General features: G+C 40.0%; 1 protein-coding gene across 4 annotated transcripts; it reads right to left on the bottom strand.

The window, feature by feature from the left end:
- Positions 1 to 7,958: 7,958 nt before the first annotated feature.
- On the bottom strand, positions 7,959 to 63,073 carry LOC138736906 (glycoprotein endo-alpha-1,2-mannosidase-like). Of its 4 annotated transcripts, none has more exons than XM_069887095.1 (6): positions 62,974 to 63,073; positions 41,776 to 42,886; positions 38,556 to 38,771; positions 35,477 to 35,586; positions 30,270 to 30,343; positions 7,959 to 12,501 (listed from the first exon to the last, which is right to left on the bottom strand). In XM_069887095.1, exons 2-6 carry the CDS (start codon positions 42,323 to 42,325, stop codon positions 11,865 to 11,867), a joined length of 1,587 nt encoding a protein of 528 aa, XP_069743196.1. In that variant the 5' UTR covers positions 42,326 to 42,886; positions 62,974 to 63,073; the 3' UTR covers positions 7,959 to 11,864. The 4 variants fall into 4 exon arrangements, with proteins under 4 accessions (XP_069743196.1, XP_069743197.1, XP_069743198.1 ...); XM_069887096.1 differs by lacking the exon at positions 62,974 to 63,073 and adding an exon at positions 60,233 to 60,460; XM_069887097.1 differs by lacking the exon at positions 62,974 to 63,073 and adding an exon at positions 55,007 to 55,075.
- Between the last annotated feature and the right edge of the window lie 2,793 nt (positions 63,074 to 65,866).

Raw genomic sequence — 65,866 nt, 5'->3', positions numbered from 1 at the left:
ATATTCTGAAAACCAATTTAGATAATAATAATTGCTGAGCTTATTAGCAATGCCCACATTTCAGGAATATTTCTTTATTAGAGATTCTGTTCCTTGGATGTGCCATTAAACACAAGTGCAGCCTGCTATTCTTCTGGATATAAGATTTTTATCCATTTGATTAAAAACAGGAGAGTTCTTTGTTACTAATTTTAAGTCAATTTTACTGCCAGGCAGGATATTAAAGGCTTCAAAGTAGGTTTTAATGAATCATGTTCAAGTACCAATTAGCGTCAGGTACAGCAGAATCGCCCTGCATTTAACTGTCAAGTGGAAAACTAATCTTGAAATATTGTTGGCCATAAACAAGTACTAACCAGCATTGCTGACCTGAGATTCAATAATCTTTAAATTGTTTAATGAAGCTCTTCTGAGGTTTGGTAATACTGGACTTTTAAAATTTATAGGTGTCGGAGCATTTTGGGAATTTAATCATTCAGTCATTAATTTTCTTATATTACTTCTGTTGCAGCTGACAAAAATCAGCATTTTAATTTTAATTCTCCAAAAATATAGTTTTCCTGTGAATAGACATGGAATTCCAAGAATTCACAGATGTGTTTTACAATCTTCAAAGATACTGAAAAATTAACTTGTTTCTAGAGATGGTACTCAGTCCTCATTTCAGAATATTTTCCTGAGACTATTTTATACTGCCTGCACATTATTTCACACCTGGGGCTGCTTTATGACAATTTAAACAAACCCAATTTAAAAAAAATGGACACGAGTAAATAGCATTCATCACGATATAGAAACAGACGTAGGCCTGTTGGCCCATCGAGCCTCCTTTGCCATTCTGAACTGATTCATCCTCCCACTCAGCCCCCTTCCCAGCTTTTCCCCCTCATAACCCTTGATACTCTAACTAATCAAAAACCTACCGCTTAGGCTATCATAATAAATCTTTTTTTACGCTTCAACCAGTTTGAGGCCTAATTCTTTACTTCTTGTATTACTTAGAAGAAAGATCTCTGGATTTTTTGGTTTGTTGTTTTTTGTGACTTTATTTATTACCTGATTTAGATCTTCCAAAAACTTTTTCACTTCCTCACATGCCCAAATTGCATGGACTGTTGTTCCAATTTCCTTCTTACAGCAAAAACATCTGATAATGTTGGATCCCATTTATTTTAACTTTTGGGGCGTGATATATAACCTGCGTAACCAGTTATATTGTATCATGCATAACCTCGTGTTTATTATATTTTTAATAGTCCCAGAGCTTAACTTTTCCCATGTTTCATTTTTTATTTTTATGTTTAAATCTTTTTCCCACTTTTGTTTGGGTTTATAACATTTTTTTAAAAAACTAATCAAATACCTGTCAATCTCAGCCTCATATACACCCAGCGACCTCACTTCCACAGCTGCCTGTGGCAACAATTTCAACAGACTCATGCTCTTCAGACTAAAGAAATTTTTCCATATCAGTTTTAAATTGACACCCTTTAATCCTGAGGCTATGCTTTGTCCTGGAATCCCCTACCATGGTAAATATTCTTACCACATCTAATCTGAGTAGGCCTTTTAGCATTCGACCTCTATGAGGTCCCCCGTCATTCTTCTGTACTTCAAAGAGTACAGTCCAAGAGCCAATTATATCTTCATATTCCTGGTGTCATTCTAATGAATCTTCTCTGAATCCTTTCCGACTCTATCAAAGTCTTTACTCAAATATGGCACCCAAAATTGTACATACTACTCATCTGGTGCCAGGGATTTATCAATCCTAATGTTTCCAAGAAGATCCAGTACTTCCTCTTTCCTAATTTTAATATGGTCAAACACACAAGCTTGTTCTATTCTGACCTTACCTGTTCTTCCCACTCTCTTCCAAGGTAGTATGTTACCTCCTTTATCCTTTATGCAGCCTTACCTTCACCATCATCCTTCTGTCTTCATGTAGCATAGAATGCCTTGAGGTTTTCATGAATCCTACTTGCCAAGGCATTCTCATGACCCCTTCTAGTTCTCCCAAGTCATTTCTAAAATTCCTTCCTGGCTAACATGCACTTCTCATGACTCTTCCTGTTTTTGTTTCCTAAATCTATGCTTCTTTATTCCTCTTCATAAGCTGCCTCACCTGATTTGTCAACCAGTTCTCTTTTCCCACCAATTTTTTCTTGTCTCAGTAGAACAAACCCATCCAGAACCCTGTCCAAGTGCTCCCGAAACACCCTCCACATTATTTCTGTGCTTTCTCCCAAAAACAAAAGTAAAACACAAAAGTCTACAGACACCATGGTGAAAGTAAAATCACAATGCCTGGAGAAACTCAGCAGGTTCAACAGAGCACTTTATCTAGCAAAAAGAAACCTAACCAATGCCTCGGGTTAAGCCCTTCATCAAGGTATGTTCCCACCCGAGAATATCGGTTCCTGATTTACTATCCCTAGTTCCTGCTTCATTACATCATAATGACCCTTTCCCAAATTAAAACACTTCAATTTTGTCTGCTTTTATTCCTCTCCATAGCTCTGCTGTCACCTAACCATGTTCATGATCTCTCCTCTAGTCAATTGGTCTACAGGAATCCTTCTTGGCCATCCTTGACAAATTCAGCCCTATCCGACCCTCTTGCAGTCAAAACGAAACCAGAGCTACAACAAGCACCCTGTTATTTCTGCTCCATTCTAAAGTCTGCCTGCTGATCTGTTCTTCAGTGAACCAAAGGCTCTTTGAGAGCCTTCAGACTACTCCCAATACAGTGACTGCTCCATTCCTATTTTGACCCACACCATTTCAGTACTCCCTCCAGTGTCCTCTCTGTGATACGCAGCTGTGATATTATTCCTGACCAGTAATGCTACTCACCCACCTCTTTTACCTCCCATCCTATCCCTTTTAAAACATCGACACTCCAGTGAAGTGAGAGTTGGCAAAGATTGTTTAACATTGAACATTCATCCTTTTCTAAACTATCAATTACATTTAAAGTATTAGTACATTAACAGATTTTTTAAAAAGTCTTTCAAGGTACAACAAATAGAAGTAGCCCAAACCCCTAAAAATGCTGTGGGTCAGATAGCTATGTGGAAAGAAAAAAGTTTATAGTTCAGATTGAAGTTTTTTTTTTGTAAAAGTGATCTGATGTGACCACAAGTTAAAGATGGGTCAAGGGAAAAGGCTTATATAATAGAGCCAAGAAAAGCAAAAAGGCTTGTGTTTTAAGAAAGTGTAGAAATCCAGCAAATACTATTTCTTCAAAAATTTATGTGTTGGAAGATCAAGTTTTAGAAAAATGGACTCTACCAATCTACCCCCCTCCCTTTTTCTCATCCCCCCCTATTCTCTTTGGTTCCATCCCCATCTAGCTCCTTACTGAATTCTTCTGCTCTCACAATCATTGTTCCCCCCCCCCACCCCCTCAGCTACTTTTGGTTTCTTTTTACCAGAACCAATCATCTCATTCGATGCCATTTCTGGTAGCCTTTATCCTCTAGTCGCTCACTTTGCTCCTGAATGACTTCTCTTCCTACATCTGACCTGCTTTTCTTGGCTTTCTCTCCCTTTCGTCTAGCATCTGCGAATCTACTGCCCGTCAGGTTTCACTAATTTCACATGGGACATATGACACAACTCCCATCCATCCTCTGCACTAGCTTATTTTCTACATTTCCACCATCTTGGAGAACTTTGGCTTAAAACGCTAACTATTCTTTTTTTTTCTCCCACTGATGCCGAAATTCTAATGCTGGCTCGTTTAGCTTCAAAATAGAGTCAGTTAATCCAACTGTTTTATGGTTGGAGCTTGTTCAGACTGGTTCATGGAAAGGTGGCCTTTTGAGGTCTACACAGTGTTGGATCACAAGTGAGCATCTATAGATTCAGAAAAATTAACTTCATACTTAACCTGATATAAAGAGTAAAGCACACAGTACTCCAGGTGCGGTCTCACCAGTATCTTATACAGTTGCAACATTACCTCCCTACTCCTGAATTCAATTCCTCTAGCGATGAAGGCCTACATTCTATTTGCCTTCTTAATAACCTGCTGCACCTGCAACCTAACTTTTTGCACTCCCAAGTCCCTCTGCACAACAACATGTTGTAGTTTTTCACCCTTTAAATAATATTCAGCTCTTTTATTTTTCTTGCCAAAGTGGATAACCTCACACTTACTAACATTGTACTCCATCTGCCAGGCCTTTGCCCACTCATTCAGCTTAACTATATCCCTCTGCAGACTCTCCACATCCTCATTACAATTTACACTTCCACTCAATTTAGTGCCATCCGCAAACTTGGCTACACCACATTTTGTCCCCTCCTCCAAGTCATCAATGTAAATGATGAACAGTTGTGGGCCTAACACTTACCCCTGCGGCACCCCACTTACCACTCTCTGCCAACCTGAAAAACTCCCATTCATCCTGACTCTGCCTCCTGTCAGACAACCAATTTTCAATCCAGGCCAATATATTTCCCTGGACTCCACTTTCCTGTAAGTTACTGATAAGTCTCTTGTGCGACACCTTATCAAACACTTTCTGGAAATCCAAATATACATCAACCTGTTCCCCTCTATCCACCGCACCCATTATATCCTCAAAGAATCCTAACAAGTTTGTCAAACAAGATCTTCCCTTTCTAAAACCATGCTGCGTCTGCCTGATTGAACCCTTACGTTCCAAAAGTTTCACTATTTCATCTTTAATGATGGCTTCAAGCATTTTTCTAACCACAGACGTCAAGCTAATTGGCCGATAATTTCCAGTCTTCTGCCTACATCCCTTCTTAAAAAGTGGCGTGACATTTGCTGTCTTCCAGTCTACCGGGACCTGCCCAGAATCCAAGGAATTTTGGTATATGACCACCAATGCATCAACTATAACTTCTGCCATTTCCTTCAGAACCCTTGGATGCATATCATCAGGACCAGGTGATTTGTCTGGCTTTAGTCCCATTAGTTTTTCCATCACTATTTCCTTTGTAACAACTATTTTATCAAGGCCATCCCCAACATTCGCATCCTTAACTCCGCACTTGGGCATGCTGGATGTGTCTTCCACCGTGAAGACTGACACAAAATATCTGTTTAATGCCTCGGCCATTTCTTCAATTTTTGCTACCAGTTTTCCTTTCTCATCCTCCAAGGGTCCTATGTTAACTCTGGCCACCTTCTTCCGTTTTATTTATTTATAAAATTTTTTGCTTTCTGTTTTTATATTTTGTGACAATTTACTTTCATAATCCTTTTTCCTATTTCTTATTACCCGCTTTGTAACCCCTTGTTGTCTCTTAAAGTTTTCCCAATCTTCCAGTTTCCCACTGCTCTTTGCAGCTTTGTACACCTGCACCTTCAATTTTATACTCTCCTTTATTTCCTTTGTTAACCACGGTTGATTTTTCCCTCCCTTGCTGCCCTTTTTCCTGACCAGAATATATTTTTGTTGAGCATTACAAAATATTTCTTTAAAAATCTTCCACTGTTCCTGAACTGTTTCATCAATTAGCCTGTGCTCCCAGTCCACTCTGCCCAATTCCTCCCTCATCCTATGGTAGTCACCCCTGCTTAAGCATAATATATTAGTTTTAGATCTATTTCCCCTTCCATGTGAATGAGAAATTCAATACTATGATCGCTATTTCCCAGATGGTCTCTGACTATTACATCATTTACTCTACCTATCTCATTGCACACTAGATCCAGGAGAGCATTTTCTCTTGCTGTTCAAGAAAGCTATCGCGGATGCATTCTATGAAGTCCTCTTCCAGACTCCCACGACCAACTTGATTTTCCCAATCTATGTAGAAGTTAAAGTCCCCCATGACGACTGCCGTATCATTATTACATGCCTCACTTATCTCTCTATTTATTTCCTGTGCCACTAAACTATTGTTATATGGTGGGCGATAGATAACACTTAACTTTGTGTAAAGTCAAAAAACTGAAAGATCCAACAGTTTTGAACTTAATTTGAAATTACTTCACTTGAGAAAATGATTACTGGTCATTTAACGATTTAGCAAAAAATTCTAAATGAAAGCTTAAAAAAAAACTAAACCAGAGCAACAAATGCAGTTTCTATCCTAGTACAGCAATGCCAACAAGATGTACATTACACTTTTTCTGTTAACAATGGTGAAGATACAACCCAATGGTGCAAATATCAGAATTTCATACATCTGAAAAATAGATGATACTACACGTTACACAAGTTTCACTAAAGCAGGTGATAGTGACTTCTGTAAATAAAACCAAAAATCTATGCAGTATTCAGTTGAAAAGCTGAAAATACACCGAGTACTTTGATCAATATAATGAAAATCTGGATGTTAACAACTTGTTGAAATATCACACACCATAGGAATATCACTGAATCAAAGGTGCTGAAAAAAAATTCCATGGTAATAAATACTGCACGATGTATACATTTTTAGCAAAGCACTGAATTTGTTCAATAATGTAGCATGAACATTTAATTACAGTGGTATGGAATTTTATTTTTCTTTAAGGTTCGTGCATCATAAACAAAGCACATCTCAAATCTTTTGATTGGTCTTACATTATACACAGGTTGGATGTAAACAGAATATATTAAAATTATAGAGATATCAAGTGTGGTTGAAATCAACTTGAGAGGCTGGGAGAGACACTCCAAAAAAAATTGAACAATTTTTACCGAAGAGTGAAGCCCAATGTGTTTCCTTTACTTTTGCATATACCTTACTGAGAGACACTATTTCTATTTTCTTTGTATACAAAAGTTAATCCCTAACAACGGTCTAATTGACCTCTTCAGAAATTTATAATCCAACAGCATAGAAATATGTAAAGCAGTAAGCAATGGTATAGAGGCTGCACCATTTCATCGGATGCATGGATCGACAACGAGATAGACAACAGACTCGCCAAGGCAAATAATGCCTTTGGAAGACTACACAAGAGTCTGGAAAAACAACCAACTGAAAAACCTCACAAAGATTAGCATATACAGAGCTGTTGTCATACCCACACTCCTGTTTGGCTCCGAATCATGGGTCCTCTACCGGCATCACCTACGGCTCTTAGAACGCTTCCACCAGCGTTGTCTCCGCTCCATCCTCAACATTCATTGGAGCGACTTCATCTCCAACATCGAAGTACTCGAGATGGCAGAGGCCGACAGCATCGAATCCACACTGCTGAAGATCAAACTGCGCTGGGTAGGTCACGTCTCCAGAATGGAGGACCATCGCCTTCCCAAGATCGTGTTATATGGCGAGCTCTCCACTGGCCACCGAGACAGAGGTGCACCAAAGAGGTACAAGGACTGCCTAAAGAAATCTCTTGGTGCCTGCCACATTGACTATCACCAGTGGGCTGATATCGCCTCAAACCGTGCATCTTGGCGCCTCACAGTTTGGCGGGCAGCAACCTCCTTTGAAGACCGCAGAGCCCCACTGACAAAAGACAAAGGAGGAAAAACCCAACACCCAACCCCAACCAACCAATTTTCCCTTGCAACCGCTGCAACCGTGTCTGCCTGTCCCGCATCGGACTTGTCAGCCACAAACTAGCCTGCAGCTGACGTAGACATTACCCCTCCATAAATCTTCGTCCGCGAAGCCAAGCCAAAGAGGTTAAGCATAACACATTATGTAAATGTTAAAAAATAATACTTAGGAAAGCTCTAACATTCCCACAATGTATTTCACATTTTGCATGTTACATGTCTCCAACATGTCAGTCTACATATTGAAAACCAATATGATCTCCAACAGAACACTAAATAATATAGTTAGGTTAAATTAAACATTGCAAAAACTGAAATTTACAAGATATGCTCCAGGATTATGCAAAGATTCATGCACTGAAAATTATTCAGCTATCAACTCTTAATTCAGACTATACAAAATTCAGAAATATTTAAAAATACAGCCTGTGCTTCTGAGCTAAAAGAATTCAAAATAATGCACATGGACTCTTGCAATCAGAGAATGTTATATTCCAGTTTATTGGTAATTACATTAATCTTTGTATCTTCACGCCACTCCTTGCAACACAAGCTGGAGATGTCAAAAGAAGAATTTAAAACTAAACCCAAAATTGCTCAAGTGTATTAAAATTGAAAGTAATTCTCATTATTTCTGGATGCCTGTATTCTTCACTGGGTCCCAATCTTCAGCAATCAATTAATGGTTTTTACATACAAAAAATATTGCTGGAAGCAGTGATTTTTAAAAAATAAAATGCATTTGTCTCCAGGAATAATGTACCAGATTATGATATAATAGGTACATTATCCACAATAATTTCAATTTAATTTTCAATGTTCGTTTAATTTTATTGCAGTTAGAGCAGTTCCAAGAGCATTCAGGGCAGTGGTGTGCTCCTCCTGCAGGACCTGAGAATTTAGGGAAGATTTCCAGTGTCCCTGATGACTTCACCTGTGAGGTGCATTTGGCTGCAGCTCCTTACAGACCCACTTTGTGGGTGGCAGTCAGAAACAGGGCATCCTAACCAGCATAGAGCAGTGTTCCTGATTCCAAGCCATAAGTCTAGACCACAACACCTTACCCTTCAAAGAAAAATAGTAGGGAGTGACCCATTGAAATGTGATTTTGACACATTAAATTACAAAAAAAGTATACTCGGTTACCAGTTAACGATGGAAAGTGCTTCCAACAACCAGGAAGAAACAATTAACTTGGGAGAACCAAAAGAGGATTAAATGAGTTCTACATCTTCGTGAAGAACAGAAGGATGACTGGAGTCAGGATATTATTGCTCAGGAATAAAGAGAACATGTGCCTGGAGGTGGAGGGGGTAGAAAAGGCCCTTAATGAAGACTTTGGCTCAGTGTTTACCAGGGAGAGGGATCTTGATGAATGTAAGGTCACTGTAGAACAGGTTAATGTACCGGAGCATGTAATGGTTCAGAAAAAAAATTCTGAAAAACATTTGTTTATACAAGTTTCCCAGAGTCAGAAGGGAGTCACACAAAGTTCCTATGGGAGGCAAGGGAAGAGATTGTTAGGGCATTGATGAAGAGCTTTGCAACCTCCCTAGCCACTTGAGTGGTACCAGACTGGAGAATGTTTCATTGTTCAAAAAAGGTAATATGGATAATGCTGAAAATTATAGTTCAGTGAGCCAGTGGTGGGCAAATTACTTGAGATGTTTATGGACAGGATTTACAAGCAGTTTGGAGAAGCAAAATAGTATTAGGGATAGTAAGATGACTTTGTGAAGGGGCGGTCGTGCTTCACATCTAAATGTGTTGAAGAAGAAATTGAAGGCTGAGCGGTGGACATGGGTGTATATGGATTTTAGTAATGCATTTGATATCCCCCATGGTATGCTCATCTAGAATGTCATGAGGCATAGGATCCATAGAAACTTGACTATGTGGATTCAGAATTGGCTTGCCCACAGATGGCAAATGGTAATTGTAGATGGAATGTATTCTGCCAGGGAGGTCAGTGACTGGTGGTGTTTGGAGGGGATCGATCTGGGTCCCACTTGCTCTGTGATTTTTATAAATGAACAGGCATAAGGAAGTAAAGGGTGGATCAGTAAGTTTGAGGGTGACATGAATGTTAGAATAGAAAGCTATCGTAGGTTTAAATTATATACAGACAGGATACAGAGTTGGGCAAAGAAGTAGCAGACAGAGTTCAATCTGGCAAAGTGTAAAGTGATACTTTGGAATATTGAATTTGAAGGTGGAGTACAAGATCAATGGCAGGATTCCTCGGAGTGGGGAGGAAGAGAGGTATCTTGGAGTCCAAGTCCATAGATCCCTCAAGGTTGCTGCACAAGTTGATAGGGTGATTAAGGTGTACTATGCACTGGCTTTCATTAGTAATGGGATTGAGTCATTAACTGCAAGGAAATGCTGCAGGTCTATAAAAATAGACTGGTTAGACCACTAAGAGTATTGTGTTTAGTTCAGACTGCCTTAATACGGGAAGACAAAGCTTTTGAGAGGATACAGAGGTGGTTTACCAGGATACTGCCTGGATTAGAGAAGTGTTTGGGGGAAAGGTTGAGTGAGCTATTTTTTTTTTACAGTGACAGAGAACAACAGGTGACTTAATAAGGGTACAAGATTATAAGAGGCGTACATACAGACAGCATCTTATTCCCAGGTTGGTAATGGTCAATTCCAGAAGACATCGGTTTGAGAAGAGAAAAGGGGGGGGGGCGGGGGGGGGGGGGGGGACACGACACAGTCTGTGAGAAAGGGTATGTTTATTAAAGGTCACCCCAACATTATCCTGCACTATGAGTGATATTATCTATTAATGCAAAATCTGTTCAGTACATTTCCATTCCAGTCAATAGAATTTCTGATTACAACTTGTGGGGAAACAAAAAAAAAATCACAAAATACTGGCTTAGTCCATCCAAGTATAATTAAAGGTTCTCAATTGGTGTATTTTAGCAGAGGTATATTTCCAAACGTATCCTCAAAATAGTTTAACAGTGTATATTCAGTCAGTGGTCCTTGAGACTAATGGAAAAAGTTATCTACAAATAGAAAGGTTATCCTTACTATTACCAAAAGAAATTTAAGTGAAAAAGCCTCAAATGAAATAGCCTACATAGCGCAAAATGATAAAGCAGCATGAGCGTATACTATAGGTGGAACTCACACATTAGTCAGCTGGAGCTCATTATCTCAATTCAATACACAAAAATATCCACATTAATCATCAAAGATTCCCTGAATTATTTGTCTTACAATCTGACATTCAATTTTAGAAAAAAAAACCACAAGTGGAGCAAAATAGGAAGCACTTCAAATGTGGTCCACTTTTGCAGCATCAAAGGAAGTTTCAATAACGACAATGTCACAGATGAGTTTAGCAAATATGAAAAACATCCATTCCCTCTCTAGTTTTACTCTTGTTCAACTAAAATACAAATAAGCATTCAGTGACACTGAGTATTATATAAAAAAAAAACATTTCTTAGCAACAATTTTCCCATTCTCCTATATTTAGTGTGCAACAGAGTCCTGTCACCTCCAAATATATTCAGAGTTACACTGAAGAAATTAAAGCTTTTTCATTCAAGTAATTTGATAATTAACTAATTATTAGCTCAACTGAAAATCTCCACAATTGATCAGCAAATCAAAATTATACCGAAAAGACCAGAATAGATACTTAGGTTGTGTTGGGGTCATCATGCGACAATTGCCCCCCAGTAAATATGTGACTGAGTGGGAGTGAGTTTTCTTTCAATGATTGAATTAATATTCAGTTAGTGGTATTTCAAACAAGGGAAAGGATGAGGACTGGCATCTGTAGTTTTAAGCTACCATTTTCAACAGAGAACCCCTCATGTTTCACCTTACTGTGCAAAATAGACATATTAAAAAATATTTAATGTCATTGGGTATTCATACAAAATCCTATGGAGCTATTAAGTCCCGATGAATACATTTTTTTTTAAATTCAAGGTTATTAAAATAGACTACCTGATCACTACCACACTGCTGTTTGGAGGAGCAAGCTATATTTAAATGTTTTCTACAACATTGACGACAGTATTTTGGAATACTTGGCTGTCATGCAACCTAGAACATCTTGAAATATGCCACAAAATAAAAATTTGGCAGAGGAGCAAGTGAAGGAACCATCTGCCAGATTACAATTGACCACCCACAAAGTATCGTCTGAGCAAGTATTTCCTAAACTCAATAGGACAAAGACTTCTCTAATCATTTAAGTTCATATTTTGACTTTGAAGTTCAAAAGTAATTGAAAACCATTGAAATACAAGTTTAGCAACAATTTCCTCATTCCCACTCCACCACCCCCCTCCAAATTCTTTGCCAATACCTTAAATCAACATTTTATTCCTTTACTAAAGAAAGGCAAAACATTCACATCAACCACTGTTCTTTCTCTTTACGAAACTTTTCCGCCCATTTGCGAGTTATTTCCAGGTAGATGTCTGGATTATGAGGCAAATAATCCAGATAAACTAACTGACTTGACTTCTTGGGGACAGCTTTTTCAATCTGGGTTCCTTCATGCCACTCATTAAATGAGGTTACAGTGATGATGTCAGGTCGAACAAGAAGAGCAGTACTTAAAGCAGTTTCATAATATTTGCCATTGACTCGATTCCTTGTATTATGCTTGTTCCAAGCCCTAATACTGGTGTCTATATACCCAGGCCCTACACTTGGGATAAACATAAGGTTATTACTGTCACAAAAATCTTTTATTGCTTGCCAATTTTGATGAGAAGAACCATGGGAAAATCCATTTGTTGCAAAGTATGTATACATTCCATCAAATCCAGCCTGAAGAATTTCATTTTTATGTTTTTCTTCAACAATCAGGGCAATGAATAGTGCATCATATTGAGTATTTCGAACAGAACTCGACCCTGACACAGAGAAAAGGTTGGCCCAAGATTCTGGGCTTGTTAAGTAAGAATCATAAATGTAAAACATTGGGAGGGTTCTTCCTGTGTTGGTTTTGTGTCTATAAAATGCTGGATGGGATCCATACCTGTGAAAAGAGAAAAAAAAAACCAATGGTATTAGTCATAACCTGATTGCACTACGATTTACAAATCAAACTTCAATTTCAAAATTACAGCGCATTATTTGAGGTCAATATACAATACATACAGTGGAACAATGAATGGTCCAGAGGGCTGTGTCAGGACTGCCATGAGTCAGTGGGCAAATATTTTTAACGATGGCACAATACTTCGATTAAAGGAACAGGGAAATCATGTCACAATTGTACAAGATGCTGGTGACATTGCATTTGGAGTATTGGGTGCAGTTTTGGATACCCAGCAGGAGGAAAGATATTATTAAGCTAGAGAGTATGAAGCAGATTCACAAGGATTGAATGGATAAGCAAGAGCTTTTCTCCTTTGCCATAGGTTTTGCGGAAACTGCCAAAATGTTTGGCCTGGAAGTTAGCCTGAAGAAAACGGAGGTCCTCCTTCAGCCAGCTCCCCACCATGACTTCCAGCCCCCCCCACATCTCCATCGGGCACACAAAACTCAAAACGGTCAACCAGTTTACCTATCTCGGCTGCACCATTTCATCAGATGCAAGGGTCGACAACGAGATAGACAACAGACTCGCCAAGGCAAATAGCGCCTTTGGAAGACTACACAAAAGAGTCTGGGAAAACAACCAACTGAAAAACCTCACAAAGATAAGCGTATACAGAGCCGTTGTCATACCCACACTCCTGTTCAGCTCCGAATCATGGGTCCTCTACCGGCATCACCTACGGCTCCTAGAACGCTTCCACCAGCGTTGTCTCCGCTCCATCCTCAACTTTCATTGGAGCGACTTCATCCCTAACATCGAAGTACTCGAGAGGGCAGAGGCCGACAGCATCGAGTCCACGCTGCTGAAGATCCAGCTACGCTGGGTGGGTCACGTCTCCAGAAAGGAGGACCATCGCCTTCCCAAGATCGTTTTATATGGCGAGCTCGCCACTGGCCACCGTGACAGAGGTGCACCAAAGAAGAGGTACAAGGACTGCCTAAAGAAATCTCTTGGTGCCTGCCACATTGACCATCGCCAATGGGCTGATATCGCCTCAAACCGTGCATCTTGGCGCCTCACAGTTCGGTGGGCAGCAACCTCCTTCGAAGAAGACCGCAGAGCCCGCCTCACTGACAAAAGACAAAGAAAAACCCAACACCCAACACCAACCAACAAATTTTCCCCTGCAACCGTGTCTGCCTGTCCCGCATCGGACTTGTCAGCCACAATTGAGCCTGCAGCTGACGTGGACATTTACCCCCTCCATAAATCTTCGTCCGCGAAGCCAAGCCAAAGACTTAAGGTAGTATGCGAATGGAAAAAAAGGTTTGAGAACCACTGTAATAGAGGTCTATAAAATTATGAAGGGCATGAACAAGGTAAATAGTCATGGGGAGGGCAATCTAAAACTGGAGGGCATAGATTTAAGGAGAGCAGCACCTTCTACAGACAGAAGATTGTGGATATATGGAATAAGCTGCAGTGGAAGTGGTAGGTGATAATCGTAACATTTAAAGTACAGTTAGACAGGCACATGAATAGGAAAGGTTTAGACGGATATGGGCTGAATAGCAAATATGACTAGCTTGGTCAGCATGGACAAGTTGGAGTTGGGCCAAAATACCTTTTTCCATGCTGTAGAACTTATTGACTCCATACCTCAATGGAATTGCCAACAAAATTGCAATCACTAAGCACTGTTAGGTGTTTGGTATACTTCTGAGTGTTTGTCCTGTTGTTCCCAAGTGCTGGCTAAAAGTAGTGTATTCACAAATAGTTGTTTTCCAGATTGACGGTAAGGGAGCACAGGATCTCTTCTGTTCATGATAGATATTAATTACATGAAATTCAATGATATGCACAGGGCTAATAAAACAAGTTTTAGAGTTGGACAATGATCAGATGGAATTACATGGAGAAATTATAAAGAAATATATTTTCCTTGAATAATGAGAAAATGAAGTATACAAGATAGGGCAATTCATTCAACTGCAATTGTATGGCAATGCCTCTACTTAGAAAATTAAGTATGGCATTGTCCCCTGTTCCTCAACTACTCAATTTACCCGGGGGCCGCTGAAGGTAGAGTCTGGGTGAGGCTGGGCTGCATCAGGTTTTCCACAAGAAAAGCTCTTACAAAAACATTCCAATGTTATCAAATGTCTTTATTTTATAAAACACAAAATAAGATGAAAAAATAAATAAATTAACAATTCATAAGAAAAAAATAAAATCAATCAGTAATAAATAAATAACATGAAAATAATAATAATGTAAATAATAATACAGCAGATATAGAAGACTGAAGAAACCACATATAGTTGCTGACTGGAGAAATGTAATTATTATTATTCACATTCAAATGGTGTCACTGTTGCGCTGAAGTTTCAGTGTTTAGCCGATGCGTCTTTTCCTGTCCCGCTGAGCAACAACTTCCGGGTTCAGACTGGACACTGAAGCGCGTGAAGCAGGAGCAGCCGCAGAAATTGCGCATGTGTCATGTGCATATAATGACAAATAGAAAATGCACACAAATATGCTTATATTCGCAATAAGCCCAGCCGATGTCCCGCCCCCGAGAGCAATATACCCCACCGTGATTGGTAGGTTCGTTCAGCTCTGCACACAACACTGAAAAGTGCCAATCATATCAAACTCGCGGGCCGCACTAACATTAAACTTTCATATTAAGGCGGGGCCACAAACCATCATCCCGAGGGCCGCAGTTGGACCGTGGGCTGCAAGCTTGAGACCCCTGATTTAATGGATGCATCACAGAGTAGTAAGGGAGCTACTCGGAGAAACTACTGAAGATAGTGAATGTAGCTCAGAACATAAAAAAATGATCCTCTTCTACATGGAATCCACCTACATTTCTTCTTCTTCTTTGGCTTGGCTTCGCGGACGAAGATTTATGGAGGGGGTAAAAAGTCCACGTCAGCTGCAGGCTCGTTTGTGGCTGACAAGTCCGATGCGGGACAGGCAGACACGGTTGCAGCGGTTGCAGGGGAAAATTGGTTGGTTGGGGTTGGGTGTTGGGTTTTTCCTCCTTTGCCTTTTGTCAGTGAGGTGGGCTCTGCGGTCTTCTTCAAAGGAGGTTGCTGCCCGCCAAACTGTGAGGCGCCAAGATGCACGGTTTGAGGCGTTATCAGCCCACTGGCAGTGGCCAATGTGGCAGGCACCAAGAGATTTCTTTAGGCAGTCCTTGTACCTTTTCTTTGGTGCACCTCTGTCACGGTGGCCAGTGGAGAGCTCGCATCTAGAAAGGCAGCAAATATACTGAAAGACCCATCACATCACAATTTTGTTCCCCCTTTGATCAGGGAGAAAGGCTTAAGAGTGTGAAACAATGTACCAACAGGCTTAAAAGATATTTCTTTTCCCCCCTGCAGCCATCAGGTTCCTGAAAGAAATCCAGAAAAAGTCCCACCATGCTGTCCTTGTTTGATGCTAATTGATCATTGTAATGAGATTCAAAATTCTTTTATTGTCATGTATTAAAACAGAAAATGTAATATTACAGGAAATTTCCTTTACCACAAGGCAAACAAAGATTCGCTATCAGCAGAAACTGCCCAGTGCCCCTTACAGAGAAAGAGAAGCCAAAAAAAAAGCCCTCCCCCCATAAGAGTCACTTGGATTTACTTCCAGCACTCTTGCACCCACACAGCCTTCAGTCCAATCCATCGGCAACCTGAACTCCAGATCCAAACCTGTCATGATCAGAAAGCCCTCAGCGCTCTCAACCCCTTCTCGCATCTTGGTTCCAATACTTGGTACCCTTTAGCCAGTCTCAAACCCGTCTCCACCAGTCCGCAGTCTGGTTGGTGCAAGTCCCTTGACCATAGTTGCCTCGAGTCACCAACAGCCTACTGCCTGTGTTCTCTTCAGTCTCAGAGACTCTCGCTGGTCTGCCACCATGGTCACTGTCTCATGGGTCAGATCCTCTGCTTCTCCTTCTCAAACAGGTTAGGTCTCCCCATTTTCTGGTGTCCCGGGCCAGTCCTCTGCTTCCCCAGTCTTCAACCCCTTGTGGCCACTGCCGAACATCGGCATTGCTATCTTGAGACCAGGCCCTGAAGTCACAGAATTTTAAAATAAACCACTGTCTGCTCCTTTAACAAGCCGTTTAATGTCTGTAAAGAGCTACAGCAGTTGGACTGGGCAGTTGGATCTTGTGGGGGAATGCTGCTTCTCCGCACTCTGCTGGTCCGCACCAGCAGCATCACCGCCGTTTCAGTAGCTCCAGAAGCACCTGCACTTGTTTGGTAACTTGGTGCCTATTAAGAGAGGGTAGGGAAATAGGCAGTCAGTGCAGAATAGCCCCGTGGCCGTTCCCCTTCAACAAGTATACAGTTTTGGATGCTGCTGGGTGGAGGGGGAGAAACAATCTACAAGGAACAAGTCTTAGTGGTCAGGTCTCAGCCAGAGAATGGCTCTTTAGCTCAGAAGGGATGGGGGAAGAGGATTCGATAATTAGGGGACTGGAAGTTTTGTGAACAACATTAAGACAGGTGCCAGGGCCGACTCAGATCAAGTCCACAGCATTCTCATGTGGGAGGATGAGCAACCAGATGACATGGTCCACATTGGTACCAAAGATAGGAAAAGGGATAGGTCCTGAAGAGGGAATATAGAGTTGGGAAGGAAGCAAAATAGCAGGACATCAAGTGAGGTAATCTCTGGTGTGCTGCTGTGCCACACACCAGTGTGAGCGAGTCTGAAGAGTTGGTTTAGGGGTTCAACTTCATGGATCATTGGGATCTCTTTTTGGGAACTCTTTTTGGGAAGATATGACCCGAATGAGAGGGGGACTAAATATCCAGGCAGGCAGAATTGATGGAGCTTTTGGGTAGGGTATAAACTAGTTTGGCGGCCAGATGGGAACCAGAATGAAAGGGCAGAAGATACACAGATTGTGAGGAAGGAATAGTCAGTCAATTGCAGCACAAGATTAATGATTTAATTCATTGTATTTTGGAAGCAAAATTGATAAAGTTGATGAATACAGCACCAAAAGTCTTGTATTTAAATGCCCACAGTACAAGGTTGATGGTCTAAGTAGCACAGCTGGAAATTGTGCCCATCACTGAAAGACTAAATATCGGTGGGTACACAGTGTATCAGAAGGTGCACAGAGGGGGTGGCGTGGTTCTGCTCATTAAAAATGCAATACCTTTGGAGTGAGGAGACTTTGAATGAGAAGATGTAGTTTCCCAATTCTACCCACATGGATTCTATAAGGGTAAAAAGCCCCTGATGGGACTTGTATAAAGGCCTCCAAACAGAAACCAGGATGTAGCATGCAAATTCCAGAGCGAGTTAGGGAAGGCATTTTTAAAAAAAGGGCAAAGTTACAATCAAATGGGGAATTTCAATCTTCAGATTGGTTGGGAAAGTCAGGTTGGTGTAAAAATACACAATGCTGGAGAAACTCAGCAGGTCAAGCAGTGTCCTTTATATAGCAAAGGTAAAAATACATCACTGATGTTGCGGGCTTGAGGCCTTCATCAAGCTAGGATGGTGCTGGATCTCAAGAGAAGGAATTTATCAAATGCATTTAAGTGGCCTTTTAGAAAAGTTTGTTGCTGTGCTGACCTCTGAAATGGCAATTCTGGATTGGATATTGTGCAATGAACCAGAGTTAGTTAGGGTATTGAAGGTAAGGGAACCTTTAGAAGGCAGTGATCATAATATGATAGAAATTGCCCTGCAATTTGAGAGGAATAAACTAAAATCAGATGCATTAGTATAACAGTGGAATGAGAGGGGGAACTACAGGCATGAGAGGGGGAACTACAGGCATGAGAGGGGGAACTACAGGCATGAGAGGGGGAACTACAGGCATGAGAGGGGGAACTACAGGCATGAGAGGGGGAACTGGCAAATGTTGATTGGAATGGCACACCAGTAGGAAGGATAGCTGAGAAGTTTCTGCAAGAAATAAGGAAGTTGAAGGATAAGTATATTCCAAAAATGAAATATCTGAAGAGAAAAATGTCAACAAGGGAGTCAAAACAAGGGAGTCAAAACCAAAGTAAAAGCAAAAGAATGGGGATACAAGAAGCAAAAATTAGTGGGAAGAGCCTGAATTGGGAAGCTTTTAAAAACATACAGAAGGCAATTAAGGTCATTAAGGAGGAAAAGATTAACTTTGAAAGGAAGCTAGTATTACAAGCCCAGAGGACCCCAAAACCCAGCAACAAGACATTCAAGACAAATGGTTACTTAAACAAAGGCTGCTGTTAATCATCTTTAAACATGAAAACAGGATCACACTTTAACTTATTTCTATTAACTTAACTAACCTAACTTAACCCCCTTTCTAATTCTAAGTGCACATGTTAATGTGTGTGTAAATTTGGAAAAGTTCTTTAATTCACAGTCCAATCTCACTTCTCATTCCTCCAAGTTCACTAGTTACAGGCAATTCTTATGCACAGAATTTAACATTTACGAATTTCACCAGGCATTGGAACTTGAAAGTTAATGGTTCCTGCTCAGGAAGGTTCTTGTCAGTTTTCAGAGAGAAATTTGTTGTTCCTGGACACAAAGTGATCCCAGACTTACCTCATCAGGGTTTTCCAGATGATAACCTCTTTCTTTCAGGCCACCAGAGTTCCTTTTTCTTTCCCGTATTTCAAGTGAAACATTATGCAGCCAGTCCTCTCCTTTTGTACAGCCCACGATGGCTTTGACCAGGCTGAACTAAGCACTCACTACCAGTCTTCAAAATGGGGTTTTTCCACAAGCATGTCAGCTTGTCCTGTTCCAGTCCCAGCTGCTGCTGCTAAATTCTAGGACTGAACTGAATTTTCTCTTTCTCCCTCAGAGAAAAGCCTGCTTTACTCTCTCTGCTTGTAAAAACCACATGACTCTCTTAGAACAGAAAGCAGCACTCACAGCCTTTGCCTCCAAACTTAATCCTCCAAGTTCTTTCATCTTTTGCTTTTCAAAAAAACAATCCATTAGTGAAGTCCATTGGGCACTCCCCAAAGCTTTTGCAAAGGTATTTGGAGCCAGCCTGTCTAACTTGAGCAAAGCTCCAGTATTTTAAATGAGATCTGTTTTGAATTTTTTGTATGTGGCCTACACTTAAAAAAACCCTGCCACACTATCTCCCAAAATCATATCTATATACAATATAAAACATATTCTGTTACACTAGCAAATTAAAAAATACCAAGAGCTTTTTAAGCATATTAAGAGCAAAAAAAAGTATAGCTACAAGACTGATAGAAAATGACACTGAGTAAATTGTAATGGGAGACAAGGAGGTGGCTGATGAACTGACTGAGTATTTTACATCAGTCTTCACTGTGGAAGATATTAGCTGCACATCAGACTTTCAAGGGTATCAGAAGAGGCGAGGGCATTCATGATCACCAAAGATGGTCCTTTGGAAGATGAATGGGATTCACCCTTGGATTCAGAAACAAGTAGCTTTTGAGATTGTGAAGGCACCAGTATTGATCTTTCAGTAATCAATAGATTCTGGAGGACTGGAAAATTGCAAAGGACACTCAGCTATTTAAAAATGGAGAGAAGCAGCAGAAAAGAAATTATAGGCCTGCTAACCTAACATCAGTTGGGAATCCATTGTCAAGGAGTACGACAAGATAGGGCAAAGTCAGCATGATTTCTTTAAGGGAAAATCTTGCCTGACAAACCCACTGCATTTTTTTTTAGGAAACCACATCCAGGCGAGACAAAGCAAATGCAGCGGATGTTATTTAATTGGATTTTCAAAAGGCCTTTTGATACGGTGCCACACACGAGACCACTGAACAAGTTAAGAGCCCCTGGAATAACAGGAAAGATACCAGCATAGGTAGAGCATTGGCTGATTGGCGGGAAACAGAGTGTGGAAATAAAGGGATCCTATTTTGGTTGGCTTCCAGTTACCAGTAGTGTTTGGCAGGGTTTCCTGTTGAGTCCACTTTTTATGTTGTTACAATACAATTCCAATTATCCAAGATGGTCAGGACCAGGCCTATGTCAGATAGACTTTTCTTTCCCCCCTCCAGAGAACTGGTCATTTAAAAAAAAAACAGCCCAGGAGCAACTGCAAATCACTTGCAATTGTACGTCAACAACAAAGAACAAGGGAAGGCTTTTTAAGCATCAACGTTTAATTCTCAAAAAAAAAAACACTGGCCTGCTGCTGATCACCAACACCTCCCCACCGAGCTACTGCCAGCAGCCGGAGGTCCCCAGTCAGTTCAGCTCCAAAAAATTTTGGATAAATGAGGATTTCAGTGAATCCTATTTCAGATAATCAGAGTTGTACTGTATGTTAATGAAATGGAATGCAGAATATATGGCTTTGTGGTGAAGTTTGCAGATGATACAAAGTTAAGTGGAGGGACAGGTAGTGATAGAAAACAGAGGCCGAAGAGAGACTTGGATAGATTAGAAGAAGGACAGAGAAGTGGCAAATGAAATACAATGTTTGCAAGTAAACAGTCGAGCACTTTGGTTGAAGGAATAAAAGGGCCGACTATTATCTGGATAGAGAAAAATTCAAAATTCGGAGATGCAAAGGGACTTTTGGAGACCTTGTGCAGGATACCTTAAATGCTAACTTCCAGGGTGAAGGTGTTGAATGCAATGTTGATATTCATATCCAGAGGCATGGGATACAAGAGCATCGATGTAATATTGAGGCTTTATAAGGAACTGGTGAGGACTTGCTTGGAGAACTGGATACAGTTTTTGGCTCCTTATTTAAAAGATGTGGTGGCATTGGAGAGAGTTCAGAAAGGAGTCACAAGAATGATTCTTTGAATGAAGGGAATATCTGAGAAACATTTGACAGCTCTTGCACGATTCTCCTTGGAGTTCATAAGAATGGGGGAACCTCAGAAGCATTTTGAATGTTGAAAGGTCTGGACAGAATAGATGCGACAAAGTTGTTTCCCATGGTAAGGGAGCCTAGGACAAGAGGACACAACTTCAGGATTGAAGGGCACTTATTTAAAGCAGATGTAGAGGAATTTCTTTAGCCAGAGGGTGGTGAACCTCTGGAACCTGCTACCATAGGCAGCTGTAGTTATATTTAAGGCAGATGTCAATAGATACCTGAATAGTCAGGGTACAAAAGGTTATTGGGAGAAGGAAGGGGAGTGGGAAAACTGATCAGCTCCTGAAGGAAAGGCAGAGCAAACTTGATGGGTGAAGTAGCCTACTCCTGCTCCTCTATCTTGCTGTCCTTTTTTTAAAAAAAATATTTTTCACACTATGAACCATATCAACCAAAATATGTACAAACACTTCTCATTAAATTTACAGTGGGCTTTTCTCCCTTTTTTCCCCCCTTTCCCTCCCTTCTACCCACCCCCCTCCAAAACCCATAAATATTCAACAAATACAATACAATAAAACCATAAGACAATATCTTCACACAATAAACAAGAAAAATGCGTCATCTATTTATTACACAATGAATCTAGTCGTTTTGTCTTCTTATAATTTTCATTCTCATTTTAGGGGATGGAAGTCGTAGGCAAGCTCTCTGATATGTTCCATTTATGGTTCCCAAATATGTTCAAACATTGTAATTTTATTTTTTAAATTATATGTTTTTTTTTCCTATGGAATACATTTATTCATTTCCATGTACCATTGCTGTATACTCATGCTCTCTTCCATTTTCCAAGTTGACATTATACATTTTTTTTGCTATCGCTAAGGCTATCATAATGCATTTTTTTTTTGCACTTTATCCAATTTGAGGCCTAATTCTCTACTTCTTATGTTACTTAAAAGAAATATCTCTGTTTTTTTTTGGTATGTTATTTTTTGTAATTTTATTTAGTATCTGATTTAATTCTTCCCAAAGCGTATTCACTTTCGTACATGCCCAAGTTGCATGCAATGTTGCTCCTATTTCCTTCTTAGTGAAAGTATCTATTCGATAATGTTGAATCCCATGTTTTTAATTTTTGAGGAGTAATATATACCCTGTGTAACCAATTATACTGTATCATGCATAACCTTGTGTTTATTGTATTCTTCATAGTTCCAGAACACAACTTTTCCCATACTTCATTTTTTAATCTTTGTTTAGATCCTTTTCCCACTTCTGCTTAGTTTTATAATTTATTTCATTTTCCTTATCTTGCAGCTTAATGTACATGTTGGTTATACATCTCCTAATTAACATTGTGTCTGTAATCACATATTCAAAGCAGCTTCCTTTAGGTAATCTCAAATTGGTTTCCTAATTTATCCTTTAAATAAGCTTTCAATTGATGATATGCAAATATTGTACCATGAGTTATTCCATGTTTGTACTTCAACTGTTCAAATGTTATAAATTGTTTCCCAAAAAACAATTTTCTATTCTTTTGATTCCTTTTCTCTCCCATTCTCTAAAGGAAAGGTTGTCTATTGTAAAAGGGATTAGCGGATTTTACATCAATAGTAATTTTGGTATTTGATCATTCGTTTTTTCCTTTCTAAGTGGATCTTCTTCCATGTATTAAGTAAATGATGCAGTACTGGTGAGTTTTTATATTGCACCAGCTTTTCATCCAACTTATAAAGTATATGTTCCGGTACCTTCTCCCCTATTTTATCTAGTTCGATCTTAGTCCAGTCTGGTTTTTCCCTTGTCTGTTAAAAATCTGATAAATACCTTAATTGTGCAGCTCTATAATAATTTCTAAAATTTGGTAACTGTAAACCACCTTGATTATACCTCTCTGCTAATTTATCTAACACTACCCTTGGTTTCCTCCCTTTCCACAAGAATTTCCTTATTATTCTCTTTAATTCATTAAAGAATTTTTCTGTTAAAGGAATTGGTAACATTTGAAATAAGTATTGTATCCTTGGCAACATATTCATTTTAATGCAGTTTACCCTCCCTATCAACATTAGCGGTAATTCCTTCCAATGTTCTAAGTCTTCCTGCAATTTCTTTATTAGTGGCTGATAATTTAGTTTGTACAAGTGGCGTAAGTTATTTTCGAACCTGATCCCCAGGTATCGGATTGCTTGTGCTTGCCATTTAAATGGTGATTCTTTTTAAAATTCTGTATAGTCTGCGTTACTCATTGGCATCACTTCACTTTTATTTCCGTTTATCTTGTACCCCGACATTTCTCCATATTCCTTCAATTTTTTAATGTAATTCTTTTACTGATACCTCTGGTTCTGTTAGGTATACTATGATGTCATCTGCAAATAAGCTGATTTTATTCTCCTTCTCCTTTATTTTTATCCCTTTTATTTTATTTTCTATTCTTATCAGTTATGCCAAAGGTTCTATTGCTAAGGCGAACAATGAGGGGGATAGTGGATAACCCTGTCTAGTTGACCTACTTAATTTAAAGTGACTCAATACATATCCATTTACTGCTACCTTTGCCAATGGTCCATTATAAAATGCTTTAATCCAATTTATATATTTTTCTGATAGATTAAACTTCTGTAATACTTTAAATAAGTGGTTCCACTCTACTCTGTCAAAGGCTTTTTCTAGAGCAACAGCCACGGTTGGTTTCTTATTTCCTTGAACTGCATGGATTAGATTAGTAAGTTTACAGACATTGTCCGCTGTTTGTCTTTTCTTAATAAATCCAGTTTGATCTTGTTTTAATATTTTAGGTACACAATTGGCCAATCTGTTTGCTAATAATTTCGCTATTATCTTATAGTCTGAGTAAGTAGAGATATTGGTCTATATGATGCTGGTTTTAATGGATCCTTCCCAGTCTTTGGTATTACTGTAATTATTGCAGTTTTACATGAATCTGGCAAGTTTTGTGTCTCTTCTATTTGGTTCATTACTTCCAGGAGAGGAGGAATTAATAACTCTTTAAATGTTTTATAAAATTCTATTGGAAATCCATCCTCTCAGTGTTTTATTGTTCGGCAGCTTTTTTAATATATCCTGTACTTCCTCGATTTCAAATGGTTTTATTAGTTTGCTTTGTTCCTCTTCTTGCAATTTCGGCAGCTCAATTTTAGCTAAAAATTCCTCTAATTTATCATCTTTCCCCTCGTTCTCAGTTTGATACAATTGTTCATAAAATTCCTTAAAAATTTCATTAATCTCTGTTGGGTTTGTCCTTGTTCCTTGACACCAGTATCGTTCTTTTAGCTTGTTCTGTTTTAAGTTGCCAGAGTAATATTTTATGTGTTTTTGTCTCCCAGTTCGTAATACTTTTGCTTTGTTTTCATTATGTTCTTCTCCACCTTGTACGTTTGTAATGTTTAATTTTTTTTGTCTGCCAATTCTCTCCTTTTCGTTATATCATCCCTTTTTATTAATTTCTTTTCTGTACTTACCATCTCCCTTTCCAACTGCTCTACTTCCCGATTGTAATCCTTTTTCATCTTAGTCACATAACTTAATATCTGCCCTCTAATGAAGGCTTTCATTGCGTCCCATAATATAAATTTGTCTTTCACTGATCCTGTGTTTATTTCAAGATATGTTTTAATTTGGCGTTCAATAAACTCCCTAAATTCCTGTCTTTTAAGTAGCATGGAGTTTAACCTCCATCTATATGTTCTTGGTGGGATGTCCTCCAGTTCTATTGCTAATAATAGGGGTGAATGATCTGATAGTAGTCTAGCTTTATACTCAGTTTTCCTAACTCTCCCTTGAATATGGGCTGACAACAAAAACATATCAATCCTTGAGTAAGTTTTGTGCTTACTCGAATAATATGAAAATTCTTTCTCTCTTGGGTGCTGCCTCCTCCATATATCCACAAGTTTCATTTCCTACATTGATTTAATCATAAATTTGGCTACTTTATTTTTATTTGTCTTTTGTCCAGTTTTATCCAAAATTGGGTCCAAATTAAGGTTAAAATCCCCTCCTATCAATATATTTCCTTGCGTGTCTGCAATCTTAAAAAAAAATCCTGCATAAACTTTTGATCTTCCTCGTTAGGTGCATATATATTGAGCAAATTCTAAAATTCCGAATATATCTGACACTTTATCATTGCATACCTCCCTGTCGGATGTATTATTTCCTCGTCTATTTTGATTGGTACATTTTTGTTAACTAGTACGGCTCCACCTCTAGCTTTTGAATTATAGGATGCTGCTGTTACGTGTCCTACACAGTCTCTCTTTAGTTTATGTTCTGCTTCAGTTAGATGCGTTTCCTGCACAAATGCTATATCTATTTTTTTTTCCTTCTTCAATAAATTTAGTAGCCTCTTCATTTTAATTTGGTTATGTATTCCATTAATGTTTATAGGCATATAGTTCAACATGGCCATCTTATATCTTGCAGACATCTTTTTTCCACCTCCATCCCCCTTTTCTTCCTAGTTTTCTTATTATACTTAATGTTTGTACCCATTTAAGACAAAGTACCCCAGCAGTTCCCACATCCACTAACACCTTAACCCCAAAAGTTTCCACCCCCTCTCTGAGTTGCCCCATATCCCTTGCCGGGCAAGCACAACTCCCCTTTTCATTTGGATTGTGATCTTGTTCGCAGCGTCAACTGATTTTGCAGTGGCAGTCATTCTTCCTCCACCCAGCCCTCTCCAGAAAACACTTTTTAAAAAAAAACACGTAACAAAGCTCTCTTCTTTTTTCCCCCCTTACCTCTTTCCTTCCCTTCTCTTTTTCCCTCTTTAGTTCTTTACATATACATTCTTTTTAGACCTTTATATATATATATGTATATATATATGTATATATGTATGTATATATGTATGTATATATGTATGTATATATGTATGTATATATGTATGTATATATGTATGTATATATGTATGTATATATGTATGTATATATATGTGTGTATATATATGTGTGTATATATATATGTATATATATGTATGTGTGTGTGTATATATATATACATACACACACACACACACACACACACACACACACACACACACACACACACACACACACACACACACACACACACACACACACACACACACACACACACACACACACACACACAACACACACACACACACACACACACACACACACACACACACACACACACTTTATTGTCGTTCTTCATTCTTGTTACATCTCTTCTCCTGTCCTGCAAATGTTCTGCGATTTCTTGCACTTTCTCTTGATCTGAGAACAGTCTGTTTTGTTCCCCGGGTAAAAATATTTTAAGCACGGCTGGATGTCTTAACATGAATTTGTAACCTTTTTTCCATAAAATCGATTTCACTGTATTAAACTCCTTCCTCCTCTTAAGAGTTCAAAACTTATGTCTGGGTAAAAAACTATTTTTTGACCCTTGTATTCCAATGGCTTATTATCTTCTCTAACTTTATTCCTTGCCCATTCCAGTATATTTTCTTTTGGTGTGTATCTCAAAAATTTTATTAAGATGGATCTTGGTTTTTGATGTGCCTATGGTTTCGGAGCTAATGCTCTGTGTGCCCTTTCTATTTCTATTTCTTCCTGCATTTCTGTCATTCCCAGTACCTTCGGGATCCATCCTTTTTCTTTCTTTTTCAATCTTTTTATTATTATTATAATTTATAAACACATACAGTTCAAAGAGATATAAAAAATACATAGTAAGTAATGAATTAATACAGAGATATTAAACAATAATATTACAGAATAAAAATATATCATAAAAATTTTTTTAGATCAGTTTAGGGTGTGAACTATCTCTAAAAAAAATATAATTAATAACAATATATGAAAAAAGAGGAAAAAAAACCCCAAAAAAGAAAAAACAAATCTGAATTAAAAAAACTTTAAAAAAAAAACTTAAAAAACCTACAGATATAGCTAAACCACGCCGATCACTCCGATCTCATCTTACAGCCCAATTATCATACATAATCATAGAAAGAAAACAGAGCCAGATCAACTCACCACAAATGAAAATATTGAATAAATGGTCGCCAGGTTAACTCAAACTTAGAAGGGGATTCATAGACAGAGTTTCTAATTTTCTCTAAATTTAAACATAGTATAGTTTGGGTAAACCATTGAAAAACAGTGGGAGGATTAACCTCTTTCCAATTCAATAGTATAGATCTTCTAGCCATTAGTGTAAGAAAAGCAATCATACGATCCGCAGGAAGAGATAAAGAAGTCAAATCTATCATAGGTAATCCAAAAATTGCAGTAATGGGATGTGGTTGTAAATCAATATTCAAAACAGTAGATATAATAGAAAAAATTTCCTTCCAATAATTCTGTAAAGAGGGACAGGACCAAAACATATGTGTAAGGGAAGCTATTTCCAATTGACATTTATCACATATAGGATCGATATGAGAATAAAAGCGATGGAGTTTATCTTTAGACATATGAGCTCTATGAACAACTTTAAACTGTATTAGTGAATGTTTTGCACATAGAGAAGAAGAGTTTACCAGTCGCAGAATTTTATTCCAATTTTCATTGGAAATATGAAGGTTGAGTTCTCTTTCCCAATCATTTTTAAACTTTCCAAAAGTCCCAGAATTTATTTTTGTAATTATATTATATAATTTAGATATCACACCTTTTGGAGGGAATTTTGAATATAGTATATCCTCTAAAACAGTCGTAGTCCCCCGATTGGGAAAAGAGGGTAAAGTCGAAACTAAGAAACTCCTAATCTGCAAATATCGAAAGAAATGAGATCGAGGTAAATCATATTTCATGGATAATTGTTCAAATGACATGAAAGAGTTATCCAAGAATAAATCCGAAAAGCATGTTATACCTTTAACTTTCAAGAGTAAATAAGCTTGATCAATTAAAGAGGGATGAAAAAGGAAATTTAGTACAATAGGAGTTTCCAAGATAAAATGACTTAGGCCAAAAAATCTCCGGAATTGAAACCATATACGTAGTGTATGTTTAGCCATTGGATTATCAATTTGTTTATATAATTTAGTAAGAGTAAAAGGGAGAGCAGCTCCTCCATCCTTTTATAAATTCCTTCATGTCTGTGCCTTCTTCACCTCCTTCAGGCCCACTATTTTTATGTTGTTTCGCCAACTATAATTTTCCAACATATCAATTTTCTGAGATAACAACTCTTGTGTCTCTAATTTTTTTGTCACTTTCTTCCAACTTTTCTCTCAAGTCATTTACTTCCATTTCTACAGCCGTTTCCCGCCGTTTCTGTCATTACCAGTTCTAACATTTGCATTTTATCTTCTGTTCTTTTCGTTTTCCTTTTAATTGCATTAAACTCAAATGATAACCATTCTTTTAGTGATCTCATTTGTTCTTCTAAAAAGACTATCTATATTCTGTTCATCAGTTTTACCTTTTATTTCTCTGTGAAGATCTTGGTCTTCTTCCTCTTCTTATGTGTCTGTACCTGTGTTTGTGTCTTCTTCTCTTCTTTATGTCTGTGTCTCTTCTGTTTTTCCTGATGAGCTGCTTGTATCTCTTTGTTGGGCCTCTTCTTGCTGGTCCTCTCCACCTGGGCTGATCGACTGTTGTCCTTCCTGACGTTGTTTTTCTTGTTGGTCATCCCTCTGTTTATCTCCCTCGTCTGTTTCATTGCTCCCTCTTCTGCTGCCTTCATCCTCCAGCTGAGCGCCCTGGTGTCGGGCGTCCCTCAGCTGTTCGCTCTGTGATAGCCCGCTCCTCTGCTGAGCCCCCCTCCCGCTGGTGTCCTCTTTCTCCTTTGATTGCGCACTGCAGTTGCGCACTTTTGTTTGGCTCCGAGAGCCATTTTTGTAGTCCACCAGCTGGTGGGTCGCGACTCCGCAGGGCAGGCACTGACTTCGAGGGTCAGGTGCTCCTCGCCACCACAGTGTCCTGTTCCTTCGTGCAGGTAAGGCCTTCTTTCTTCTCCGGCGACTTTTCTACTTTTTTTTCCAGTTGTTTTTACTTTCTCCTTCTTGGAAGCCATCTTCTTTCTCTTCTCTGTATCTTTATCTTCTATTTCTTATATTTTATTTTTGTTATGCTTTGCTTTTTCCTATTTTCCATGAGAGGCCTGGTTTTCCCGACCGGCCACTACTGCATCACGTGACTCCCACTTATCTTGCTGTCTTAAGACAATCTTGGTCAAGCTGTAAATCTGTTGGTTGGTTCACACAAAAATCTTTTTCGCAAGATATCTTATGATAAACAAACTTAAAGTCTCAACTTGATAAAGTAAACAACCTGTTCTGCATATGTATTGTCGGTCTGGTTGCGTGTCTGCGTGTTTTGCATCAAGGACCGAAGAACAATGTTTCAACAGATTGTACTTGTGCAATCAGATGACAATAAACTTTACTTTCATCTACCAGGTTAGTTTGGCATTTACTGGCTCATAGTGGTCTAGCAATCTCACTATAGCAGTTTCTCTGCATGAAATTCAATGGAATTTTACAAAAAAAAATCACAGTCACTATGTGTCATTAGTTGCTTAATATACTGATCATAAATGTATGGATTTTTGTTCTAGGATCACCAGATATGCACAATGACACAAATCTAAACACAGAGCATGTTTTGACATCATTTTTGCAATATTATTCTTTGGACAAGCAGGATAGAAGACTTTCAAATGATTTAGCTGGACCATTCAAAGTCTGCCTTAATTAGGCAAGTACAAGGTATCCACTGTTTTATAGTTTTCTTTCTCGTGGTTTTCATAGTGTACATTTTCACCACCTTCTCGGCGTCTTCACTGCCCTCCGCTACCCGGCCGACTCTACCCCCCACACCCCAGGAAAAGGACCCTCATGGATCCTCAGATAAATGAAGTCAATTAATAAAATATTTGATCTACAAAACTGACATAAAAAAATTAAAAATACCCTTGACAAATTACAGTCAAGATAAATACTCACTTGTCAATGATGTATTTCAAATTACTGTACAAACCATTTTCTCTTCCTTCATATGGCTCAATGTGGAAGGTAACCTTTGGGAAGAAATTTAAAATTTACAAGAAACACAGGCAGTCATCATTTTAGACCAATTACATCTACCTTATAATAGAGCAATTTTCTACCTGAATGTGCTGGAAATCTGGAACAAAGGCCAAAGCAATTTTCAGAATAAATATCATCACAATTGGAGAAGAAAACATACTATGTACCAACAGGCTTAAAAGATACTCTTCCCCCCCCGCAGCTATATGTTCTCCTTGTGGCCTGCTTGGGTTTCCTCTCACCCTCCAACATGTATGGGGTCTGAAGGTTAATTGGGTAGCACAGGTTTCATGGGGCAGAATGGCCTTTAACCTTGGTGTTTTGTTTAAATTAAAAATTCAGTTAAACCTATCAAAGCCATTCCAATGCCTACCACATACCTTGATCCACAGGTTCAGCAGGATTACTATATATTCCTGGGGGCTCCAAGACTACCATACAAATTAAACATTTTAAAAAAAACATACAGCACTGTAACAGGCCCTTTTAGCCCATACCACCCAGTTACACCTGTGACACACTGTTATATTTTATATTGTATATAGATATGCATTTGGAACATAAATTGTGGGGTTTTTAGTTAGATCATACACAAATACAACACTTCAAAACAGATGTCATTTAAAATGCTGGAGCTCTGTTGAAGCCAGACAGTCAAGTCTCTGAGTGCCTTTGCAAAATCTTTGAAGAATGCTTATAGAGACTTCACAAGTAGGCGTGGAGTAATGAATTATCGTTTTAGGTCTGGTGCCGCAGTGTGTTACACACACACACACACACACACACACACACACACACAGCCTATTCAAAGCCCTTGTGGTCCATACAAGAGGAGATGGCTGGCTGTTTAATGTTTCACTTGAAATAAGGGAAACAAAAAGGAACTCTGTAGTGTCTTGAAAGAGGTTATCACCTGGAAAACCCTGATGGGGCAAGTTTTTTTGGCAAGACAAAGACATGGCTGATCGGAAGGGATCGGTTTGCGTTCAACAAACAACAAATCTCTCTCTGAAAATCGACAAGAACCTTGCTGAGCCGTAACCATTTGTCTTTCAAGCACCAAAGTCTGGTGAAATTCATCAATGTTAAATTCTGTGCAGAGTATAAGAATTGCCTGATAACAGTGAACTTGGAGGGATGAAAAGTGAGATTGGATTGCGAATGAAATAACTTTTCTGAACTTATACACACGCTACATACACGTGCGCTTAGAAGGGGGTTGTTAGGTTAATAGTAATAAGTTAAAGTTTGATCCTGTTTTTATGTTTAAAGAACATTAAGTAACCATTTGTCTTGGTAAATTTCTATTGCTGCTGGGTTTTGGGGTCCTCTGGGCCCATACACATCCAATTGACCTAAAACCCCTAGATGAATGGCAGGAGGGAACCAGAGAGCCGAGAGGAAACTCACATAGACATGGGAAGAATGTACTGTGACAGAATTGTGGTATTATTAATCTTCAGTTAGAAAATATATAATTTTAAATTTACTTTTATGGGACACAAAGAATCCATGTTTCCTACGTCCAGCTGAAAACTAGCTTGTATCATCATTCAGATGAAGCTGTGTAAACAGCCAGAGAGCTGGAGTGACTGTCCATTGAAATGTTGAAGACAATGAACATTTACTCAGATAAACACCCATGTATGCAAGAAAGCCATCTGCTGGTTAGCTGAGCAGAAAGCCCAGAAGCATTTGCTTGTAAACCTTTTGAAGAGAGGAACTTCCAAACAAATCAGCAGTGAAGTCATGTGATTAAAGAAACTTCAAGGAGACATTTTTAATATTGTACCAGTTTCATCTGAAGCCAGAGAAATACCATAGCCTTCAATGAACGGTGTCCTGTTGTAGTATTCTCCTCATCATGGGAGATGCACAGAATCAGTGGCAATGAAGAAAAGCCACTTCATTGTCTCTTTGTCAAAAGGAGGCAGTTCTACCATGTCCACTTGTAATGGTCACTTTACTTAACCTTTGTCTGGGTTTGTGAAATCATTGTGTGAAACAGATTTCAAGACTTCCAAGTAAGAGAGGGGGATTTGTGGAAAATCATTCTGATGAACAAGCATTGCTCTGAAAACAGATCTACAAAGAATTTGGGAGTTTGAATTCTTTTGAATGGCTGTTTTAAAGACTGAGTTTCAACACAAAAGATCTGAGATTGAACTTTAAAATCATCTCTTCAGAATTACGCCTGAACTGTAATGGTTTGGGTTCTGCCACACATGTTTGTGCATAGTGGAGTTAAGTAAGATTTTATAATTATTAAGTTATTAATAAAAATTGTTTTGAAGACACCAATGTCTTGGTGAATTTCTATTGCTGCTGGTCTAGGTTGTAACAGTACAAACAGCATCTGATTCAACCCCTGGTCACTGGTGCTGTAACAGAGATGCATTAGCCATTAAGCTAACCATGCTGTTCCATTTTTTTCTCCAATGCTTATGTTTTTGAATTTCTAGTTCTGTAATTTTACTGAAAAACATCAAATATCCATATTTTCCAGAAAGGAAATTCAGTTTTATTCAGGAATAGAATTAATGATGAAAAATGTATTTCATTATTTCTCAAGGTTGAACCAAAGACATGCATACCCCCCAAAAAATACCCTTTCAAACACATACTTAATTTCCTTTCAAGTTAGGATTTAAATATCACTAGTTCTTATGTTAAAATTTCCACCTTACCTCATCTGTTTTCACAACATGGAATCAAGGTAACAGCCAAGACTAAAAGACAGCACACATCTTGTACTTCACCCATTAAATTATTTTGTTCAAATGCCAAAGCATTATGTACAAATGTGTTTCAGCTTTCAATAAAGCCCCAAAAATGAAATTCTATATTCTATTCATCCACACCTCTCCTGCAATGTTCCTGCTCATTTAGTCAAAGAACTCCTGCTGTTTGGATTGCTTATGGAGTTTGAGTGAATTTGATTTCCATGGGATCTCTTGCACAGCAGCAGCATGGTTCTGATGTCTGGGGAAGTCAGAAGGTTGGCAGCTCAGTGTCCATCATCCAACTGAGAATGGCATTAAGGGAAATTCCCTCAGCTATGTTGAAAATTGCTGGTAGGTAGATCAGATGACCTGGCCCATTATTTAAAGAATGAAGTTATTAACAAAGGAATCTACATTTACTCTTCTCTAAATTCAAATTACTTATGTCTTAAACAGCACTCTGATGAGTGGGTTATCCATTCGAGAAATTTAAAAAATGAGTTTGAATTTTTGAAACAAGGATAAACCAAATATGTGGAAGATTGCTTCGTTCAGCACTTTAGCTCTATCCATCACAATAGAAGGGCCACCAATTTCAATTCCCCACACCATTCCCTTGCTGACAAGGCAGTGCAAAATGCAATTTGAAATCAGCATTGCGATCCCTAGCCCTTTTCATACTGGCTAACCTGTAAATTGGCTGTTCAACGAACTGGTTAAAGAAGCCGTTTTCACTATTCACACTAGACCACTTTTAATCAGTTCTCTGCGACCTTTCACACTCACCAGGCATTCCTGGGGAGAGGGGTGCCTATCCTCCACCAGTGATGTCTGAGTGATACAACAAGCGATGGTGGACTTGGCCTCTGAGAATTCTGTGCAGCAGAGAAAGCCCCTTTGTGAATGCTTCGTGCTGTATGGAATTCTGGGAGGGCAGGTCTGCCATCACTGTCTATCCTCGATTGTCATATGTATCCACTTTGTGTGTACATGTGTGCATTTATTTTATCCCTGCTGCTACTTTCCAAAGGTTTCTAAAAATTGTGTGCCTGTGTTTTATTTTCACTATCACTTTCCCACAGTCCTTTATAAAGCTTTATATAGGTCAGCACAACAGGGGGTGAAGGACTCATACTTTGCTGAACATTATACTTCATTATGTTATAATTAGGCATGTTTAATTTTCTTTACAGACAAGATCATAATACATTGAAAAGGATTTAGTAAATTGAATACAAAGGTTATACCTTTTTAATCTTTTGTTTCCTTCATGTTCCTGCACTCATGTAAAAACGTCATCAATGCCTCACTACTGAGCCTGGATAGTCCATGTCCCTTTCACACTGGGTTAATTGGCAAGCAGGCATCAGATGACCCTAGGGATGATGCAGTCCATCCCCAGGGTGATTTGATGCCTGCGTGCCGATTCAGGAGTATTCACACTAGGCCCTTTAATCAGTATACTGGCCGTTAATTACTAGAATAAGGTGCCAGCGTGAAAGGGACTTACAAAATTGAATTTTGAACACCAGTAGCTGGTTCTGTAACAGTGTTGAGCTAGCCGCTATGCTAACCATGCCGCTGTCATAATTAACCCCTGCCAATTTTAAACTTGTGAATTTTTAAACCTACTGTATATGCCGGTATATAGGATGATCCTTGAAACTTAAACAAGTTGCCTCAAAAATCAGGGATGTCTTATACACCAGGTTTAAAATCTGAAAGCAAAGTCTCAATACCACTGCCATCTTTCCCCCTCCCCAGCCATCCCCAACCTTCCGACTCAAGTGACCTGGTCAGGTCCCAGGTGCATCTTCCTCATGCTGACAACCCAGCCTACCTCCATCCAAGTGTCCTGATCAACTCTAAAACATTGACCACACCTTTGCCTCCAGAGATGGGGCCTGACCTGGCGAGTTCCTCCATCAGCTTTCTTCTTTATTCCTGGACCATAGCTGGACATGTTGCTCCCAAATCTGTTCTGATCCAGATAGTTGACAATAGGAAGCAGCCAGTATCAAACCACACATTTGCCAGCTAGGGCCTGTCATGCACCCAAATAGCACTGAAACTCTACATATTGGGAAGGAAGCTGTTCTATTGGGAAGGAAGCTGTTCTATTGGGAAGGAAGCCGTTCACTGTAAATGATAAAACTAATCTCAGAAACCATAACTGCCATTGGCCATTGCAGAAATATTATTGTTAGCATCAAAGAATACATATTGATCGAGGGAAACAAAAAATCTTTAATTGGAGGTGTGCGTGTGCGTGAAACTGCTTCGTCTGACTAGTGTGGTTTCTTTTTTCTGATTTCTTATTGTACCTAGGATTACCCATGACAATTAAGTGCCCAGTCAATTCACATTTTACTTTCAACTATCTAAAAAAGTTTGAAATACCTTTATCTGATATTTATGTGCAGCTTCCAGTATAATCAGCACAAGATCTTCTGTGGGCTCACCGTTCTCATCAGACATTCCAGGTGGATACCAGGATAGTGCCAACACGCCTACAATAATTGCAGGGAATAGAACATTACCAGTATTGCCAATAATAGACAACAGTAACTCTGCCAAGTTCTTTGCAGAATATTAGCATACACCAAGTAATTCCATGTCAGGTCAGTTCATTTTATGCAATAAATACAACACCAGCATTACCATTAAGCACCTTATTTCAATTTACCATGACAGCATTACAGATATAAATGCAGTACAAACCAGTAATGTAAACATAAAATTCTTAAACAAAACGAAGCAGAAAATTTGCACGGTCAAAAAACTCCTAATGAACATAACTGAAGCATCCTCACTAATGATATGCACACATGTATCCACATACAAATTGATTTAATGAAAGGCAGTTGTAAATTGTGAAGTTACATTCTGTGGTTAGAAAGCTCTGTGGCAATACTGCCAATGTACTCATGAAAAGCATTTAACAGGGTGTGCCTCCATATTACAAACTCACTCACTCACCTTAGAAGACATGATACTTGTTATGTTGACATCAGCAGTCTGCCTGAGTTCAGAAGCCACACAAAACTGTCAGGTACCACCTAGTCTCTACACCTGGCCAACGAGGTGCACGCCCACCCACCAGCCAGAGCACGCACCAGCATTGTCCAGGCTCAGTACAATGGGAACCCCTGCTCCTCAGATCGGGTTATTTAAACCACAGCCCCCATTGTCCGTGCTCTCTACCTCGTGGATAACTCCTGCCCTTGGTCTGGGTCCCTGTCACCATGGCTGGATGCCATCCAGAGAGGAACGCAGGTAAGGGATAGAAATCCCCCTTCACTGACCAAGGTGTCACCATCAATCGGGTACTCACTGGTAGAGAAGGCACAGACCTCCACTAATTGGCTGTGTTCTCCCCTTTTAAACCAAGCTACCTGTACGGCACCTCACCCGGAGTCAGAGCCCTTCCTGCAGGTTGTTACTCCTGGTCTGTAGTCAGTGCCCGTGTATACTCTAACGCCACTGAGCCCCTTATCCTGGTTGGGATTCCTACATTGGGTACGAACGAACCTGTTGCAAGTGTTGTGGTACTGTACAAGTGAACTGTGTGTGTATGCCTGTGAATCTCTGTTTCACTGCTGCATCTCATTAACGTGTTTAAACCATTGTTTTACTAACTGTATTTTGGGACTGCCTGGAGTTTATCTCGTTTCATGTCTAATAAAGTGCATGCATTATGGCACCCGACTGTGTCTCGGACTCAAGTCCTTGTTGTACCCAAACAAACTAAAAATCACATACTACAATACCCATAGTACATCTCAAATTGCAACATAACTAGGCACGTAATAGCGTCAAAATTGCATGGTATTTTGAAAGATGCTGAAAATCTACACATTACTAATCTTTCGCACAGCAGGCACATCAATGTGGCACCTCTCAGAGAGAAGCTGATCTTGTAAATTTCTAGTTTACTCAGTTTGAGTGATTTAAAAAAATATATTTTATTTAAATCAACATGTAATTATAACAATTAATATCAAATCTCATTGTTACAGTGTTTACATATATACATTAATAACAAGAAAGAAAAACTAAGATAGTAGTAACACTAAAAAATAAAAACCCTAACCCCCCCCCCCCAATCTAATCTCTAAATATAAAATACATAATAACATAACTACATGTTAATTTGGATTGCTTCAGATGACATTCAAGGATCCCAAAATTAACATTTTTTTCCAGAAATTGTTTTTCATTTAGGGCAGGGGTGTCAAATTCAAATTCACGGAGGGCCAAAATTAAAAACTTGGACTAAGTCGTGGGCCGAACTAAATATTTATTGAAAATTTTCAACAACATCTGCATGCTTTCTCTTCTTTCAACGTATGTAATGTTAAACTTTTTCTTATTAAAATAAATGTTTAATAATAGTTTTGGATAAACTCTTTCCAGAAGCATTAACAAATGAGAAATAAAATATTCAATAAATAATATTTCTCTATAGAGGATTTGTCAAATGTTGCTAGTGTGCTGTCGAATAGTAAAATCTGAGGGCTATTGAGAATGTGGGAGAATAACATGATTCCTGAAACAATCAAATGGGTGACTGATTGTGGGCATGTACTCTAGCAGGGTTATTTGCCATGCCCTTTTTCCATTGGTACAGATATCCTTTGATTTACACACTTTTCAAGTTTTAGCCCTAATGTGCTTGTATCCAGGTGCAGGACAATTTTTAACCAGGAATATATTTATCACTGTGACATGAAACTATTGGAAGATCGTTTTATCCTGAGATTAAAGTTCAAAATCCTTACTCAGGCCTGTGAGCGGGAGGGCAGGGTTTGCGGGCGATCGGGTTGGACAACGACAGTGCGGGGGGCATCGGCTCTCGCTGCAGGGCGGCATCTCGGCGGATCAGCGGCCCAGTCACCGTGAGTCGCGGGTCGCCCTGCGGCAGGGAGGGGGAGTGGGCAACGGTCCTGGCGAGGTCAGGCCCCCCCCTGAGTTTCTGCCGGACCCCCCTTGACCTGCTGAGTTTCTCCCGGACCTCCCTTGACCTGCTGAGTTTCTCCCGGATCCCCCTTTGACCTGCTGAGTTTCTCCTGGACCCCCCTTGACATGCTGAGTTTCTCCGGGACCTCCCTTGACCTGAATTTCTCCCAGACCCCCCTTGACCTGCTGAGTTTCTCCCGGACCCCCACCCCTTGACCTTCTGAGTTTCTCCCGGACCCCTCCCCCTTTGACCTGCTGAGTTTCTCCCAGACCCCCCTTGACCTGCTGAGTTTCTCCCAGACCCCCCTTGACCTGCTGAGTTTCTCTCATACCCCCCTTTGACCTGCTGTTTCTCCCGGATCCCCCTTTTCTTTCCGTGCTGGTGTCCCAGGACCTTTCCAGGGCAGTCTCCGCGCTCAGGACCGTGCTGGGATCCCGGTCAGTGGGAGGAGCAGGTGAGCGCGGCTAATCCCGATCCAGCCCACACCACTCCCGAGATTGGCAGGGGGTTCCACCCTACCTGCCCGACCAGCCTCTCTCTCCACGTGTACTCCGGGCACCCGCCGCTGGTCCGGTGGGAAGGCGCAGGGCAGCCGGTGCCCCCATCGCCCGGCGGGGAGCCCCCATCTTCCCTCCGGCGTCCCAACTCCATCTGCAGCTCCAAGAAACGCTGTGCCACTGGGGTTCCGGGCGCTGGGATGCGGCCTTGGCTTCCCCTGACACCGGCCAGGCCGCACTGCAGTGAGGGGGTGGGCGGGGGGGACATGACAGCATGTTTATAAAAACACCCACCACTACTTTTCAAGGACCAGGATTTTTCTCTCTCTCTCTCACCCTGGGACACAGCGGTTACTGTGCATGCGCTATACTGGCGCGGCGGCCAGCGGGCCACTTCTAATACATTTTTGATATGATCTTGCGGGCCAAATATAATTATAACGTGGGCCAAATTTGGCCCGCGGGCCACTTCTAATACATTTTTGATATGATCTTGCGGGCCAAATATAATTATAACGTGGGCCAAATTTGGCCCGCGGGCCACTTCTAATACATTTTTGATATGATCTTGCGGGCCAAATATAATTATATCGTGGGCCAAATTTGGCCTGCGGGCCAGACAGAGTTTGACATGTGTGATTTAGGGAAAACTTCACTGGATAGAATTCAAAATGATTTATAAAAATTTATAATTTTAATCTTATTACTCTAGCGTACACGCTCCAAATTTGTAAAAATACAGAACATTTACCCCTTAAATTGTAAGTTTTGTTTCCTAAAGGAATACAACTTTGAATCTCTGTATGCCATCTTTCTAATGTTAATGAAAGATTTGATTTCCATGCTATTACTAAAACTTAATAAATTTCAATTGAAAATCTGACAAAGATAATTTAGAAGTTATATTCTCAAAATTTCCTAATAATAATTCAGGATTTAACAGAAAAGCAACATCAGTCATTTGTTGTAGAAACTTACTAAAAGAAACCCAAAAAGGATAAACCTTCAAACTTCTTTTCCACATCTAAAACATTGGTCCAATATATCTGATCTCCATCTAGTAAATTTCTGAGGTGTAATATATAATTGATGTAGAAAAAAAAATTACAATGGAGTAATCTACACCTTACCTTGATAGTATTAGACATAGCTTTACATAAATCTTGCCAGGTCTGCTGATCTATTGTTATATTTAAATCTTTTTCCCATCTTTTGAATTAAACCTAATTTTGTTGTTTGTTCTTGAAACACAGATGCAATTGAAATGAATTTTTTAGTCATTTCATCAATAATTTGTTCTAAATCGAGTATTTTTAGAATCATATCAGATCCTAACTTCCCTCTTAAATATGCTTTTAATTGGAAAAATGTGTTACGAGGAATATCATTTTTAATTGATCAAATTATATTAATGATCATAATCATCCAATTTCAAAATTCCTCAAAAAGATATTTTTTTTGAAAAAATTGAGGATTAATTAATGGTGCTTTCAAATGATAAAAAATTTCCATCAATTTCTAGTTTTTGACTTTATTCCAAATATTAAACAAATAGGATTTCTATAAAATGCCTTCATCCAATTGATAAAATTCAATCCAAAGCCAAATTTTCTCAAGATCTTAATTTAAAAAAAATCACATTCCATCCTATTAAGATTTTTCTGCATCTAAAGCCACAATAATTACCTACTTCAGTTAGATTTAGTAAAACCATTTGTGACAAATATTCATCTATAGCCTCTTCATCATGTAGCGATTTGTCACAAATGGTTTTACTAAATCTAACTGAAGTAGGTAAAGATGATTTAGATAGTCCTTTTAACTGAACAAGAGGTCTATGATGCACTTAATTGTTTACCAAATAATAAATTTCCAGGTGAGGATGGGTTTCCAAATTGAATTTTACAAAGAATTTAAAGATTTACTGAATCTTTATTTATTTATAAAGGTAATAGAACAAGCTTTAAACTGCATTATCATCCAGAAACTTTTTCCATGGAGATAATTACAGCAGAAGGAATAATATTAAAATTGTGGGGATCCATTTTTTTGTGGGGGGGGGGGGGGAAGAACACAAAAAATAAATCAAATCACATCTTGACCTTCTGTACCTTCAGACATCCCCACAATTTTAGTATTATTCCTTCTGCTGTAATTTTCCAAAATGTCAACTTTCTCAAGCAATTTTTCATTCACAGCAATCAAGCCAGTTATTGAATCTTCATTGATATTTGACCTTTCTTCAATACGTTGTACTTCTACATATACATTTTGAATTTTCTTTTCCACTTTATCAAGTCTTTCAGAAAGATTATCAATTTAGTCATATCCGTTCTGACCTTGCTTCAATTTCACAGCTTATTCCAGTTAAAAGTTTAAAATTACTCTCCAGTATATCAAAAAGTGTATCTATTTTAACTTCAATTTTATCCATTTACTTTTTTTCTTGCCTTTAGGTCGTTCTTTGTCTGAACTTGTCATTTCTTCTTTGCTTCCATAGTCCTCTTCCATGGGTGAAGTGTCCTCCTCCTGTTCAGAAGTGGAGACAACCAAGTGGCCTTTTAAAAGACTTTGTTTTTTCCCCAAATTTTTTTTTCCTCTGTAGTGCACAAGCCCGACTTCTCGTGCATGCGCAGTGTAGTCTTAACTTTTCCAGTAGCACCATCTTTGCGGGGCGCCGCAAAGAAAGCTCCGGAGCTTTGTCCTTTGGTTGGGCCTTCATCAGCAGATCCAGAACCAACTTCAACGGCCTGCTTCAATGACAAGGTAAGCCCAAGTTCCCTTTCCTTCCTCTCTTCTGATTTTTCTTTTGGTGCAACTTTTGCAGCTTTTTTTTTTTTTTTCGGCGACATCATGGTTTCTTCTGTTGAACACGTTAAAATAACTAAAATGGTTTTTGTAAATTTAACTTTGCTTATAATGTACATTTTTCAATTAATCCCTCAGTAGGTTGCGTGGTGCTTCTCACGGCATCACATGACATCCCCCTAGGTTTAAGTGTTAATTTCAATTATTTGGCTATGCAAAAAAAGAGCTGCTTTTGACAGCTTCTGGTATTTTTCTATTCACATGCAACACGGTTTTGCTTGCAGTCAGGCTACCAATGCTATAAGCATATTAACTTTTCATATTACTACCAATGCAAACAATGATCGAAAAAAGGCAGGGGGTAAGGAAAGAGAACCAATAATTTCACTAAACAATATTCAACAAATTATTCAAACACATAACAATTGTATTACCTACTGCAGCTGCTTGAAATTGCTTCATGTGTGCATTGAGGACTGCTGGATCCCTGGAGCTATAAGCTCCTAATTCAGGATAGAAATTGGAACCAATGTCTTCAGGAGGATTATGCCTTCCTTTGGGATAACTATTTGCTATTTTAGGATCCCAGTGGGGAACCAGTGGATGATTCCAGTGTATGTATTTACCATCAAACTTTTGGTTTCCATACCATGAGTAATAAAATGCATGCAAATCATAATTCACTGCAGGAAAATTATCAAGTTTTCCATCAGATGAGGAACTTTGTGTCTTGCCATGTTGTTCTTCTGTTTTTGAATTATGAGAAAGAATTCCACTTTCTGCTGACTTCTCAGTTTTGGGAATATTTGCTCTCTGGTTACTGTCAGCTGCTCGATATCGAAGCTGTGGCAATAATTCGAGCCCTACACTGTCGATAAACCCGACTCCTTCAGGTCTCAGGGTCTTCAAGCCCATCATAACACCAAACACAAACAAAAGAAAAAGCAGCAAGGTGATCCACATTTTTCTCCGAAATCTAGCCATGATGACATGCCCCAAATGTTGAGTATATCCACAGGGGTGTGTGTGGTTTCTCTGTCAAGCACAAGAAAAATTGAACTATGAATCACCACCACTTTTGGGAGTCTCAAAAGCACCTTCAGGCTTTGTTCTGGTGGTGGTCAAAGTTAAACTTCTCCTCTAATTGATGATTACCTTGCTTAGGTAAATAAGAGGTCTTTTCTGTCGATGATATTAAAAATTTTAACATTTCTGAAAATCTTATAGATTTGAACTTCCTCTCAAATTTAAGATAATGCTTTTCAGAAAGATAGAAATCAAAGAAAATAAATAATTGTTAGTTGCATTGAGCTGTATTACATGAAGCTCCAGTTATTGAATAGATGATTAATCATCAGTTACAGTGCACTTGTGTAGATGGTGATCAGTTAAATCTTCAAAGCCTCCTGGAACTTCCATAATCCACATATTTAATGCTCCCCTTTATTTGAATGGAAGCAATACCACGCATATGTGGAAACGGGGATCACAATAGTTTTAAAAAGGCCTTTTTCTGCAAATAGAATTTGCCCTTGGATTGAAAACCTGAAATAAAACAAAATAGAGATTTAAATTACTTTCATCCTCATCCCAAAAATTAAACATTCATTTTCTCAGAATACCCAGATAATGAGCAAGTTGACAACCATAAATATGAAGAGATGATAAAGCATTGAATATTAGTTTATTTAAGGGAACATTGCAGAAAGTAACTGCAGCACAGGGAAAACCAGTTGAAACAAGTATTCACTATTCATAAATAAACCATTGGATAAGTACTTTATCTTTGCTATATAAAGTACAGTTTGATCTGCTGAGTTTCTCCAACATTGTGTTTATTTTAAATAACTATTGATTAGGAGATACAACATTAATAGAGGCCAGAGGGAAGCAGGTTAACAGACCCTTTCAAATTGCCATGTAAAATGGGGTTAATCAGGCAATTTGCTCTGTTGACTACTCAAGGACATGGCTATTTGAAAGGATTCAACCAGGTCCCACACCTACCTCAGAGGTAGTCAGGGAACCAAATAAAACATAGGTGTCCTCCCCCAGTGATTTGAAAGGGGAAGTGGCAGACCCGATTACTCTGGAGACATGAGCACTTGTGTGCGTCGCATGGAAACCACTGGCTAGCTCAATGAAGGGCGCTGTTGTGGTGCTGCCTTGACATGACTGCCACAATCAGGGGGTGGTGTGAGGGGTTGCTGCCATTACATGACACTCTGGTTTATGGCAACGGCTCATTGCTGGAACCACTCTGGCGGTCGCAGAGCGGTTCCAGTGGCGTGGGGATTATGGGTAAGGGCGGTGGCCATTGCTCCCGCACCAAGTCGAAGCTGTGAACTGGAGTGGCATGTCGTGGCAGCACACCCCACCCTGCCCCAATTGCGGGGATGGCCAGGGGGCTGATGCCCGAAGGCTAAGGAGAAGCTGAAGAAGAGCCGAAGAGATTGCTGCAACCTTGTGCGCCACTATTCCTCACTGTCAAGGTTGGATAGATCTTTACATCATAGGGGAATTAAGGGATACAGGGAAAAGGCAAGCAGGTGGACATGAACCTATCATCAGATCAACCATGATCTCACTGAATGGAGGAGCAAGGTTGACAAGCCGACGACCGAGTCCTGCCCCTAAGTCTTATGATCTCTGAATACCCCAAAATGCATGATAGCCAATTAAGTACTTTTGCTCTGCAGCTGTATTGCAGGATTAACTTTTAAAAATTTTTTTTACTTAGTAATATCGTCTCTTTCATCTTGTGTGGTTTTCTACTAATGTAGAAATTTGATATTTGTTACATGCTTACTTCCAACTTGGTTTCCATCCCCATAGCTCTAATCATTCAGAGAGCTCTACTTCTGAAACCTTCTTTGCTCACGTGAGAAAGTGACAAGTTTGTAAGTGAATCCTTACTTTGGAAAGATCACATTTACTGTTTTACCCACTTTCTTGAAGAATTGTGAAAAGAGCAAGAGTAAGTGGGACATGACTAAATGTGTTCACAACCTGAAACTACTTATCAACAGCTTAATTAGCCTAACTACGTCCATAATGGTTGCAAAGGAACTGACCTTGCAAACTGATTACTACCAGCTGAGCTGATCAATGCCCAAGTTGCTCAAGACGACCATGACCTTGCAACACAAGATTAGCTGTAAACCCCTAATCAAGGGTGTCTGCAAAGATATGGAGGTGTGGATGAAAACAATGTACAAGCAGTTGCCTTGGTCCTTGATCGGGGCTCACTTCGTTCTGGATATCCAAGCTCATGACTGTGACTCTGTATCACCAGAGTGATGCAAGCTTGCAAATAAAGGGTGTATGATTTGTAGTACATTGGGTCACCAAGAAAAGGACAGAACTCCACATTTGGGCACTGTGAGCAGGGTACAAATAAGTGGTCGACCCCTCACCAAAACTGAAGAAGTGTACTGACAGATCGCTGACACGAAAAGGACCCACAAGGTTAGCTTTAACCTGGATTTCTCTCTGCTTGCTGTTGATTCTGTTTGTTCCCTCATTTTGGCAAGGAAAATCCACTAACAGGACAAAAAGGGACTAAGAAAAGCAATAGCAGATGGATGGCTAGAGTCCTCCAGAATAAAAGGGTAGTTCGAGTTCCCCAGAGCAATAAAAGACAGGCAGTTTGAATCGCCTGAAATAAATCAGGAATTTCAAAGCTTCTAGCAAGAAAAAAAAAAGGATGGATGGGGATAGAGGAGGGGGAGACAAATATACAAATTATGAAAAATTGAGACAAATGTCTTTCCAATTTGGGACACATTTTCTACACATTTGGGAAAAGACAATTGGCCTACAGAAGGTACTTTTGATTTTAATTTAATACGGCAGAACAGGGAATATGGAAAATGGTTGGGGGGGGGGGGGTGAAGAAGAGAGAAGGAGTATGGTTGCCTGATATGTAAATGGAAAGAACAGACACAAAGAAAAGAAAGACAAATTAAATTGCTGAAAAGACCAAGCGAAGCAAAGAATGTGTGTGTGTGCACATGGAGGGGGAATTTAAAAAAAAGGATTATCCCAAGAGCTGCCAGGAGTTGAGAGCGAATTGTGAATGGGACAAGAGTCAGAAACTGACAAAGGAGATGGAGAAAGACACTATAGTAAAGACGAGGATTTTGACTATGTTAAAAATAATAAAGGGCCAAAGGAAATGGTAAACAAGAATAGATCTGAGGTATCCCACCTCTCTAAAGGCATAGCGACCAATTCCTCAAGCAGTATTAATGATGATTGGGAAGGGGTAAGGCAACCTTGTAATCCTGCCGCAGTACCCATAGCAGCACTGGTGCCCGTTTTACTGCGGTCAAATACCCAACACCATACAGCTCTTACCCTGGTGTCACAGCCGCCACTTTGACAGTCACTTTACCAACACTAACTTATGTAGTGGTTGGGAAGCTAACAATCTGTTTCTGCCTGCACACCCACTCAAACAAGATCTCTCCCGGACTGGACGCCTGAACTTGGGCTATTAATCTTTCCACTGTGGTGGCGCACATACTCGTGGCAAACCGGCCCCGCTTGTACCGCCGAGTGGTACGACAGCCACGAGAAGACGACGCCATCGGGGAACCTCCTCGCCTCGTGGCTTTAGTCCAACGTGTGCCTCAAGCAGGCGTGATGACGTCAACACCTGCGCAGGGGCGGATCTCACGTTGCCCTTAAAGGGGCACGCACGAGTTTTGAAAAAAATGGTCTTTGAGAACCTCCAACGTGGTGGTTGTGAGTCTTCTTCATTGTAGCTGCCGCTATACCACAATCAATACCACCTCCACATTAATTGCCATTGAGGACTGTTCTTAAACCCCAAGCCAGAGTGTTAGGACAAGTGCCAATTATGCAAATCCCAAGACCCCTTTCAAACTCTGTGGTTTATTGAATGTTGCCTAAAAGGATGATCCCCAAGGATTTTATAATTCTTTGAGAACAACTTTAACAATCTATTCTGTTAACATTGATTGTTCCCCAAATGATGAATCTCCAGGGAAAAACTGAGTTCCCTGTGTTAACATCAAAGGGTGTGGCTGGAATTGAGCATGCATTCATTTTACAGAGGGACGCCTCTGAAAAAGAGAAAGCCATTTAGGAATCGGCTGGATACTCCTGCTTGCCGACCAAGGACCTATGGCTTAAATCCTGTCCATCAGGTCTGAGTGTTCGAAACTATACTGTGCTACTTTGTAGGTTTTGCACATACTTATACTCACCTTGGCAAGGAGGGAATGGCAAGGCAATGCTTAAAATAATGTGGATCCCAGACATGGGTTAAAAAAAGCAGAAAATATAGCAGACGATATCTGATATGCCAAGAACATAACCCAGGGAAAGGCACCCCATGCTCAAAGAGCTATACCTTATTGTCAATTACAACTGGATTTTTATTGATTAATAGCACGTGCACTGTTATAAGTATTGTCTTGAAATTCCTGGTCTTTAGTAAATGGATAGGGGCATTTGGATCTTGGGAGTATTGCAGCAAGATGAGGAGCGAAAGGCGAGATAGAAAGAAAGAGGTGGGATGTGAAAGTGAGGCAGTTTTAAAAAGAGCGAGGAGGGCAACTGGAGGGTTAAGCAGAGTGTTGATTTGTGGGAGTGGCAGGGACAAAAGGAAGGGAAGCAATTTCAAAGGAAAGGGGACTTGCTTTCTGGGCAGTAGAAGTTGTACTGTGAAACCACCACACCCCCTAAATAGAACTCAGTGGGTCTGTGAGGAAAGGGCCTACCTATGGTTCCGTGGAGTAACAGCTAGTCAGTGGGGCCCCCAAATAAGGGGAGAGGAAGTGGACAAGATGTTGTTGATATCCCACATACAGATACCAAAGACCCTGGATTAGCATCCTTCCCTCCCACTGCAGAAACTAGGGATCTCAGAGCCAGAGCACTTTTGGATGATAAGCTTTCCCCTGCTGGGAGTAGCCTGCAATTCAAGGGACAGTATCAACTGGCTGCCATTCTAGAAGAAATGGCCAATAGAATAGTCAAGGCCATGGATGGCGCCAGAGACCAGATGAAAGCCGTCATTACTGAAATAATGGCATTACGACAGTTTCACAGAACTGGATGGCTCTCTACTTGGTTTTAGATGGCAGAGGAGGCACACGTGCTATGAATGGACAAGAGCGCTATATCTACATCCCGGACATCAAAGCACATTACCCTTCACTGTTCACATCTGAGAGGAAGCAGACAACATTTGGAAGGATTTTGCATGGGTTCAGGAAGGAGATGGTGGCCTTTCAGTGGTATCTTTGCAGGGTGATGTGGCATGGTGCTACATTACATCATCATAGCAGGAGTACTTGTACTTCAGCTATGTCATTGGCCCCCTTATCAGCCAGTGCCTTTGCCCCATACCCATAGGAGAATTCATAATGAGTAGCCCTAGAAGAAAGGGCACCTGAGAGGCCAAGGTGCCAATGAGTTGGATGGAGACTGCAATGACGTGTGGAGTCCTTCGGCTTATCCCAAGGGTATTGTTTTCAAGTTCCTTGGAGTGCACTTGGCAGAGAACCTCACATGGTCCATTAACACCAGCTCCATAGCCAAGAAAGCTCAGCAATGCCTCTACTCCCTGTGAAGGCTGAGGAAAGTTCATCTCCCACCCTCCACCCTCACTACATTCTACAGAGGATGTATTGAGAGAATCCTATGCAAATGTATCACCGCCTGATTTTGAAGCTGTACCTTCTTGGACCACAAGACCCTGCAAAGGATAGTGAAATCAGCAGAAAAGATCATATGGGGCTCTCTCCATACCGTGAAGGACTTTTACAACATGATGCAGACAAAAGGCAAAAAACATCGTGAAGGAATTCACACCCCTCCAGCAAACTGTTCTCCCTTCTACCATCTGGTAGGAGGTACTGCAGCACTTGGGTCCTTACATCCAGATTAGGCAACAGCTTTCCCCCCAAGCCATCAGATTTCTGAGCTCCCAAAACATTTTCGGGATAGTGTACTGTGGACTGCTACTCCATAAGTCTTAACATTTTAAATGTGTTGAACTTCTATTCTAAACTATATTTATGTAAATATGCTCCATGGTCTTGGAGAAACATCATCTCATCTTTACCATGCGACCACGGTACGTGTGACAAATAAAGGTCTCTTGACTTGGTTTGGTGAAAGAGTGAAACTTTATATCAACTGAGTGACGCAAGCTTGAAAAAAAAGGTATGGTTTGAAGCACATTGTGTCTGAAGTTATTCCCTCGATCTGAATGAAAGACAGATTTTTCAACCACAAAAGTATCTAGACGATAGGATACTTTATGCCATGCTAATTTATATTTAGAACACAAGTGCTATCGACAAAAATCAGCATTTAACTCACATCTACAGTGGTCCTCAAGATGCTCGTGATTACCTAGCTCCTTGCACCACTACATTCCTCCTGTCCATGTATGCCTGCTATATTGTTAGGTAGGAGGACCAAAAGTAGGACAAGGCAATAACCATACATTTCAAAGCAAGGATGGTGAGAGACATGGAGGAAAACATGCAAACATAACCCATATTCCTACAGTCTTCTTGGCTGTAGATGCTGCATCTACCATCCAACATTGGTGGAAGAAATGAAAGTTTGGGACAATTTGTGCACTGACAATCAAGTACAGCTTGTACCCTGGATGAAGTCAAGCATCTCAATTGTTCATGGAATTGCTGTTTGAGAATTTACAGAAAGATGCGCAGACTCAAACCTCCTCTCGTAAACAATATCCATGACCAACGGTTTCCATTTTAGCCCACATAAACCCTCCCCTGCCTCATGTTGGTGGACAACTCAACAACTCTAATGCCATTGAATATCAAGGATAACTGGCCAAATTCTTGCTAATGCTCAGACCTGGCATTTGTATGACAAATATAACTTGGTACTTACCAGCCCAAGCCTGAATACAAACAAACTGGTTCAATTTCTGAACTGCAGCAATAACAAATGAATATTGTGTAATGATCAGTAAACATTCCAAGTTCTGATGTCAGGGTCAGAAAATTGTGGACTTGCCACACAGATCCCAACATGCAGCATGCTTATTCTTGGTTTTAGCATGTCTGCATGGAAGGAAGGTTCGTGCAGTCCACGGCTTTCATCTGTACACACTGAAGTCTGTGCACCACTTAAACACAAGCAGCCTTTCACAACAGCAATCAAGACTATTTCTCACAACTTTATTTATTCGTTCAACAAGGTTGTCACATACAGTAGAAAAAGTACACATTGTGAACAATAAATTGTTTTTTAAAATTTTATAACTAAAAAAAGGAAAAAAAAAGAACCCCCCCTCTCAGCCAGCTCTCTTTAGGAGAGCCAAAAAGAAAACTAAAATATAATTACTAAAATCTAATCAAAGTAAATTTAAATGTAAATATTCTGAATATAAAGACCACTTATTAAGAAGAATAATTATCATGTAAAACATGCGTAATTTTTTCCATTACCAAATGAGTTTTCATCTCATTATGCCATCTGTTAATATCAATCACATTAGCATTTTTCCATGTACTTGCTATACATTTTTTTTGCTACAGATAAAGCTAAATATACAAAAGCAATCTGAAATTTATCTAATCCCAAATCTTTCAAAGGCTTCAACTTACCCAACAAAAATATTGTCAGGTCTAAAAGTATTTTAATCTTATACAAATGTTCCAAAAACGATTGAATTGCTTTCCAAAAAGATTGTATATGTACACATAACCAAACAGCATGAAAAAAAGTTCCAACTGAATTACCACATCTAAAACAAGAGTCTGATTCACTAAAACCATATTTAAAAAAAACTTTTCAGATGTTAAATCCAATTGATGTAAAAAATTGTAATTAACTATTGCATAACGAACATTTATCAATCTAGTAATACTATCATGACAAATATCTAACCAGTCATCCTCAGAAAAAATATAATTAATATCCTTTTCCCATTTAATCTTAGATCTATCCCATCCCTTTTTTTCCATATTCTCCTGTAATATTTGGTACATCAATGAAATATATCCCTTCTTTGGTACAATCACAAGAAAAGATTCAAATTTAGTCAATTTAGGTAAAGTCATGTCTCTACCAAATATTTGTTTTACTAAAGATCGAAGTTGATAATAAACGAATAAAGAATTCTCACTAATACCAAAATCTTCTCTCATTTGATTAAAGGATAAAAATTTACCTTCTTTAAAACAATCCCCCAGATTTTTTATACTTTTAGATTTCCAATGTAATAAACATTGATTATTCATTGAAAAAGGAATAAGTTGATTATTATATAACAGTGTTAAAGTCAATAATTTACCCGTTGTAAGGTAAACACATCATGAGATGGGACCGGAGAAGGAGCCACCCAGTACTAAGGAGTAACAGAATGCAGATGTGACCTGAGAGGCCAAGGTGCCAAGATAAGCTTTGCACTAACAAGAATGATGTGCAGCAGACTAACAGAGAAGGGTAGCAACAGTTTATTCATTGGACAATGTAATGGTATGATAATTTACTAAGTACGTATCCTGAGGTATAAAAAAACACCACTTGCTGATAACGGCAGAATGTGCCTTCTCCAACTAACACTGTTAGTTGCAAGTGTTACAACCCGGTAATAAAGAACCTTGATTTCTGTATTTGAACTCTATTTTCCTTAATCTTTGTTGCCACTTTAAACATCTTTCAGAGGTGTCCAAGGCCAGCTTATCTGACAGTCCAATTAATGAGCTCCGTTCTTAAGAAAATTCCAGCCTTGACTCCGTGGTTCTGTCTGGGCAAGTAGGCCGAGTTTCTTCCAAAGTCGGAGAGTGTAGTTTTGTTCTGTATTTGAACTCTATTTTCCTTAATCTTTGTTGCCATTTTAAACTAAAAACAATTGATAAACAAAACAAAGACTTTTAACAGAAAAAAAAATTCTTAAAACGGGTATTTATATAACTGCCTGGGGGAGACCGGGAATGCACGTCCGCTCCCTACGCCATCTTGCCACGCCCCCAAATTTTCGGTGGCTCCCAGGGAGGCGTGATTTTTGATTCTCCAGGGCCCTGTCAATAATCAAATTCAGCACCTTCCCTAATATTGTCATCACACGTCATCAAGGCGTCCAAACTATAGGGTGTAGGGAATGTTTCTCTAAGTGCTTCCCAAAATCTATTTCGAAGTGGGTCAAATTCTATTTCATCCCCCAATTTACTACCAAATTTTCCACTTTGTCAATCTTCTCAATGTTAAGTTGAAATTATTGTTTATTTTCAAGAAAAACTTATTCAAAATTTTTAACTCTTCTTGGACATTGCTCCTTCGACTTTAATTTTATAAATCATCAATCTTGTTCATAGTTTCTTTCTACTGAATTTCCAAATTTAATAATAAAGTTTCCGTTTTTTCCAATTTTCTCAATATTAAACTGATCTTGTTGTTTAGTTTAAAAAAAACCTTTTCAAAACTATTGAAATCTGTTTGCAATGTATGCATACTCACAGATAATAAATTCACTCTTCCAATATTCCATCCAAAAAAATCCAATATTCCATCCAGCAACGTGAAAAAGTAACAGCCAAGAATGCGCCTTCTCCAACTAACACTGTCAGTTGCAAGTGTTACAATCCGGTAATAAAGAACAAAGAACCTTGATTTCGACTCAGTCTGGTGTCTGACTCACTCATTCATGAACAAAGCAGACCTAACAATTTGGTGACCCCGACGTGATGGGTGAGTGGACACTGGACGACGGTTTCTGTTTTTCTTGACAATCATCTCAGCCGGCTGACAAAAAGGTCCAGAGAAGCCTGTTTTAACAAAATTCTCTCATTTAAAATCTCTATGATTGTCAGTAAGAACTGGAGATCGGACAAATTAGACGACCATAATTGAAGGTCGTCACCTGCCAGGATTGTAACTCGTAAGTGTTTACAGACAAAACTATAAAAGTCCTTAAGGTGTTTGAGTGACATTTGATAAGTGCTTCGCCGACAAACTACTAGAGTTTAAAAAGTCTTTATTGTGTCGTTGCAAAGTCCAATAGAGTGAGAAGGTGGTCTATGAACAATTGGGGACCTGAGTTTTCTGCCCTAAACTGGTTATTAAGAGGAGAAATCTCCCACGTGAAGGTTGGGCTTTGAAAGAAAACGAAGGTTCAGGCTTATTGGTCTTAATTGTATAAAAAGACTGACTTATAAATGTCCGGTAGGTATGATAATGTCTGTACACTTGAAAACTTAAGAATTTATTTCCCCAATTCGCCGTGGTGGAATACCACAGCGGACATTAGAGACCTTGAGACGACAAAAAGAGTACTCAGGGACGCCTGCCTGGTGAACAAGGACGACGACGAAAGGCTGCAAAAGCTGTGTCCGGATCAGGTAGGAGATATCAATGAAAAAGTTGACAGAATCTTAAGAGACACACGGTTTATTCGGAATATCTTTGACAAGTTAAATGAAGGTATTACCAGTATCACCAAGGAGATAAAGTTACGTAAATTCATAGATTGGTACAGGGAAACTGGACAAAAATATAGCCCAAAAATTTGGTTTCCTAGTTGTAATTTAACTTTCAGACCTCTTTGGGAAAACAGAGAGTGGAAGACGAGCAATCAGAGCAGGCTAAGTCAGAAAGTGCATCCCAGAAGGGAGTGGACAAGACAACCAATAAATTGATGAGAGCCATAGAACAAATAGGGATTAAACTAGCAGCCCAACAGATAGTCCCACAGGCCATGGGGCCAGTGATAAATCCGGGACCCCAAGTAAGGAATGGTTGGGAAAGACCACTAAGTACCATGTATAGAGGAGAACATGCCCTATGCTGGCACTGCCAAAATCCTGGACACTACCAGCGGGACTGTCCAGAGGCCGGGAGAGGAAGGGGAAAAGGATTACCCTCTATTAGAGGCTATAGAGGAAGAGGAGGAATAGTAATAGGAATAAAGGACGAAAAGTGTAGTACAGATGAGGAAACGAGATACGACCCACCATGGGAGGAAAGTAGCATAAAAGAACTCGGGAGGGAGAAGAGTAGACATGCCCGCCTGGACATAGTTAGGATGAAAGAGAAAGACATGAAACCACTAGACTATGACCGAAAAAATTATCTTAGAGACGAGCGTGAACGATATACCTTTGACTCTGAGACATCAGAACCTGACGGGGACAGTGACAGTAGTGACGAAGAGGTGTCTGAACAGGGTGGAATAAATAGATGTATTCCAAGAGTAAAAAAGGAACAGAAATCCTCAAAATTGAGATATAAATGCCCATTGCTGATCACGGGGCGGGGAAATCAAAAATATGTACCCTGGTCACGAATGGACTTAGAGAGTCTAATGAAAAAACTTCCTCCATTGAGTAATGGGGCTGGTCCATGGATTTCTTGTTTTGAGCGAGAAACCTGTCAAGAACAATTAGCACTCGCAGATGTCAGAACTATCATGATAAAAATGAAGGCAGAAGGGGCCCTGAAGCAAATAGAGAGAATCCTTAGAAGCAAAATTAAGGGACATTGTGGGATTAGAGACGATGTCAGAGGACTTGTAGAAAAGACACCTGACACATGCACTCAAACGACATCGTCAATCAAAGCAGACCTAACACCGTAGAACCTATCGTCCTATTTTTTCTCATCCACAACTTCATTAAATGTTTTAATATAGGCACATTATATTGTTGTAATAAATTTAAATTCCATCGAAATAAAAACTGATATATTTCAAATTCAAAAATATCCGCCATCTCAATTTTGACCCAACTAGGGGGCCGTTCCAAATCCATTAAAGAACTAATAAATTTAAATTGAGCTGCCTCATAATAATTTTGAAAATGTGGTAAACGTAATCCTCCCAATGCATATTTCCAAGTTAACTTATTCAAAGCTACTCTCGGAAATTTACTCTTCCATAAAAATTCCCTAACCATTTTATTTAAGTCCTGGAAAAAATTCTTATTAAGTAAACACGGAATTGACTGAAACAAATATTGTATTCGTGGAAAGATATTCATTTTAATTGTATTTATTCTTCAAATTAAATTTATTGGCTTATTATATGAAGCTTAAATCCAACCAATAAAAAAAGGACCAAACTTAAATTTCTCTAAAACTTTAAATAAAAAGTTGTTCCACCCAACTCTATCAAAAGCCTTTTCTGCATCGAGAGATATCACCATCAGATGGTCAGGGCACTATCAATATTTATTAATCAAACTAATCACTCTTAAGAATATTATCTGAAGCATATCTATTCTTTATGAAACCTGTTTGATCAACATGTATCAACTTAGGTAAAGATTTAGCCAATCGATTTGCTAATACTTTAGCTATTATTTTATAGTCTACATTTAACAAAGAAATTGTTCTTTATGAAGACACCTTCAATAGATCTCTACCCTTCTTAGGAATTACAGTGATTAAAGCACTAGAGCATGATTCAGGTAAATCACAATGTTCAATAATCTGTTGTACCACATCTCCAAACACTGTAGATAAATCATTATAAAATATCTTATAAAATTCAACCGAAAACCCATCACCAGGTGATTTTCCATTCGGCATTTCCAACATAGTCAATTTAATTTCTAAATCAGTAAAAGGGGCCTCCAGCTCCAATATATCTTATTTTAATACCGGTAATTTCAACATCGATAAAAAGGAGTCAATCGATCCACTCACCTGTTTTTCCTCGGAGATGTATAATTTCTTATAAAATGAGTAGAACTCATCACTAATCTCACGAGGTTTGTAAGTAACAGTCGAATTTCATCTGACTGCATTAATAACCCTTGATACCTGTTCATTCTTTAACTGCCATGCAAGTCCTTATGTGCTTTCTCACCCCATTCATAATACCGTTGTTTAGATCTATTTATCAAGCATTCAAATTGATAAGATGGTAACATATTGCATTTCAATTTCAATCTAGACAACTCTATTTTTTGATTTTCTGTCACATTTCTCTGAAATTCCTTTTCTAATTTATCAATCTGTTTCTCTAATTAGAGGCTCTCGGTCAAATAATTCTTTTTAACCTTAGAGGTCTAACTAATTATTTGACCTCTCAAGTAAGCTTTCATAGCATCCCACAATATAAATTTACTCGGAACTGAATTAACATTTTCTTCCAAGAAGAGATTGATTTGTTTTTTTAAAATTCAATAAATTCCGCTTTTTTTTTTAAAAAAAAACATCGTATTGAATCTCCAACGAGCTGCACGAACTTTTTCAGAACTTTCATAAGTAAAATACAACAAAGAACGATCTGAAATTACCCTACTTTTATATTCTGCTTGTAGTATTTTCCCCTGTAAATGTGCCAATACTAAAAAAAATCATAACATAACAACATAACATAATTACAGCACGGAAACAGGCCATTAGGCCCTTCTAGTCCGCACCGAACCAAACACCCCTTTCTAGTCCCACCTCCCTGCACAATGCCCATAACCCTCCATCTTCTTCTCATCCATATATCTGTCCAACCCTTTCTTAAATAATACAATTGACTCCGCCGCCACTATTTCTCCCGGAAGCTCATTCCACACGGCTACCACTCTCTGAGTAAAGAAGTTACCCCTCATGTTACCTCTAAACCTCTGCCCCTTAATTCTTAACTCATGTCCTCTTGTTTTAATCTTTCCTCCTCTTAACGGAAATAGTCTATCCACATCCACTCTGTCTATCCCTTTCATAATCTTAAATACTTCTATCAAATCCCCTCTCAACCTTCTACACTCCAAAGAATAAAGACCTAATCTGTCCAATCTCTCCCTATACTCTAGATGCTTAAACCCAGGTAACATTCTGGTAAACCTTCTCTGCACTCTCTCCACTCTGTTTATATCCTTCCTATAATTAGGCGACCAGAACTGCACACAGAACTCCAAATTAGGCCGCACCAACGTCTTATACAATCTCAACATCACCTCCCAACTCCTATATTCCATGCAATGATTGATAAAGGCCAGCATATTAAAAGCCTTCTTCACCACCCTATTCACGTGAGTTTCTACCTTCAGGGAACCATGTACCGTTACTCCTAAATCTTTCTGCTCTTCTGTATTCATCAATGCTCTCCCATTTACCACGTATGTCCTGTTCTGATTCTTCTTACCAAAATGAAGCACCTCACACTTATCAGCATTAAATTCCATCTGCCATTTTTCAGCCCACTATTCTAAGCAGCCCAAATCCCTCTGCAATCCTTGAAAACCTTCTTCATTATCCACTATTCCACCTATCAGTATCGTCTGCATATTTACTAATCCAATTCACCACCCCATCAACTAGATCATTAATGTATATAACGAACAACAATGGGCCCCAATACTGATCCTTGAGGCACACCACTGGTCACCGGCCTCCAACCTGACAGACAATTATCCACTACCACTCTCTGGCCTCTCTCTTTCAGCCAATGTTCAATCCATTTGACTATCTCAAAATTTATACCTAAAGACTACACCTTCCTAACTAACCTTCCATATGGTACCTTATCGAAGGCCTTACTGAAGTCCATATAGACAACATCCACTGCGCTACCCTTATCCACATTCCTAGTCACCTCTTCAAAAAATTCAATCAGATTGGTCAAACATGACCTTCCTCCCACAAATCCATGTTGAGTGCTCCTGATCAGACCCTGTCTATCCAGATGTTTATAAGTACTATCTCTAAGAATTTTCTACATTAATTTACCTACCACAGACGTCAAACTTACAGGCCGATAGTTGCCAGGCTTCCTCCTTGAACCCTTTTTAAATAACGGAACCACATGCGCAATGCGCCAATCCTCCGGCACTATCCCCATATCTAATGACATTTGGAAAATTACTGCCAGAGTCTCTGCTATTTCCTCCTTCACTTCTCTCAATGTCCTGGGGAAGATCCCGTCTGGTCCCGGAGACTTATCCACCTTTATATTCTTCAAAAGCCCTAAAACTACATCTTTTGTAATCTCTATATTCCCCATATTTACCCAATTTGCTTTGTTTATCTCACATCTCCCAATATCCTTCTCCTTAGTGAATACCGAAGAAAAGAAACTGTTCAATATCTCCCCCATTTCTCTAGGCTCCACACACAGTTTTCCGCTCTGATTTTCTAAGGGACCAATTTTGTCTCTAGCTTTCCTTTTACCATTAACATATTTGTAGAACTCTTTTGGATTAGTTTTCACCCTGCTTGCCATAGTTTCCTCGTACCTTCTTTTAGCTTTCCTAATTCCTCTCTTAAGATTCCTCTTACATTCAATGTATCTTTCAAACATCTCAACTCCATGCTTCTTATATCTAATGTACGCCTCCCTTTTTCTTCGAACCAAGTTTCCAATATTCCTTGAAAACCACGGCTCTCTCAAACCTTTTGCCCCTCCTTTTAACCTAACAGGAATATAAAGCTTTTGCACTCTCAAAATCTGATCTTTAAAAGACTTCCATCTCTCTACTACATCCTGCCCATAAAACAAATTGTCCCAATGCACACCCTGCAAGTCCTTTCACATCATTTCTAGAAAAAGATTCATGTCTAAATGAATAAAAAAAGAAATCCTTCTCTGTTGGGTTGAGACATCGCCAAATATCCACTACATTAAGATATTTCATCAAAGCTCTAATTTGAATTGCCATTTTAGATTTTTTTAACATTTTTTGGAAATTTATCTAATAAAGGTTCCAAAGCACAGCTAAAATCTCCACCAACCAGAACATTTTCATTAGCTTAGCCCAGTTAATAATCTTACAATTCAGTTTAAAAATACGTCCTGCATTCATTTCCATTGATTGTAATTCAAAAGGTAAATTTTTATGTATCAAAATTGCTACTCCCTTAGCTTTAGAGTTAAATGAAGAAAAAAACATGTCCAACCCAGTCCCTCTTCAATTTCATACTTTCTTTTTCATTCAAATGTGTCGCCTGTAAAAAAGCAGTATCAATTTTCATCTTTTTTTGATATATGCCAAAACTCTTGCGCTTGATCAGGTTGTTTAATCTCTGAACATTAAAATAGCAAATTTGAAATTTGACATATCTAATACAATTACTAAATAACAAAAATAATCACAAAATTAATAATAACAAAAGAAAATTTTTTTAATATATAGGACCCCCAAATTAAAATATCTAGGCCCTCCAAATAAAAATAATATTCGTTAATAAGAAAAAACAAAACAAACCAAAAAAAACTACCAAAAGGTAGTAACTCCCTAAAAACTGTGAATTACCCACTAGTGACTGATGACTATCAAAGAAATTAGTGCAATCCCCTCCTCCCCACCCAGCCAATCAAAAATATTAACATATTACAAAAAAAAATTCAGCCTTGAGATTCCAGTCTAGATGGTGAACTAATTTCAAGAGTAGATGAACTCATTCCATTCCCATTCTTTCCACTTCTGCTATTTTTCCCATTTCTAAGACCGTCAGATTTTCTTTTAGGAGATAATGGTGGACTTCTTTGTCCTCTGACATCTGGTTTTCTTTTTTTTCTTTGGCTTGGCTTCGCGGACGAAGATTTATGGAGGGGTATGTCCACGTCTGCTGCAGGCTCGTTGGTGACTGACAAGTCCGATGCGGGACAGGCAGGCACGGTTGCAAGGGAAAATTGGTTGGTTGGGGTTGGGTTTTTCCTCCTTTGTCTTTTGTCAGTGAGGTGGGCTCTGCGGTCTTCTTCAAAGGATGTTGCTGCCCGCCGAACTGTGAGGCGCCAAGATGCATGGTTGGAGGCGATATCAGCCCACTGGCGGTGGTCAGTGTGGCAGGCACCAAGAGATTTCTTGAAGCAGTCCTTGTACCTCTTCTTTGGTGCACCACTGTCTCGGTGGCCAGTGGAGAGCTCGCCATAGAACAAGATCTTGAAAAGGTGATGGTCCACCATTCTGGAGACGTGACCCACCCAGCGCAGTTGGGTCTTCAGCAGCATGGATTCGATGCTTGTGGCCTCTGCCATCTCGAGTACTTCGATGTTGGAGATCAAAAACCATTGCTTCATGCTCACTCTCAAAAAATTGAAACTGATAGTTTCCATAAAACACTTTCAACACAGCAGGGTAACGAAAGGCAAATTTTTAACCTTTATGCCATAAAACATCTTTAACTAGATTAAATTCACATCGGCGTCTGATGACATCTTGACTCAAATCAGGGTTGAAGAAAACTCTACTATTCTGAATCATCAATGGAGCTTGCCTTTGTCTTGCATTTTGAACTGCAAGTCGAAGAATTGTCTCTCTATCCAAACAACAAATTATCACAGCTCTTAGGGGTTGACCAGGTAGGGGTGTTCTTCTGAAAGCTCTACGTGCTCTTTCCAATACCAATCCATCAGGAAAAGACTCTTCCCCTAACATCTGGAGAATCCATTTTTTTTTTAAATATGACAGGATCTTGACCTTCTATACCTTCTGGTAAACCTACAATTTTCACGTTATTTCTTGTGCTTTGATTTTCCAAATAGTCTATTTTTTTTGTTAATTCTCTTTCCTGGGCTCCTAAATCTTTAACTGATTTTTCCACCTTTATTATTGTTTCTGTATTGGATTGTACCTCTTGTTTACATTCAGAAAAGGAATCTTCAAATTTTTAAAAAAGTTTTCCCAATTTTCTTTAGCTTCTGCCTTAACCACAGTTAGGTCTGAGCTCTTATCAGTATTCATTTGAACCAGCTGGCTCTGTAATTTGTAACTCACTTTCTTCCAGCTCTTCTTCCATTTCCTGTACAGTGGCAGAGTAAAGTAAGTCCTCTTTTAGTTGAACATCAAAAGGCAGCATTCTAGTAATTTTGCTGCAGGTTTGGACACCCAAAAACGACCCCCCGACTTCCTCAGCGGGTCGTTGTTGTCCTCCCCTGGCAGACAATTTTTAAATAAAATTACAGAATCCTTCGTAATTAGCAGTGCTACTCACGCCCACATTCGCTATAGACTGCGTGTCTAGCGTCACAGTCCTCTTTCTCCGCGCTCCCATCTCTTCCAATGGGGTATTCTTTGCAACAAGCCTCCATGCTCGTGCCCAACTTCTCGGGAATGCGTTCCTTCCTCCGCAAAACAGGTCGAACCAGCGCCATCTTGAGACTGGTGAGTGGCTGTTATTTTAACTTTTATCCCCACCGACGATCATTGAGACTTGGGGATCGCTGAAATCGAGCCCGAGGCTGCTTCAAGTCATTTAGGCCCCAATTCTTCTACACTTCGAAACTGTATTTTCTTTTGTAACTGAGACTTAGTTTTTTTTTTACATTAGCAGCCATAATGGCTCACCAAAATATCAAACTAAAAATTAAAATTTAAAAATTAAAAATAAAGGATTAAAAAATGGGTACTTAACAGTCTGACCAGAAAGGACAGGGATTACACGTCTAGTCTCTATGCCATCTCGCCACGCTCTCCCCAATCAATTTCAAACAATGCTCTTAAATCTTAACAAGTCAATCCATTTCCACAAATGACACATTCCCTCAGCTCTGGTCCACCAACCTCTGAATACATTATTCATTTCCCTTTGCAAATCAGAACAGTTGGTCTCTAAACAACACTTATGCTAACTGGCACCAAACTTGCCTCAAATCTAGTGTTCCCCACTGCATTTCCTTCTGCTGTCTGCCAGCAACAATCGCAGGCATCGCTGACCTGAATGCCTATTTCATCACACTCAAGAAATCCCACCACCACTTGCACAATATGCATGGACACCCCACATCACTCCAGCAGTTACCACTCACTACTCAGAAGGCTCCCTGGGATCACACCCAAACCCTCTCCTCACAACTGGCTTACAGCACACACCTTCTAGTCCATCTACATCTTGCTACTTCACCTTTACCTGGGTGGAAAACCAACCCAAGGTTATTCCTCTGCCAAGAGTGCTCCAAGTCTAACTCTCTCCCAGTTGCACTCCTGTACCCTGCACTGTACTTCCTGGCTGCAATGCCCCACATGGAATGTTGCAGAAAGTACACAAACCCCTCACCACACACACCAACACCTAGGTGCTAGTGCCCCCTCCCCCCACCTGCGTGTGCCACTGCCTCGTCACCCCGCCGGGTGCCACTGCCTCGGTCTCACCCTCCCCTCTTAGTGCAACTGCTGCTCTCTCTTCCTCTCCCCTCCTTCCCCCCCCCGACCCCGTGCAACTACTGATCTCTCTTTCCACCCCCCCAGATGCAACCCTGCAACTGCTGCTCTCTCTCTTCCCCACCCCCCACCCCCCTTGGTGCAACACTGATATCTCTCACTCTCCACCCCCCGGATGCAACTGTTGCTCTCTCTCCCCCCCCTCCCACCCCCGGAGGAACACTGATCTCTCTCTCTCTTCCCCCCACCCCCCCATCCCCGGTGGAAGACTGATCTCTCTCTCTCTCGCTCTCTCCACCACCCCCCACCCCATCCCCGATGGAAGACTGATCTCTCTCTCTCTCTCTCTCCACCCCCCCCACCCCATCCCCGATGGACGACTGATCTCTCTCTCCACCCCCCCCCCCCCCGCCCCCAATCCCCGGTGGAACACTGATCTGTCTCTCCACCTCCCGGATCCAACTGCTGCGCTCGCTCTCCACCCCCCGGATGCAACTGCTGGAGTCTCTCTCTCTCCGCCCCCCCACCCACCCGCGTGCAATTGCTGCTATCTCTCTCTCCCTTGTGCAACTGCATAATCCACGCTTCCCCATGACTGCAAATACACCACCACACTCCTCCCTGGATGCAATTACAATCCCTCCCCCACACACTCCTCTCTGGATGCAGTTATAATCCCCCCCCCCCACACTCCTCCCTGAATACAGTTACAATGCCCCCCCCCCACACACACACACACTCCTCCCTGGATGCAGTTACAATCCTCCCCCCACACTCCTCCCTGGATGCAGTTACAATCCCTCCCCCCCCCCAACACTCCTCCCTGAATGCAGTTACAATCCCTCCCCCACACTCCTCCGTGGATGGAGTTACACCCCCCCCCCCAAACACTCCTCCCTGGATAGCTACAATCCCCCCCCCCCAAACACACACTCATCCCTGGATCCAGTTACAATCCTTTTTACCCCCCCCCACATTCCTCCCTGGATGCAGTTACAATTCCACCCCCCCCCCACACATTCCTCCCTGGATGCAGTTACAATCCCTCCCCCTACACACTCCTCCCTGGATGCAGTTACAATTCCCCCCCCCCACACACACTCCTCTCTGGATGCAGTTACAATCCCCCCCCCACATTCCTCCCTGGATGCAGTTACAATCCCTCCCCCTACACACTCCTCCCTGGATGCAGTTACAATTCCCCCCACACACACACTCCTCTCTGGATGCAGTTACAATCCCCCCCCCCACATTCCTCCCTGGATGCAGTTACAATCCCTCCCCCTACACACTCCTCCCTGGATGCAGTTACAATTCCCCCCACACACACACTCCTCTCTGGATGCAGTTACAATCCCCCCCCCGCCACATTCCTCCCTGGATGCAGTTACAATCGGCCCCCCACCCCAAAATCCATCCATCCCGTTTCAATCCTCCTCTCCCAGTTGCATTGGCCTTCCCAGTTGTTCCCAACCCTCCGCAATGCCCCCCGAGGAGCATTCGGCTTTTTTTTTCTCCAAACCCCCTCTCCCGAGCATCACTATTACACGTAGGGCAGCCCAACCCAATACCTACGCTCACGGCTTCTTCACCTCCGTCGGCCAAATTTATTGTTGCCGTGTGCCTCTTTCTTTTTGCCAAATTGCGGTCAGGACTGCCGTGACAAACATCCGGTCACGTGCCATCAGAGGCACTGCCGCAGCACGTGGGCTGGACCGCGCTGTCAATCAATCGACAGCCCGCTTTCCCCATCGCACACGTCATGGCGTCTCCCTCATTTATCTCGTGCTGTTTCTTCAGCTCGGGGTCGAGAATGACCTGCTCCCAATTCTGGGACGTGGACTGAAGGAAAAATATCGAGCATTTCCAAAAATCATAATAAAGCGGGTGAATAGCGATGTGCGAAGTCTTTTCCTTTATTTGTTTGTAAGTTGTGCCTAAAACACGTTGATTAATGGCTCTGGCCCCGTTTCTTCGAGCGATGGATTGGCGGGCCAGTGGATGTGAGCATGCGCATTTGTGTGCTCAGATGGGGGGGGCGGTGGAGACGGAGGTTCATGGAAGGTAAGGCACTCTGAGGGGGAGAGAGAGAGAGAGAGACTTTAAAAGTTAGTCTTCCCTCCCACACCCCCCCCCCCCCGAGAGAGTCTTCAAAAGTCAGTTTCCCCACCCTGTGGTTACCCTAGTGCCCCATTACCCCCACCACCATTAGACTGGTTCTGACACCAACCCTGCATGCCCTCCCATCTATCCCTATGTCTCATTTCTTCTATCTCTGTCACAAATGCTGCATTCCAGGAAATTATTACCATTTTCCGGGCATTCAGTCTGTAAAAAGATTGGAATGGGAATAAGGAGACATTCCTGTTCTGATATTTTATCTCCTTGACCCCTGGTAAATTTACCATAATACCTGCAGTCTGAAGTTAACTGCAGGCATTCTATGAGCTATGGGCTTTTTAAATAACTTAGAGATGCAAGATTCAAATAACAGAAAAGACTTTACTTACTGATGTCTTCCACCATCTCAGGAGACTGCTCACACATTCAAACGTGTACACCCCACAATGGTGCACTACAGATACTACAATGAGAAGGGTTATTCTTACACAGTTACTAAATAGTTCATATTATCCTGACTATATAACATCCCTACTTCTGAAGATAAAAGAAAAATTTTGTGTTCTCTATCATTTTTTTCCCAGTGCATCTTAGTAACTGAACTTCTAGTTTATTTACACAACTATTTTTAAATAGTTCTTATTGATATCACACTGGCAGCAGTATGTTGCTTCACCATCTTGTGGATTTGGCTGTGACTGTTGGGCTTTGTGTTGCTGGTACACATGTAGGTGATGTACTTTGTTGTTGTTCACCGGACAACTGCTATGTTGATGTTTCGGTATGAGTGGTTGTGGTCTCTTCACTTGATACCTCACTTGATATTGGTGTTGCAGACTTTGCAGGTAGTAAAACTTTTTGCTTCATCACATCTTGTGTTGGCCGGATGTGAGTTCTGTTCTTCCTCAGCTGATTGCCAGAGTCTGTCTTGACAATTTATAATCTTGGTGTCTCAGCTTCTCTGATAACCTTTGCTGGGGTCCATGTTTTCAACATCAGTTCTTGAATATGTACATGTTTGTTATAATGCTGGCATCCTTCTTGCATATCAGCCATTGTTCTTCTGGTGTCCTCTTGGTTTTCTGGAAGGTGTATTTTACTTGACAGAGATGTTTTATATCTCCTGTCATTTAGAAGTTTTGCAGGGGACTTCATGTCAGCCCTTAAAGGTGTCGCTCGTAATGACAGTATAGGTCTTCTTTTGTTTCACAACATTGAACTTGTGTGTTTCTCAGTTCACACTTGTCTTTCAATGAACCAATGACCTCCAGGGTAGTGTGGGGATGAAGTAGTGATAACAAACCCATACTCTGCAGCCAGCTTTCTGAATTCTTGTAACATGAACTGTGTTCCATTGTCACATTTTACTTGCTTGGGTGTTCCTTGTTCAGTACAGAGTGCTTTCATTTCTGAAGTGATTGTTGACGCTCTCAGGTCTTTCACCCTTTTGACAAATGGAAACTTAGAGTAGTAACAGGCCTCTATTAAATACCACTCTTGATTCTTGGTGAATAAGTAATCCCACTGCTGCCACCATGTTATGTCTCTGTGTTACTTGGGAGGCTTCTTAAATAACTTAGAGGTGCAAGATTCAAATAACAGAAGAGACTTTACTTACTGATGTCATCCACCATCTCAGGAGACAGCTCACATGCTCATGCATATACATATGCCCCACAGTGGAGCACTACAGTTAATACAGTGACTAAATAGTTCACATTATCCTGAATATATAACAGCACATATCACTGACACGCGATTCATGTCAAAATCAATGTCACCACAGTAGTCCTGTACGTCCGACGAATGTCATGTTGAGGTCGACGTTGCCGCAGTGGTGTTGCAAGTCTTGCCTCCTTAATTACTGCACTTCTGGTGTTCTGTCTAAATATGCGGTGTGATATGGATGTTTGGAGTTTTGGTCATTCCTGTGTGAACGGCTACATCCAGAAGGTAGGGAGACACTTCAGAATGGAAAAATCACAAGTTCTATGTTTAAAAAATCTCTTGTTTTTCTTTTCCCTCTCCCTCTGCCTCCTTTCCTTCAGTTCTGCATTCACAGAATCAAACCCCTCCTTCCCCAATCATTTCTCACTTTTTCTCACTTTACAGATCAACACCTTTTGTCTGTTGATCTGTACTCCTTCCCCTGCCCCTTTCCTTCACCCCAGCCTTTTAATTCAGGCACCTGCCTGCATTTTACTCATACCTTGAAGAAGGGATCAGGTCTGAAAAGGCAATTACAGATCTTTACCATCTGCAAGACCTGCTGAGTTCCTCTGGCATTTCTGTTTTTTTTTGGGATGTGTGTGTCAAGGCACAGGGAATAACTGCACAATAATTTGAA

This window comes from Narcine bancroftii, chromosome 6, assembly GCF_036971445.1.
Source record: "Narcine bancroftii isolate sNarBan1 chromosome 6, sNarBan1.hap1, whole genome shotgun sequence".
Taxonomy (NCBI): Eukaryota; Metazoa; Chordata; class Chondrichthyes; order Torpediniformes; family Narcinidae; genus Narcine; species Narcine bancroftii.
The sequence above is the reverse complement of the archived record's forward strand: the minus strand, read 5'-3'. Positions and strand labels throughout refer to the sequence as shown.

Excerpts from the sequence above, each read along its gene's own strand:
- LOC138736906 (XM_069887095.1), bottom strand. The coding sequence starts at position 42,325 with ATGGCTAGATTTCGGAGAAAAATGTGGATCACCTTGCTGCTTTTTCTT. Across the intron at positions 35,587-38,555 it reads GAGAGAGGCTGGTCGGGCAG|GCGTGTTGGCACTATCCTGG; the intron begins GTAGGGTGGAAC and ends CAATTATTGTAG. Across the intron at positions 12,502-30,269 it reads TTGAAATACATCATTGACAA|GTATGGATCCCATCCAGCAT; the intron begins GTGAGTATTTAT and ends CTCTTTTCACAG.